Source organism: Coffea eugenioides, chromosome 3 (assembly GCF_003713205.1).
Source record: "Coffea eugenioides isolate CCC68of chromosome 3, Ceug_1.0, whole genome shotgun sequence".
Taxonomy (NCBI): domain Eukaryota; kingdom Viridiplantae; phylum Streptophyta; class Magnoliopsida; order Gentianales; family Rubiaceae; genus Coffea; species Coffea eugenioides.
In genome coordinates, this window is record NC_040037.1 from 8,867,583 (window position 1) to 8,927,930 (window position 60,348).

General features: G+C 35.6%; 6 protein-coding genes across 9 annotated transcripts; 4 read left to right on the plus strand and 2 right to left on the minus strand.

Moving 5' to 3' along the window:
- The first annotated feature begins 1,036 nt into the window (after positions 1-1,036).
- LOC113764565 (methyltransferase-like protein 13) lies at positions 1,037-11,456 on the plus strand. Of its 2 annotated transcripts, XM_027308494.1 has the most exons (16): positions 1,037-1,505; positions 2,026-2,127; positions 2,253-2,319; positions 2,474-2,655; positions 3,323-3,583; positions 4,602-4,685; positions 4,786-4,833; positions 4,921-4,985; positions 5,728-5,776; positions 6,742-7,000; positions 7,606-7,727; positions 8,428-8,508; positions 8,585-8,659; positions 8,937-9,133; positions 9,225-9,375; positions 10,751-11,456. In XM_027308494.1, the coding sequence occupies exons 1-16, from the start codon at positions 1,089-1,091 to the stop codon at positions 10,943-10,945; spliced, it is 2,355 nt and encodes a 784-aa protein (XP_027164295.1). In that variant the 5' UTR covers positions 1,037-1,088; the 3' UTR covers positions 10,946-11,456. The 2 variants fall into 2 exon arrangements, with proteins under 2 accessions (XP_027164295.1, XP_027164296.1); XM_027308495.1 differs by lacking the exon at positions 10,751-11,456 and having other exon boundaries at positions 9,251-9,340.
- Positions 11,457-15,799: 4,343 nt separating this feature from the next.
- Positions 15,800-20,125, plus strand: LOC113765298 (RPM1-interacting protein 4-like). Its single transcript, XM_027309427.1, has 4 exons — positions 15,800-16,002; positions 18,447-19,154; positions 19,539-19,730; positions 19,857-20,125. The coding sequence occupies exons 1-4, from the start codon at positions 15,997-15,999 to the stop codon at positions 19,884-19,886; spliced, it is 936 nt and encodes a 311-aa protein (XP_027165228.1). The 5' UTR covers positions 15,800-15,996; the 3' UTR covers positions 19,887-20,125.
- Positions 20,126-21,233: 1,108 nt separating this feature from the next.
- Positions 21,234-25,886, plus strand: LOC113765249 (DAR GTPase 3, chloroplastic). Its single transcript, XM_027309364.1, has 9 exons — positions 21,234-21,497; positions 22,217-22,360; positions 22,504-22,620; positions 23,379-23,522; positions 23,609-23,695; positions 24,266-24,381; positions 24,720-24,901; positions 25,074-25,131; positions 25,316-25,886. The coding sequence occupies exons 1-9, from the start codon at positions 21,357-21,359 to the stop codon at positions 25,437-25,439; spliced, it is 1,113 nt and encodes a 370-aa protein (XP_027165165.1). The 5' UTR covers positions 21,234-21,356; the 3' UTR covers positions 25,440-25,886.
- Positions 25,887-27,548: 1,662 nt separating this feature from the next.
- LOC113765956 lies at positions 27,549-34,787 on the minus strand. Its single transcript, XM_027310192.1, has 3 exons — positions 34,617-34,787; positions 28,272-28,449; positions 27,549-27,895 (listed from the first exon to the last, which is right to left on the minus strand). The coding sequence occupies exons 1-3, from the start codon at positions 34,785-34,787 to the stop codon at positions 27,549-27,551; spliced, it is 696 nt and encodes a 231-aa protein (XP_027165993.1).
- A 3,551-nt stretch (positions 34,788-38,338) lies between these two features.
- On the plus strand, positions 38,339-40,056 carry LOC113765957 (putative nuclease HARBI1). Its single transcript, XM_027310193.1, has 3 exons — positions 38,339-38,872; positions 38,991-39,219; positions 39,608-40,056. The coding sequence occupies exons 1-3, from the start codon at positions 38,339-38,341 to the stop codon at positions 40,054-40,056; spliced, it is 1,212 nt and encodes a 403-aa protein (XP_027165994.1).
- Positions 40,057-40,735: 679 nt separating this feature from the next.
- LOC113766948 (reticulon-like protein B13) lies at positions 40,736-44,901 on the minus strand. 3 transcript variants are annotated; one of them, XM_027311107.1, is made up of 7 exons: positions 44,647-44,901; positions 44,441-44,535; positions 44,050-44,133; positions 41,954-42,017; positions 41,666-41,858; positions 41,342-41,553; positions 40,736-41,164 (listed from the first exon to the last, which is right to left on the minus strand). In XM_027311107.1, the coding sequence occupies exons 1-7, from the start codon at positions 44,717-44,719 to the stop codon at positions 41,115-41,117; spliced, it is 771 nt and encodes a 256-aa protein (XP_027166908.1). In that variant the 5' UTR covers positions 44,720-44,901; the 3' UTR covers positions 40,736-41,114. The 3 variants fall into 3 exon arrangements, with proteins under 3 accessions (XP_027166908.1, XP_027166907.1, XP_027166906.1); XM_027311106.1 differs by having other exon boundaries at positions 40,736-41,250; positions 41,666-41,846; positions 44,647-44,900; XM_027311105.1 differs by having other exon boundaries at positions 40,736-41,250; positions 44,647-44,900.
- Between the last annotated feature and the right edge of the window lie 15,447 nt (positions 44,902-60,348).

The window sequence follows — 60,348 nt, forward strand, 5'->3', positions numbered from 1 at the left end:
ATTAGGTACAAAATTATTTGAGAATGGGACTCTAATTACCAAGCAAAAAAAAGTATGAACATACATAATCAGAGTGACAATGAAGATGCAGCCTGGTTTTCCACTCAATATACCACAAAGAAGAAGAAGAAGAAGAAGAAGATAGGAGGGGAAATTTTTTTAAAAAAAAGAAGGAAAAATTGGAAGCAAAGAAAAGGGCAAAAGTAACATTTGCTTGTTTCATTTAATTAAATGGCTTCAAAACCAGAGCAGTAACATTTCTTGACCTCTACTCATACTCGATTTTGAAATCTAAGTCATATCTCTAATAATTCAAAGGCAGAGTTAAAAAATCTTCTCTCAATTTTTTCTTTTCTTTTCTTTGTTTGGACTTGTATGTGCTTCACTTTTATTTGGTAAGAAATTCATATTGTGTTTCCATTTCCCCTTGAATAGTCAAATGATTTCAAGGAATACTATTTGTGCTACTGTTACATTATACTATTTTTCTCATGCACTAAAGTAAAAGTTGTAATAAAAGTTCAAATAATATATTGTGCATTGTTCTATTACTTCAGTACAATTCAAGAACCACATATAGTTCATTCTCAAATTTTATGTGAGAATTGTAATTGCATAATATATGCAGCCCAACAATTGAAAATGGAATGTTCTCAATTACTAAGCATTTATGAGGTAAAAATCCTTGGAAAATAGTACCTCAAGACATGAAAGTTTGGATTGTGAATTTTGCAGAAAATTTTTTACGTTTTTGGTGAACACATTCTTTAATTACTTTTTTACCTTACATACATCAAATCATTAAGGTATATTTTTTTGACAAAAATTTTTAAAAATAACAATCCAAACGGGGATATTTCAAGAATCTTTTAAGGTTTGATTATAAATAAAATTTATTAGAAATTTATGACTCTTCTAGAAATATTGGAAACTTAAGGGGGTTCTTGTTTAATTTACACTAAATTGATCATCAGGCCACCTCCCCAAATCTCTCCCCCTTCCCAAAACCCTAGCTAAAACCCTAATTGCATTTTTCTGCCTGAATTTTTTCTCTTATTTTTTTTAAATCCCACAAAAACCCTCCAAAAATGGGGAAAAACAAAGAGAATAAGAAGCAAGAGGAGCTCCTCAAAACCCTAGGAGACTTCACCAGCAAGGAGAATTGGGACCAATTTTTCAAAATTAGAGGCAGTGATGATTCCTTTGAATGGTATGCCGAGTGGCCGCAGCTTAAAGATATTCTTTTGCCCCACCTCTCATCACCACCGGCAGCCACCAGTGACGGTGGGGGAAGCAGCAGCAGCAGCCGTGGAAAGGCGGAGAAGATTCAGATATTAGTACCTGGTTGTGGGAATTCGAAGCTTTCTGAGTATCTTTACGATGATGGTTATCGAAATATTACGAATATTGATTTCTCGAAAGTTGTGGTCTTGGATATGTTGAGGAGGAATGTGAGGTTGCGGCCGGAAATGAAGTGGAGGGTTATGGACATGACTCAAATGCAGGTACTCTGTGGATGTAAATTTACAATTTTCACTTTTTGATTATTGTACATTTGACTTATATACGGGTGTTTGGCTATGGAATGTCGTGATCATGTATATACACATATGGTCATGTTTATGAATGTGATGAGTTTGATGTACAGGTGATTGGCAATGGGATTTTGTAGTGTTATCATCATGCATATACTCGCGTGTTTGTGTCTATGAATGTTTTGCTGAGTAATATATCCAGCGATCTGAACAATGGGATTTTGCCATATTGTGGTCATGTAAATACGCATTTCTTCTAGTGTGGCAGCTAGCCATCTCTACTAGCATCTTTAACCTTTCTGCTTGTGGGTGATTAGTTCTTTGGACCTAGTTGTATGTCTACTAGGTGGCAACCAATCATCTCTACTTTGCATGTTTAACCTTTGTGCTTGCAAGTAATTAGTTTCTTTGTTGGCAGTTTACATCTTTTCATGATATTATGGTATTCTTTTGTCTTTCTGCGTTTCTAATGCTTATAACTGGAATTTAGTTTGAAAAGGAGAGCTTTGACATTGTTCTTGACAAAGGAGGATTGGATGCTTTAATGGAGCCAGAGCTTGGCCCTAAATTAGGAAATCAGTATTTATCAGAGGTGCCTGGCTTTTAAGTTTAATGCATATTTTTAATTTATTTACTTTTTTCTGTAGGGATCAACTTTGGCTATTTTTATGTAACCATTCATGTGTTTGATTCTGCGGTTATCTGTCATATCATCAGGTGAAAAGACTTCTCAAAGATGGGGGAAAGTTTATATGTCTCACCTTGGCAGAAGCTCATGTATTAGGTAAATTGCTCAGATTATTTGTGAGTATTGAAACAGCTGAGTTCTGGAAGATGCTGTTGTGTTCAAGGAATCTTTAGTATAGCCCTTTCATTTGGGTGGCTGTTTATGCTATTTGTCGTGTTTGTCCTATTAATTTCTTTTGCTTTATAATCAGGTCTATTCTTCCCAAAGTTTCGATGTGGGTGGAGAATGAGTATTCATGCTATTCCTCAAAAATCAACTGATAGGTCTAGCCTATTGACTTTCATGGTGATTGCTGAGAAAGACAACTTGACTTCTTTTTCCCAGATATTGTCATCCATTGATCAGTCATTGATTGCGAAGAATGGGAATCAGGTAGAAGCCTGTGTCTGTTATCTTTCTGGAATTACTGTGTTCTTCTACAGAACTTTTTGCACCTGGGAGATAAGACTGGCGTGTAAACATTAACGAATATGTGGTTAGTAAACATTAATGAATATGTGGTTAGGAACATTAATGAATATGTTGCTTTTATGTGGCATAAATAACATTTCATATTACTTTATGCTTCCTTTGCACCAAAGTCAATCAAAATACATCCTTCTTGGTTGTCCAAGGACAGTCTCATTGAATTTTCACATACTAGACCATGTTACAGATCTGGAATAGTATTGCCAAATTAAAACAGATAGGATGAGTGCACAAGATCAAAGTTTTCCTCCTATGGGCATCCACTCAAAGAATCCACTCAGCAGACTTTTTACATTTTCAGATGGATACCCTACTTAATGAGAAAATGAAAAGAATTAACGATTCTAATTCAAATCCGAGATGGTTCATTAAGCTTCTTTGTTGGTTTTCTGTTCTTCTTTGACAAGTGACCTGATGTATATGACAAAGTTTGGTTTATGGTACCATGCTTATTGCAAGTAAGACACAGGTTTTGACTATGGTGAGTATAGTTCCTTTTGATGTAAATGAAATGCAAAGTCTGCTATGTGGCAGCTTGAAAATTTGATTTAATCTCCTGGATTTGTTCTAGGCTCGTGGGCTTTATGAAGTACTTGAAAGTGAAAATAAAATTCGTTCAACATACTCCAGCAGTTCTGATGTATTATACTCACTTGAAGATCTGAAACTAGGAGCTAAAGGGAATTTGGCAGAGCTCAATCCGGGTAGGCGGATCCAACTCACTTTAGGTGAACCGGGTTGTTCTCGTTTCACTTATAAGGCTGTGCTTCTTGATGCTTCACATAGCTCTGAACCTTTTTCATATCATTGTGGAGTTTTTCTTGTGCCAAAGGTAATTTGCCTCGAACGCTGTCTAATCTGATTTAACTACAGTTCTCTTACCAGGAGTAAATTATTTTTCTTTTTGGGGCTTATTCTCCTAAATGAGTTAATGGATGAAAATCTGGAAGGGGAGCTTATCTTTCTGTCAGCTGTTTCTTTGATGTCTTGCATAGAATCTTGGTACAGTCATTACCATCATTGGCACAAAGTGAATCACATGTATAAGTCCCTATACTCTTATGGTTACTGATTCTATATTTTTATTCCATAAAATTTCTAATTGGGCTTACTTTGGCTGTTGATTGAAATACTAAAGAGATCCAGCTTTCTTGTTACTGATTGCATCTATATTTTACACGTAAAAACCATAGATGCGCATCTGTGTTGCTTGGACTCAGGTACGAGTGTTAGACATGGGTATGTTCCTGGGTGAGATTCATTAAATTTCTAATAGGATAGGGTGACACTGTCAAAGATCAGAAGCTGGTAGGGGTGTGTCTTATATGATCTTCTGTAAGTAACATATTATGCAAATATTACTATCTACAACTGACTATTAAATATTTTATGGCCCATATAACTTGAATTCAAGTGTAAAAAAGTTATTTTTGTTGATAATGCATCGAGGAAAATAGCATATAGGAAAAAAAAAACCTAAAAGAGATGCATAGATAACTTTGCAATCAGAATGAATTTGTAACTCCTGCACCCTTGGTTGTTTAAACCACAATAGATTCATTTCACTCTTTTCTCCCTCTTGCTTTTCTTTCTTGGTTTCCTCCCCTCAAGACACTTCCAAAACTTTAGATGTAGTGTTGGACATAGATTCCATAAAAGGACTAGTGTAGTATTGTGTGGGTAGTTCTGAGGGGGAGACAAGGCTGAGCAATGTGGCCTATGAATGTTTTCCTAATTGCTTCTTCCCTTATTGATCTCAAAATCTCACTTTCCGCCATTTAGCTATGTTTTTTTTTTTTTTGAATTATTTGTTTTTAATTTGAAATATTTAACCGAGGTTTAGATTTCAGACTCGAGCTCATGAGTGGTTATATTCTTCAGAAGAAGGGCAATGGGTGATTGTTGATAATTCAAAAGTGGCTCGTCTAATCATGGTACTTAAGTGATGTTTGAAACCTTATATGGCTTCTATAGTCTTTGCCCTTGCAAAATTAGATCTTATGTTTTAACCAGTTCATATTCATTTGACTTTAGATTCTACTGGACTCCAGCCACAGTGATGCAAGCATGGATGATATGCAGGTTCTCTTTTACTTCTGGTTGGTATAATATGGTGGAGAAACTAGATAATAACAGTCACAGTACTTTTTCATCATTCTCTTTTTTCAGAGGGATCTCTCTCCACTGGTAAAGCAGTTGGAACCTGAAGATTGTAAGAATGGAGCTCAAATTCCGTATGTTCTGTACTATGATTAAACTTCTGCTGCAATTCAATGGAATCCTTTGGCACGTCTTCCCTTCAAAGGAGTCTTATTTCTTTTTCTCTCAATCTTCACCTCCTCCATACTCCTGTCATATTTTTCCTCCATGTATTGGTATTTGCTTACTGATTTAGTTGATTCCATATCCTACTTGTTTGTGGCTTTTTGGAAGACAAAATGGTTTAAGACTTTGTTGTAGAACTCCAGCTGGATATGCTTCTTTTTAAGCACCTTTCACATGTGAAAGCTTAGAAAGAGGCATACACTTTTTACATCTGAAATGGAAATAAGTTCAAGTATATGAGGTGTATTGAGTAATGGAAAAGTTGCTGATTGACTAAGAAAATTTATACATAGAAAGAATTGAAATGAATGAAGATAATTGGAATTTTTTGCAATAAATGCGTCCAATATTAGAATGATCTATATCTATGGGCACTCTTTGCATATACCTACACTTTTCAATTTGGATGTTTGGAATGGTCAACTGATTTGGTTCTTTTTGTTGATAAGTTGGACTTTGACTATAGCATTATTCCTTGCCAAGTTTTATGGTTCAGAACAGAATAAACTTAAGCTACCAATGTAGTTAATATTTTTGTCGATTTTAAACTAGATATGCATTGCTATATGTGATTGAACCTCTGTAAGAATCATTTGTTTTAAGATTTTATGTTATTAACAACTAACGATTACTAAATGCTACTTTTTTCAGGTTTATGGCTGCAAGCGATGGACTCAAGCAACGAAAGATTGTGCATCAGGTTCATATGAATTTTTTTTATTTTTATTTTAAAGGTTCATCTTCCCCAAACTTTTGTTTTTGCTCTTTGTACAAAGACCATATCTAAAGGTCCTATGACTTTGTTGGATCCGGATATTTTTTGCTACTGTCTATGGTTCACTATTATATCATGTTTATTGTGATGCTTCTGTGGTGAGAAAGGTTTTTTAGTACAGGAGGACATAGGATATCATTTCTATGTGCAAAAGTGGTTTTATCTCTTGTTTTCTGGGTTGAACGACTTGTCAGTTTATTTCTTGCTGATTCTGTGTCATCAGTTTAAAGTTGTCCTTTTTATGTTGCTAGAGTGCAGTCCTGAATAAATTCATCTTTGCAATTTAGTTCCATTTATGTTTTTGCAATTTTTTTATATTTTGGATTGATTATCTTAATTTCACAGAGAAATACTTAAGGTGTTCAGGACATTGAGATATTTAAAAAAATAGGACTTAGTGATGCAGCATCAAAGGAACCAATGCAGACACTTTTCTGAGATTTGAAAGCAAATTAGGGCCTTAACTACTCACATGTTTTGGCACCCAGATTGCAAGGCTTTCTATCACATTCATAGCTTTTGTTCTTTTCTTTTTCTTATCCCATTAATTCTAAGGGCTGGTTGAATGAGAACTTAGGACTTGTTATAAGGTTATTTTGGGAAGTTTTATTATTAAAGTTCTGATCAAATCTTTCTACTCGCTACTTAGAGTTTGACTGCAGCTGTCAAAGAAATGAACCTTTCAACTTGCAATTTGGTTACCTGTTTATTATTTTTTTCTTTAATTTTGTCCAGAATGAGGCTATTGTTGCACTTATGATTTTGTGCTTATTCACTTGAATAGCTAATGTCATGTATGTACTTTAATGACTTGAAAATGTGTTGTCAATCTTGATAAAGTTTACCAACTTAACTTTATCTTCTTGAATTTCTCTTTTGGGAATTTTCAGGCTACATCTTCCTTGACTGGTCCAATCATGGTAGAAGATGTAATTTATGAAAACAATGATGAGTATATCAGCCGTCTGTTTCCGTGCGTGGATGTGATATTTCGCCGCCTCACTTTTGAAAGGAGCAAGAATTTAATTCAATCTGAGGCTCTTCTTACAAGAGTAGGATCACAAGAAGTTGGTGAAATTGGGCAGAAGAAAACACGTATCTCTACCAAACACAAAAGAAAAGGAAACCAGAGAAGATCAGTCATGGCTGGTAACATGCAAACTTTGAACTTTTCTCATTGATAGACAATCTATAGTTGATGGGCATTTGGAGGTGGCATGTTTCTAGAGGAGGCTGCTCAAAAGGTTATGGTCAAATATGAATCCCATATTAATGCTGTAGGTGTTATAAAAAAGGAAACCAACTAGTCCTGCTAAAGTGATAATGATGTTAATTTTGGCTAGACATAATGAAACCAACAGTCCCAGAATCTTAATCAGCTGAACCTTGGTCTGATAGGATCTAAATTTAACTTAGATTCCAGCATGATAATTGGTTCCGAACTGTTTTTGTCCACACATTCTAACTGATCTTGGTTGGTACATTCTTTTTGTACTTTTTGCTTCGGGGCACAATCTAAAAGGCTGTAGGTATGCATCTTTAATCTGCCGCTAGTAATCAACTTGCATAAAATCTGTTTCAAAATCCTGTAAAAAGGATTTAAGTTTAGCACATATACTTGATGGCAGTTTCACTTAGTGCTATATGAGAGAAAGTTGATATGTCAATGTTCCTCAAGTGAACTGCATCCATCTCTTCAATTTCACATGCATCTCCCTTGATCACTATATTCATATCCATTTCTTGTGTTACAGAACCAAACAATGACTTAAGAGTTAACCACAATTACTTGGCAAGTTCGTACCACTCTGGAACTATCTCTGGATTTTTATTGATTTCTTCATATTTGGACAACGTGGCATCAAAGGGAGTCATGGTAACAAGGCTCTTTCTCTCTTCTCTTGTTTTTCTTGTATATACATCTGTTAAGAGATCATAACTTTTTTTCCTGTTCTAAGTTTGGTTTTTAAGGTATCATCACATTGTTTGGTTAAAGATACTGAGTCGGATTTATATAGACAGTCCTCATTTCTTACTCCTTCTTAAAATATGTTCTGAGCTTGTGACGAGATATTATTGATGCTCCCAATGGGCTGCTAGTGTGTTCTAGAAGGTCAAGGCTTGAGTTGAGGCAAAATTATTGGCACTAAACATGCTGATATGCGTGCTGCAAGAGATCTTGATTTCTTTTCACAAGAAACTAGCATATAGAGGATGCAATCACGAAATGGGAGGAGATTTCTAGATTCGGGATGCTGGCCGCTCAGTGCATCAAATGTTTGCTTAGTATCTTTGTGTTTTGGTTTGCATTATCAGTATTTAATGGGTAAATGAAAGTCTGATATTCTTTTTTTTGAGGAAGTAGCTGGTACCTTTGGTTTCTAGAATGACTGCAATGGTTATGATTCTTTTGCTGTAAGCTTATGATTGTTTTACATGTGCAGACTTTTATAAAATGTGTCAAAATGGAGGCTTATAAGATTACTGCATTTGGTGTTCTCTTCCGCCTTTATCTTGGTGTGAGCTTCAAGTATGAGAGGAAGCTAAATTATATAACCTTTTTTTCGCTTTTATAGGCCAAAGCTGTCATAATTGGACTGGGAGCTGGATTACTTCCTATGTTTCTGCATGAATGCTTGCCCTTTCTAGAGATCGAAGTAAGATAGCCGCAGACATCGATTTTTATCAAGTTTTAACTTCTTATAATTACATGCCAAAGTGTTTAATTGGCAGGTTGTGGAGTTAGATTCTGTGGTTCTAGATATTGCCAGAGATTATTTTGGTCTTAAAGAAGATACACGTTTGAAGGTAATCCATTGTGTCTTATATGTTTTCCTTTCTCACTGTGGTATTTTGCCAATCCTGTCTGGGGTTTGGAACAGACAAAGGATGTCCTATCATGTAGTGTTCTGAGAGTTATCAGAGCAATCATTTACTGAGAAAGCTCCCTCCTTTTACAAGCTTTTGGTTAATATCTTCCTATGAATGTGCGAATACTGTCATAATTTTTTTAGGGCTCATTTTCTTTAAGCCAATATGTCATCTTTGTGATGCATATTATTCCTCATTCTGTTCCGTCTTTTAGGTACATGTTACCGATGGGATAAAGTATGTTAGGGAGATTGCAAATTCTGAGTTGGCTAATTTAGCGACATCCAATCATTGTCTTGTTGAGGGAAAATCCTCTGTTTCAAGTGGAAGTTGCACTGTACCCCTTGCAGAATGCACAAGTCTGAGAAAAACTGATTTACTTATTGTGGATGTGGACTCTTCTGACTCTAGGTGATTGTGGCTAAATTTTGATACTTTGATACATGAATGATACTGTCATCATTTTGTTTGGTACATCCTTTCACATTCTCTTAATTTACAGCTCTGGTTTGACCTGCCCTGCTGCAGACTTCATTGAAGAGTCTTTTCTTTTGACTGCCAAAAGTTCTCTTTCTGAGCAAGGTCTGTTTGTGATTAATTTGGTTTCAAGATCGTCCACTATCAAAGATTTGGTTTTCTCAAGAATGAAATTGGTATGAACTTAACAGCTTTGCTTTTCATCAAGCATCCATGGTATACATATTTAGTGCCTGTTTGATGGTGATGCTTTCACTGAAAAGTACTTTTAAGCCCTTTGAAGGTGTTTGGTGATTATCATCCCATAACTTTGTAATTTGAAATTTGGATGTCAACCATACTTTTGTTAATAAGGTTGAGCCATTAGACGTCATTGGCTACAAATAAGGTATCTAGGCTCTACAACAGCACTCACCTTCTCTGCTGGCTGGAGTACCTATAGTGGGTACTTATGGGGCTCCAAACACATTGGCAATACCCTCACTGAGGTACATGCCTAGCACATGGCTCAAGCAACAAAAAGAACACTTTCTAAAACTGCGAAACAGCTGGCAACAAAGCATAACAAACCAACTACAAATTCTGAGGTCTAGCATGCTCCTGCATCATATGTTCAATTATTGTTATTGTAGTGTTTTACATTTCAATAATGAGTTTTTGATTGTGATGGATTCTTATGAGCATGATGGATGATGACACATCCTAAAGTCTAAATATTTCAATACAAATTGTTTTGGTGAAGACTTGGGTTACCCAAACTTTTTGGTGGAGTGGTGTTGGATAGGTTAGTAGACCTCTTTGCCAGGAATGGGTAAGGAAGTATGGCAGCTGATAGATGGTCTTCCAGTGGGACGGGTGGAGATTTTTAAGGGACTTTTGTACCCAAGTCCGGGTAACATACAGCATGAGTACGGAGTACGGGTGATGGTGGAAGCCTGCACAGTCTGGAGGTGGTTGGGCAAAATTACTGATGCTTTTTTGAACACAGCTTTTAGATTTTATTTTTTGGTCAAACATGTTGGCATTTCTATTATCTTTAGAACAGAACATGAATTTTGTTTTTTGTGTACCTAACACATAACACTTAATACAAGTCATTCAATTAAATGGCCCTTGGATATTTAGTTTCATTCAATAATTGTGTTGGAAAAACTCTGGATGACATGAATTTTGGAATGAGAGGCAGTCTGAGTGCAATTTGTTTTCAGAGTTTTATGTGATGAAGTTAACCTCATATAAGTGGAAGAAAATCTCTACTGAATAGTAAGACCACAAGAGTGAAGTATGGCTGAAATGAAAATATTAGTTATGTTAGTTAGTGGTTTGTTTCTTGTCTGAGTCCTATTGAATTGTGCTTGCTGTACAATTATATATATATTTTTTATGTTACTAGTTGAACCTAAGAGAGATGCTTTATGAAAAATATGTGTTGGCAAACGTTTCTATTTTAATTAAACGTTTCTATTTTAATTAGCAAAACGATCTGCATCCTATTCTTTGCCTTTTTATCAGCATGCCAACTGATTTCTGTTTTGTGTTCATCCCCTTCAGGTGTTCACCCACCTCTTCTACCTTCAACTTGAGGAAGATGTCAATATAGTTATTTTTGCTCTTAATACAGAGGCTGGCTTTGAGGATGATTGTTTTCATCAAGCTCCCGACAAACTTTCCAGATTATTGAAGCTAGAACAAGGGTTGCGAGACCAGATCTTAGATGATGCTAGAAAAATAAAGCGTTTGAGGTGACTGGAAGTAGATATATCGGCTACTGCAGCGCAAAAGTATTCTATACAATTCAAATCAGTGCATTTGTGATTCTCATTGGCTATTTTCCCAAGGAAATATGAGCTCAATCTGTCACAACCCCAATTGGCTTTGGCTGCTGTAGCTACACAAGCAAAACAAGTTTCATGGTGGTCCTCCCAGCTCTCAGCTTTGCTTAGACTGCTTTTCTTCAAGCAAATCAACGTTAAATGTGCTGTTATGTCATGAGGGCGACAAAGGGTGCCAAATTGATTTACATTAGGCTGTATCTGCTTGTAATCACAAAGTTATAGCTGCCTTTTTCTTTTAAAGAGCACATTTTCCCGCTATACACAGCTGTATGATTGTTAATTCTTGAAGACAGAGATGTCAAATGGCCTCTAGGGCTGGCTGGATACTTCCATTGGTTTCTTATTAAATTGTAATAGGCATGATAAAATACCTGGTGGTTTGTCTAAATTTACATTATCCTCTTCTTTCTTTCATCAGCACAGTTGATATCCTCTTCCTGAAGTGCGAGCCATTTGTGGTGATTCATCAGCCCAAACATCTCATTGCCCGACTCTCCTACAACAGATCAGAATCAAGCAAAACAGGTTCATTTGTCACTCTATAATTTCCAATGATGTGATGAAGATTGTTATGACTGATGATGGTGTATATAACTTTGCATTGATTACTAGTTGTTTGCTTTGAAGTTAGTCTGACTGTTGGAAATTAATCCGTTTTTAGCAAGAATGAAGTATGCACAAAAGCACAATTAGTAATTTTCTCTTAAGCATCAAGAAAATCATCAAGTACTTGGTGGAAGTAGTTTAACAGCGGAAGTAGAGCGTAAGTTGGAGGGCTCGAAGCAAAATTTAGCATTCGTCTTTGAATTGTTGGTTTGCTGTGGTTGAGGTTTAATTATGTAAGAAATCATCACTACTTATCATTAAACTCTAAAAATGAGTGTCAGAATTGTCAAGCCTTCTTGGGCTTGGTGGTGCGGGAGGTCAAGGGTTCGAATCTTGCCTCTCACAAAATTTGTCACAATATGTGACGGTCTTCATTGACCAGCTTCGATGGAGTTTCTACTCAGATAGAGCCCATCGCTTCAAATGAGCCCATCGCTTCAAATGCTTTGACTCAAAAGGTGGGATGAAGGCGCGAAATAAACACGGCTTCAAATGTCCTAATAATGGCATCATCTGTTAATGGCATGAAGCTGTGCCTTCGCATGCCCTACTAAAAGGCGTGAAACATATGTTCGCGACAAAAACGTATAGGCTGTTACTGTTAAATTAAATGCGTGCCTTCAAATGCACAAAACTGCGCCTTTTCTGACCTGCCTATAGAAGGCGTGAAGGTAGTGCATTGTCCTTGTTCCAAATTCAGCCAAAAAAACCTAACATTAACCTCTCAAAGATGGGCCCTGTGCTTTAGGAGGAGATAAAACACATATAAAGTTTGATATCCTCAGTATAGCTTTCAGTCAATGTTAGGTGCAATCAGATGGATATTATGTCCTCTACTTCCTTTGGAAGACGGTACTATCGGTATTACGTAACTGATTACTTATTTCTAGCTAAACATGCCTTAAGTCGAAAGTTAAAATCAAGTTCATTTTCTTTGGCCCACTACAGAAAATTATAGGTCACTCATTTTGACCTGCATTTGTCAAATGACCTCTTAAATTTGTGGTCATTGTTTTAGAGATAGTCTTCAGGTATATATCAATTCCTAATCCTAGTATAAGTGGTCCTGCATTTCCCATGCTCTTTTTTTTTTTTTTTTTTTAATTTCTAGCAGGGGAGAGGTTGGATTTAAGAAGTGAGGGAGGGAGGAGGGGGATTTGAACCTAGGGCATCTAAGTCCTAAGACGTCAAATTTAACTAATAGATCAAGGTCTCATTGGTGCACCGGTGGGTATCGAATCCAACAAAGTAAAAATACGTACTCAACAAAAATATAAGTTTGTGAATAATGGTGAGCAAGGTCGTATCTATAGGGATTGGTGAATTTATTTCCTTTGCAATTTCAAGAATTAAAATAAGGGATTCTGGAGAAATTAAACCACGCAATAAATATAAAAGAAATTAATAATGAAAAATTAAGTAAAACTAAATCAATGAAAACAAACCTTTTAGTCAAAGGATTAATCTTGGTTTTTGGTTCAATCAATTGATCATCGATGCAAAAACCAATTTATATATTCACAAATCAATTGGTTATGGTCATCAACATTCCCTGCCTTTTCTTATTTTCTCGGTAATTAAAACAAACTCTTTAATTACTTCTCTTGTCAATAGACAACTCTAAATAAACTCTTAGAATTTAATATATCGACAACATACACCAATACTAACTAACAAACTCACAAGTTTGGTTCATTTAGATTAGATTATACACTCTCTTGACACGACCTCAGTTATGTTAGTCGCCACAAATATTAAAATTATCAAACAATTACGGATATGACGTTTTAATTGGCAGTAGATTATCTAGTTAATTAAATATCGAGCCCTTCATATCTAGTCAAGCAACATAACCATCAACAATTAATTCAAGAAGTATACAAATACTCATGAATATATAAAACAGGAAAAACAAATTAGATTTCACAATTATTGCTGAACTAAAAAGCCTTGATTATCTAGAAAAACACCTTAGCCACTCCTCCTGGAGAAAGTCACCAAGAAAAATTAAAAATAGAGTTTGTTTTCTTGAGAGAAAAATAATATAGAAGAAGAAAAGTTGAAGTGTCGAGAGATATTGATCTCTCCTTATTCACCTATATTTATTCTATTCTAATTGTCTCTCAGATGATTTACTCAAAAGAAGAAATATCTCTTGTCAAGTACCAAACAAAGAAATATCTCAGATGGTTGTTGAATGAGTATTAATATATCAGAAATAAAGCACATGTCCAAACTCCCAAAGGCGAAAAGTCGATGATTCAAATAGACAGCAGAATTAATTGTGGCCTTCACAAGATAAAACAATTTCACAAGTTTGGCCAGCACGCCTAGGATGGGTCCTTTCTTAACAAGTCTTCCAGAATCCCTTTTCTGAGCTTCTTTCAATCATGACCCCCTAAATTTAGCACCAAAGACAAATTATGGGAAGAATCAATAAAATAACACAATAAGTTGACAAAATTACAACAGGAATTTCACAAATAAAAGATCTATTAAATTCACTATCATCCACTGTCAATGCATTGGAAAAAAAATGTTTGCTCATATTATTTAAGATTATTTGGATAAAATCGATCGTTTTTGGTTAAATTTAATGGTAAAATGTCCCGTTATGCTTTGTCTAAATCCTTGCCAAAATTTTGAACAATTATATTCAAGGTATGTTAATGTTCAGGGTTCAAAAATTACAGTCCGTGTTACTTGAGTAACATAAGATGTTCCACGGACATCCATTAAGCATTCGATAACACACTTAAAATTCACCTAACCTACCATGTACATATACACATACTAATAATTATTACTCTCTTTCGTATTTATATACTTTTCATATTTAATCTTACCTACCATTTTTTATATTTAGTTACTTTCCTTAATTAATCTTACCTTTCCAATGCAATTAATATTAAGAAAACATATAAAGATGGGCAGTTTAAAGGAACAGTTCAATTCAACACAGATACACAAAAGTACCAAAAATCAAGCAGCTGAATTTAAACTAGATCCCAATTAATAATTGGACCAATTATTCAAACATTATTAATTCCATTAAATGCTCTGCTAACACCTGTATAGTCTCATTATCAGGACGTGTATATTGTTAAATGGAACAACATTATTGTTTCTAGCATTAAATGCTCCACCAACACCAGTGAAACTGTAGAAATGTGATTTGTGGCATATAAACCATAGTACCGAGTTTTAATTAAGTAGTTAATTTTCCCAATTAAATAATTAAACAACCAACCAGAATAATTAGCATTAGCAACAACAAATATGTCTTTTATTTGTTCGATTTTTAGCATCGTAGTCTCATGTCATTACAGCATAAAACAACTAATACAACTTAAGGGAATGAACGGTTGTCAGAACATGTCAATTAACAATCTAAATGAGTTAGAAATTATATTTAAACGTATAAATACTTTAGTGAAAATAAATTTTCAGATAACTATATTATATGAAACACGCGTTATAGATTCTTAGTCACAAAAAAGAAAAAGTCAAAACTATAAATATTTATTTCTCATAACTACCCTTCAATCAAAATGATACAAGTGTTTTCTTTACATTCAAGGATAAAAGAAAAAAAAATTCAAATAATCATTTCATAATTCTACTATGAATTCACAATCTTGTTTTCATACTCTATTAGACTACACTAGGGGCTTGTTCTCACAGTTGATTATTTTAGCCGATTATAGATTTTGATTATGAATAATGAGTATTTGAGATATTTTCGTTTGCCTTTGTATTTAGATTATAGATTTTTTTATAACAAAAAAAAATCTAAAATTCATAATCACCCAAACAGTAGCTTTTGCTGATTCTCATTATTATTTTTTATAATCACTTTTCGTAATCAGATTTTGTAAAATGTAAAGCAAATGAGAACAAGGCTATTAATCAGATTTTGTAGACCAAGACTATTAAAAACACAACTCACTAAAAAAATAATTAATGTTCACATGTTGTTAATGTTAGTTTACAACCTGTGACTTTTATTGTACATTGCCGGTTGGCGGCGGTTACCCCTCTCCTCCAAATCAAAGTTACCGGTTGAGAGCACGTGGAGTCAGTCAACTAGGCACGTGTCGTATGTTAAAAGAGAGAGTTTCAATGTCAAATGTAACCGGTGGCGCCAGTCTACCGGTCTCCCTCAAGCACCCAACTCTTTACTCCTCTTCTGAGCTGGTCTTTGTTGGCACTGGAACTAAATCAGGACAAAAGCTTTTCACTGAGCCATCATCCCAACTGAAATTCAGTGAAAAAAAGCTCTGTTTTTTCTTGTGGGTTCTGCTCAAATCAGCCTAAATTTCTTGATTGAAGGCTTCGAAGGGTGAATTTTGGAAAATGGCTGTGAGTTTTACTCTACTACTATCTTTCTTGATCTATATCTTGTGTTTCATAATAATGTGAATTCAAATGATTTTTTTCCTTTTTTCTTTTGTGGGTTTTTCTATGAGTAGTTTATGGAACAATATTATTTTTGTTGCGGGTTAGATTTTGTTGTTTAATGTGGATTGGGAAGTGAATCCTGTGTTATTTGAGTTGGATTGGCTACGTGATAGTGATCATTTTTGTGGGATTTTTCTGTAGCAGATATATCATTAAGGAAATTGTGGATTCAATGATTAGATGGCTTTTTTACGTATTTGATTTAGGCTCTTGATTTTGAAGGTTGCACCATTGGATTAATCTATTTTCAGGAATTTATTTTGATCTTTTGGCATTTTTCCGTATTTTTCTTTTGAAGAGGGGGATATGTATCAGTAGTGAGGGGAAAAACAAAGCCATGAATACCATCTACCTTTGAAGTGGCTGTATTAGCAGGATGTAAATCTTTGGTGTTTGTGGCTAAATAGAGATGCTATTAGTACGTCACAAGAAATTCTGGACTTCTCCAGATTTACCATAGTATACCCTAATTTTTTGATTTTGGATTGTATTAAGCCAACTGCGTTGCGTAATTCGTTTCTCTTATTCTAAAGGCAGCTAGTGCTTTTTGTTTTCATTTTGTCGAGCAGTGAATCTGATTTTTCTGTGTTGTAATGTATCATGTTGTTGTTAAAGTCGCCCCGTACCTTAAAGTAGAAATAACTGTCTTTTTCATGCTTGCCAGTGCTATACTTGAGTTGTGAACTTTACGGGTGTAAACAGTAATTGTTAATTTAAATCAATTCTGAAACTTTAAATATGTTGTTTCTAAAAGATGACATTTTCTATGGCTGTGAATTACTTGTCTATTCATATAGTTATCTGAAGCCCTTGCCTTCTTTTCTTGTTAAGCTTAGCAAATAAGATCAGGTCCTGTGATGACATTGCCTTATTTTGTTGATATTTTTCTCTCTGCATTTGGAAAGCATAATCATTTAGTTTGTACTTCTACTTTTGAGCTTTTTGGCTTAAGTGGCCATACTCACAAAAGTAGCCATCTTGTTAGGCACTTCTTTTCTACATTGGTTGCAAAGGATAATGGAATATTTTACCTTTAAGCAGAAAAAATCCCTTCTGCTTTCTGTGTTCCCCCAATTTGTTTTTGTCTCCTGAATAATCAATGTCCTTTTCAAAGCCTTGGCGAACAGTAATTAACATCCCCAACTTCCCCACCTCACTGACATCTTCAGAAACATATCTAAAGCACAAAACCTTGTTGGACTCTTCAAGCATTCTTGAGCTTCAAAACTGATACCTTAAACATCAATTGGGATAGACTCGTATATGATATTTCTTGTGTTTATGTCTTGCAGACTGAGAATCTTAGTTCAAGTGTCCAGCCAGGTTTATCTATTGACTTGCTAACTAAACTGGATTTATTGATTGGACTCTAGGGTTCTTTTCATTTTATTTTTGTTGCTAAGTGTTGAGGGATTATCATATAAAAATTGAGTTTGTGGAGAATGCTAATGAAATTTTCTGAGCTGTAGCATTTTGTGTGAGTGGTTCAGGTCGCAATTACTTGCTAGTTCACCTTTGTTTTGTTACATGGATATGTGTTATGAGGTGTTAAAGCTGGGTATTGGATAATCATTTCTTTGAATAAAGATGTCACACAAAAGAGCTGTGGAGTTGATCCCACAGCAATAGGTATCGGATAATCATTTCTTTGAATAAAGTTATCAAAGAGGATAATCATTTCTTTGAATAAAGTTATCAAACATAAAAGCTGTGGAGTTGATCCCACAATCAATGGTACTCTTGTTGGGATGTTAGTGAGGTAGGGTTACAAGCTTGAATGATAACACATTAGCTTTCATAACAAGCCTGGCAAGCATTGAGTTGAGGATAACACGTTAATTCCTGCCGATTTCCCAAGTGATCTTCTCCACAATGGTTATGGACTTCTGAAATGAAGCCTTAGTTCTTTTCAATCCTAAAATCAACGATGCATGAGTTGATTTTATTTTTATTTTTTGGCCCAGATTTCCATTTTGGTAGTTATTAAAACTAGACAATGGGAGAGGTTGAGGTGAACTTGTCATTCTCCCACAACTTTGTGAGCCTTGAGAACAAGAGGAACCTAGTCCTAATGTTCCTGCAAGATTTATATTCCCAGCCCTGGCGTCTTGCCATGTGAACAATTCCTGAGAAAGGTTTAGTCTTAACAGGGAAGGTTATATCCTTTTACTTTTCTATTTTTTGGTAGTAATTTTTCCATGTCAATTAGTCAAGCATTTGAGCTTATGGCGGATTTATGCGTGAGACTAGCATGAAGCCCTACTCTATACCATTGTCCTGTAGAATTTCTGTTTTTGTATTGTTGATTGGGATCATGTTTATGAAATTGGTTCCTTTTTCTGCAGCAACGGTCACAAGTTCCAAAGTTTGGCAATTGGGAAAGCGAGGAAGATGTGCCTTACACTGTCTACTTTGATAATGCCAGGAAGGGCAAGAAAGGTAGCAAAATGAATACAAATGATCCGCAAGAGGATCTGGATGCTGAAACAAAGGGCCAAAAAAGACCAGAGGCAGCCAGGGCAAAGCATGTGCGACGCACTAGCCGAGAAGATGGTGACCTGAGGAAATCAATCGACTCTCCCTTGCACTCTGATGCCATGAGTCAGAAATCTGCAAATGAATCACCTCATCATAAGCAAGGTGGTTTAAAACATGGGAGTAGAAAACCAGAGTCAGAAGGATCGAAGGGAACTGACACAGTAAGACCAAGGCATGAAAGTCGAGAAGAAGGTGATTTGAGGAGGCCAACTGATTCTCCATTGCGGAATGAGACCGGAAACCGTAGAACTAGTCATGATTCTCCACATCATCGTCATGGTGGCCTGAGTGCTGGTGAAACACCTAAGAGGGTTGCTAGGCAAAGTGTGGGGTCTGATCGCAGCATTGACCAGTCTCCGCTACATCCACACTCTCAGGTAAGGACTGGTGGCAGAGGCAGTGGAGTTTCTTCTCCATCTTGGGAAAGAAAAGGCTCCTCAGAAGGTGGCCTTGGTTTGGCTCCTTCCACTCCTGGGGGATCGCGGTTAAAATCAGTAACACGAGGCGATGAAACTGTATGCCATTCTTAAACTTTCTGTGGTAACATCTCTGAAAATGATCATGCATACCGACACACAATTTCATCCTATTTTTTTTGCAACTTACAGTTGTTTCTGGGAACGAAAGTTTAGTCTTACCATGTTTTCATCAATCAAATACTGATTCTTGGAGGTAGCTGGATGGTAGAGAAAATATTGGAATTTAGACTAATCCGCCTAGTTACATTGTGTATTCTTTTCCATGTTAACAATTTAACAGCATTACGCTTCTATCAAATATTATTGTCTTAAGTGAACCTTTTTGGCATTTTATTTGCTATGGTTTCTTCCCCAGTTTTAGTTCTGTTTCTCTATCAGTCAATTTTTTCTCTCTTCTTAACTTTCGGGTTGATGTGGCAGCCTGATCACAGCCCTGCTGTTCCCAAATTCGGCGATTGGGATGAGACTGATCCTGCATCAGCAGAAGGATACACTCACATATTTAACAAAGTGCGAGAGGAGAGACACAGTGGAGCTGGAAAAGTACCTGTTATGCCGACAGAATCATCTTACTCCAATGGTCAGAAACGAATTGGAAATGACAATTCGAAGGTAGTTGAAGCCTTCTAATCACTGTCTTGTTGCAGCATTGCCATGTTTGAAGCCCTTAATTTTCATTCTTACTTCTTTCTGAATCATTAATCAGCATCTATTTTCTTTTCATCTCTTTCCTTTCAGTGCTGCTGGTGCTTCCCATGTGGCAGATAATTGTACATGGCTGAACACGAAGCAAAGTTGGAATGTATACTATGTATAACTTGGAATCATGTATAGAGTTAGCAAGTATTTTGGCGTGTGTAATGTAGTCCTGCAGGGAAAATTGAATTTTGATACTCACTAGATTTTCTAGCATTTCTCCTATCAACTCAATTGTATTTATGATCTTGCTATGATCAATTGAATCCTGGCAAGGTAATTTCATATTTATGTTTATATTGTTCAATTTAGTCAAATTGTTCTTTGTCTCGTACTGTTCCAAGAAGGGATCATCCGATTGATGATTTAAACTTTTACAAGGGAACAATATGTGGATTCGGGACCGAAACAATTTTCAATCAAATTGCTCGAAACGATATACAATGTCGTCAATAAACTGGAATTCAGCATATACAACTTGTAAAACTTATAGCACAATGTATTGTTCATGATGAATAACGTATGCACATGGATCTGATTTTTTACACCAACTCTTATTTGCAAGTGATTCTTTCCTCAACGAGTAATTTAACAACGCTAGAACTGTTCTTTTTTTTTTTTTTTTAACCTCCCGTAGTAAAGTGACTTTCATCAACTATCTCAATTTTGGTATGAGCCTTCAGAAGTAATCTACTTGGAGAAAAAGATTTATCTAGACTAGAAAATTGGACTTATAAATTTACGGGTGATAAGGAACCGAGTTTAAAGGTATTTACCTGAAAGCAAACTCGATGAATCCCATGTTCAAGTACTCGAAATCGACTTAATCAATTGTTAAGTGCTCAACCTACCTCTAATAAGCAAATTGAGTTCAAATTGAGCTCGTACTCGAGACAAGCTCGAGTTTCTAGTACAGACTATAAGAGATTCACTAATTTTATCATTATAAAAAACAATAATGTATATATATAAATCTCAAAAACTTCGACCATTTTTTCAAATCAAGTACTTTAATGCTCAAATGCTCAGAAAGGATTCAAACAATTCGAGCTCAAGTTGAGCATTTTGACCAACTGCTCGTGACAAATTCGATAGGTTGTCACTTCACTTATAAATTTACGCATCTTGACTTGTCCGAATTCAAATTCTTTTTGTAAGAACATAGTTATTGTAACAAATAAAATTGTTTGAAATTGGACTAATATGAGTAAATGAAGAACAAAAATTTCGACGTATCAAAGAGTTTATTATTATTTTTTGTATATTATTGTATTAGTATCTATATTTATTGTATTAGTATTTACTAGTACTTATAATCTAATTAATTAAGGTAAAAGAATAACCATATGAATATGAAAGTTTGCTTAATTTGAGTCTAAAAGAAATGATAACGTTTGATGAAATGCGGAATTAGCGTCCAATACATCCTCATCCAGCTTTAGTCTGCCACGCTAGTTTCAGTTTGCACGCTTGAATTCAAGAATACTAGTAATCATTAGGTATCAGCAACAGAAGTGGGGTTTTCAGGAATCTCTGGAACGGATGAGTACCCAGCTCACTGGTCTCTGGCCCAACGTTCCGGCTACCAAGCTCAGCGGCGGACAGAGTCTTCCTAGCAGAATCTACTCACCGCCTTCCACCATATGCGCCGCTCATCCTCCTCCCTCTTCGTCTTCTATTCAGGCAAGGCTATGTTTTTGCATGACCCTTGTGTTCTGCTTTGTTTTCTGGTTGTCTTCTTTCTTCTGTATGGGCTTATGGCTAATTTTGCTTAACGTAGTTTATTCATGGCCGTTCGGCCTTTTTTAGGGAAAAGACAATGTTTTTATGAATGTAATTTCTGGATTATATTTACTTTTTTAGGATTAATGCATCTTGTGCAGTAAGTTTACATACTAGTCTGGGATGTTGAAGTTTTGTGAAAACTGAAACATGGTTACGTTTAGTGCAAATTGGGGAGAAGTTAATGATCAAAATTAGTACTTGACAAAGTGCTTTCCAGGATCAGCAGCTTGATGGCATGAGATCACTTGATATAGCTTATCTGATTTAGTTCACAGAAATTTTAGCAAGAGTAGTTCCCAAATGCAACCTTACAAGCTGCTTTAGGTGCAATGGCCCTGAAAGGGAAAATCAACCAATGAAATGATGTATCCATTTATCCATTACCTCCTTTGAGAAACTGATTCAATTGTGGAAAAATTGCAAAATGGGTGTCTTGTAGCTTCTTTGTGGTTATATAAGCAAATTAAAACGTGATTAGTGTTTTCCGTACCCCATTTTGGTAATGCTGGCTTTCTGAGAGTGCTAAATGTTGTGGTATTTCTTATAGATTGCCTGCATATTGATCTTTATTTGTGGTTTATGTTGTGTTTGTTAAAAAAAAAAAAAAAACTTTGCAGATTGTTGGTGGAAAAGCTTTGGGATGGCAGACAAATGGGAATTCAAAACCGAGTACAAATTTAGGGAGAACTGAAGGAGAAAATGACTGGGATGATTTGGAAACTGATCTATATCACTGGACGAAGGCATTACGCCCTATTCAGGTATCATAGTGTGAACTTGAGTGATGTTCTTCAAAGATAAACTAGATTAACGCTTTGTTGTGTTTACATTTTCTGCTTTAGCTTTTACCTGAACTGGAAAAGGTCTATGAGGTTTTTATTTACCCATGCTAACGATCAAATAGTGGTTTCCTGGGCACATTTCAAAAACTGAAAAAGAACTCAAGGAGCAACTGAAACTGATGGATGTTGTTATAGAGGTTCGAGATGCAAGGATTCCAATGTCGACTGGCCATCCACAGGTTAGTTTTCTATTACTTAACCTATCATGTTGAACTTGTCAAAGTTATGGTCCTCTGTGCGCATCATAATGCCTTGGGAATGTGTTGTGTTGACTTGCCATTTTGCAGTGCACGTGTTCCTGGCAGCAAGAAGCTTTTTAGCATCTTTGAAAACTTTATAGACTGTCAATTTACACATTCATTTGCATGTTCTGCATTATTGTAATCCTCCGTCACTGTCTAAGTGACATTGAGATTGGAGATTATGAGTGGCATATGTGAGCGGTCTCCCAATTTTCTTTTTGATCATATGTGCCTAAGCTGCTGCTGTCCATCTTGCTGGTTTTGCCTTTTTAAAGTGAAGTATGATTCACATGATGGCCATTAACTTGGTGGGAAGCACTCTTATCAGTATAAAGGCATCTTTAGTGTTCATGATAAGTTGTGAAAACTTCATTTGAGGAAATCAAATGGACCCCTTTCCACTAAAGAAAGATAAGAAAAAGAACCACAGGCCACTTTAGCGTTTTGTCAAACAATCAATTATGTGTGCAGTAAGTTTCATCCCAGTGTTCAAGGTTGTTCATGCCTTAAAAGTGAAGACTATATCATCTCCTACTCATTTTCAAGGAGAAGCAAATTACCTGAGGTTTTTTGGGAGTTTATCTCCCCTCTGAAGAAGCACATCTCCTTTATCTGCTTTTTGTGCACAGAAGTTTTAAGTTTGTCGCACCCAATTTAAAATATTTTTTGCTATTTGTTGGCCTTTGAATGAGCAGATGGATGCATGGCTTGGCAATCGGAAAAGAATCTTGGTTTTAAATCGAGAGGACATGATATCCGCTGCAGATAGGAATGCTTGGGCAAATTATTATGCTAGACAAGGTGTAAAAGTGATCTTTTCCAATGGGCAGCTGGGGATGGTAATCCAGGATACATTTTATGTTGGTTTTGTATCCCATTTTTTGCAAAGGGAAATAGGATATTGACTCTCTGCTGCAAACTGCAGGGTACCATGAAGCTAGGTAGGTTGGCAAAGGAATTAGCAGGTGGTGTGAACATGAAACGCAGAGCAAAAGGACTGCTCCCTCGTCCAGTGAGTTCTTGAGACTGCATATGATAGTATGATACTAACTTTTGTTGATAAAGTTTTGGTGGATTTATCCATGTCCTCTTGTTAGATGTTGTAAATGAATGGTCAACATGGAACAAGTCATCTTCAAGTTATCCTTTGAACTCATTCTGATAGACTTTGTTTCTGTCTTGACAGACTCCAACAAAAATGGCTGTCTTTAAATGTCTTCCTGTCAGCTTTTTAACTTTTCCAAGTCTACTATAATATACTTCATCCTCCAATTCTTCCATTATGATAAAAAGCAACTGACGAGGAAAAGATATTTCAACCTGTAGTATTCTCTGTAGACAGCGAATACTTTTAAAACTTTATTAAATTAGGGAAATAAGGCAGATTGTTCCTCCTCCTGCTCTTGTACACTGAGGCAGTTCATGTAAATGCGTAATGACTAGATATCTTAATTATCAAATTCTGTAGTTTTAGGAGATCATAGCTCTAATTTTCAACATTTTATGATTAATATAAATCTTTTTCTGTCATTTGCTTACGGTTAGATCTTCCTATGAGAGAAATTCATAATTCGTTATACAGGTTCGAGCTGGAGTAGTTGGATACCCTAATGTTGGTAAATCATCCTTAATAAATCGCTTGCTAAAGCGTCGAATGTGCCCAGCTGCTCCAAGACCTGGTGTTACTAGAGAACTGAAGTATGTTTATCTCTTGTTTTCTGATATCTACCTCGTATGTAGAATGAAAGCAATGTCCCTAGTCTCGGTTAAAACATGTAGGTCTAAAAACATGTAGGTATTATATGATGTAGACATACAGCTAAGTAGGACTGTAAGAAATTTATGCATGCGTTGCAAATTCTAAGTATCAGATTTATAATAAAACTGAGTGGCTTTTTATCCGTGGAAAGGAACAAGTCAGTTCTGATACATCAATTAACTTTATACTATTTTATGCCAGATTTTCTGGAGAACAGGGCTGACGCATTTTTTTTCCTTTTGAACTGTTTCTTCCTATCTTATTATCTCTGCCAAAGATGGGTCCGGTTCGGAAAAGACTTAAAAATGCTTGATTCACCGGGTATAATTCCAATGAGGATCAGTGATCAGTCTGCAGCAATAAAACTTGCCATATGTGATGACATTGGAGAGAGATCTTACGATGCAGCTGATGTTGCAGCCATTCTTGTGCAAATGCTTTCAAGGCGACCAACTGTAGGTCTGTGCACCTCTTGCATCAACTGATCCCTAATTATGATGTTGTTAGTCCCCTATACTGAAATTTAGTTTGCTTCTGGCTATGTTTGGATTTATGTTTGCATAAACAAATCTCCTCATAGATATTAGCATCATTCCTGATGTTAGGCATCGTCTTACCTTGTTTTTGCTAGGTATGACAGCTCTGCATGGCCGCTACAAGATTGAGGCAGATGGTAGCTGTGGTAGAGTGTAAGTTTATGGCCTGCGTAGCTAAATGCCTACCATCTTACACTTTGACAGATTCATAGCTGAGGCAGGATGCCCAAATCAAATTATTTACACTTGTTAGGCCTTTTAGAGCTGGATTTGACATCTTAATCCTGCTTTGTCCTTGCTTGATTTCTAACTTCTGATTTTCTTTTCCATAATGCAGCTTTGTTCAGAAGCTTGCGAATCATTTATTCAACGGTGACACGCATCAAGCTGCATTCCGTATTCTGTCAGATTTTCGAAAGGGAAAGTTTGGCTGGATAGCTTTGGAGAGACCTCCAAAATAGGACTTGGATCATGCTTTACCGGCACTGTACTTTAATCGACATCCACCTCATGTTTGGAAAGCGTGGAGGATTTAATACTTGGTCTGGTGCCCTACATGTAACACAAGGAGCTGAAGCAGTTTGTCTATTTTCAAGCTACTCTGCCATAAAAGCACATACAAGCATTTAGCAGCTAAAATGTGGGTTCTGCTGGTTTGGGAAGTGCTCTAGGGTTGATCCTGGTGTTTCTACAATTGACTGTCCTTTTGCCTTGTAATTTGACAGCACTGTAGCACACCTCGTTTTTACTGACCTTTCCTCATTGTGAAATGACCGCAATACTGAAAATTACTGCCACAGTGCAATATTACCGGTATAGGCCAATCCCCTTTTTTCCAAAAATTAGGAGAAAATATAATTGTAGTATGATGTATCTTCTTCTTTGTGTTTGCAATTTCCTCATGATTACAGGGACTTGCACCCTTTCATAGCATAGATTCTTCTGTTTCTGCATTTTTGTTGTCAATTTATGATCAATTTGGCCTTCATATGTGGGAAAACCTGGCTTGCCAATGGGTAGACAAAAGGTTCTTTAAACCTTGATTTTCATCAATATAGCCCTTGATTCGAAAGTATAGTTTGTACATCTCTGAAGATATGATAAAAATGTCAAGTTTACAATTGATGGCTCAAATCGGATCACATCAAATTGGTTCAATTTGAACTATTTATTTTGAAATAAATAGTCCAAATCAAATTGAATTAATGTAACCTCATCTAAGCTATTTATGGTATAATGACTGCAATCAGCCAACCAAACATACCTCTCATCCCTCCAACATTTGACAAAATAAACAAAGTAGAAACTTCATAGTCTTATAAATTGATGGATGGATGCTGCTTACTTTCTTACAAACGTGTACTATTTCATATTTTCCCTTGCAAGAGCCATTAGTTTACAAGCAAGAATACAATGTTTTGTGGCTCAAGAGGAAATAAGTTTTTGCAGGTAAAAAAAAAAAAAGAAAAAAAGAAATAGCTACGTTGATAAGTGATTGCATAATATTAAAGTATTCATCAACAACGAGAAACGCACCCTAAATGTATTTCATATAAAATTCTTTTGAAACCTTGTGGTTATTTCTTTCGATCACAACGGGAAATGCTATTGTTTTTCTCTTTTATCCACATGGACAAGGCAGAAGTAACTGCAAATTAAAAGGGTAAATGCAGTCTATATCTCCTCTATCAGAACTCAAGTATATTTTCTACTGATGCTTTCTTAAAACTGACAGTTCAAAGTCATATATGTGTCTAATTAATGTTTTGGTCAAATTAGCACCACTATTTGGTTATAAGAACCCGCTGATTTCTAATGGAACTTCTAAGGACTGAATTGACCCAACATTTTTTTTTCTAGGGTAAGTGGGAGATTTTGAACTCAAGATTTTCTATATACAATCCCTCTCATTTTATCATCCAACCCAACCCTCCTCCAACTGACTCAACATTCAAACGATAAAAAATTGAAATAAAATTTTAAAATGACTGAAAAAGAAATTTGTGTAAAAGTTAAAGGACTCTTGTCATAATTCATCTTAATAATTTTTTTAAAAAAAATTTTGATAATGAAGTTAAGATCTTGGCAAACTCAACTTAGAAATGAAGTTAACATTTTTAAATATGCTTGATTTTGATCGTGATTTGAAGGCCTACAAAAAAAAAAATCAATATAAGCCACAAGACTTTCACGATTGAATGAAACCATAAGAAGACAAAATAAATTCCGAGACCAGAAGATGAAATATAGAAAAGAGAACTAGAGGATTTTTATTATCTCTCTGAATCTTTTCTTTCTTATACCGATAGACCAAGACCTATGGTCTTTATATAGCCTACCAAATACCAAAATTTAATTGGGATTTAAACTATCAAGTCATACTAAGAATAGAAAATCACAACTAAATAATAAACTAAATCTTAAACAGACTTGGTTTAATAATCCTATATTGTCTCTCTTAAACCAATGTCTTTAAATCGCATCATACCAAGCATTTTCTTCAACTTGAGAAACAATTCCTCCTTCAATGGTTTTATGAAAATATCTGCCACTTGATCTTGATTCTTACATTAGTTAATGGCAATTTCCTGATTTTGAACTAGTTCACGAATGAAGTGAAACTTGATATCAATATGCTTGCCGTGAAATGATGGATTCTTTGACAGCTCAATAGCAGATTTGCTATCACAATAGATTTTTGTAGGATCAACTTGTACATGCTGTAGAAAATCAAGTATTCTTTTCAACCATAATGTTTGAGTAATACTATGTGTAGCTGCCATATACTCTGCTTTTGCTGTAGATAATGCCACCACTTCTTGTTTTTTAGAAAACCATGAAAATACAACACTGCCTAAATAAAAGGTATAGTCTGATGTACTTCTCCTTTGAATCATGTCAGCAGCCCAATCACTGTCTGTAAAGCCAACAAATTAGAATTGTTAGTATATGGATAAAAGATACCATTAGATTGTATACCTCTAATGTATCTTAAAATCCTTTTGGCCGCCTGCTAATGTGATTGGCATGGAGACTCCATAAACTTGCTAATTAACCCAATACCAAAAGTAATGTAAGACCTTTTAGACATCAAGTATCTTAGACTTCCAACCCAATCTGCTAAAATTAGTGGCATCAACAAATTCACCACCACCATCTTTCTTCAAGTCAACTTCTCTTCAACTGGAGTCAACATAGGTTTGGCAGTATCCATCTTAAACTTTTTCAATATGTCTATGCATATTTCTTCTGTGTAATAAATATGCCATGATCTGTTTAAGAAATCTCAATGCCAGGAAGATATGACATTAATCCCAGGTCAATCATCTCAAATGATGAATCATAGCCTCTGCTAAAATTTGTGGCATCAACAAATTCACCACCGCCATCTTTCTTCAATTTCTTCAATTTCAACATAGGTTTGGCAATATCCATCTTAAACCTTTTCAATATGTCATATGCATATTTCTTCTGCGTAATAAATATGCCATGATCTGTTTAAGAACCTCAATGCCAAGAAAATATGACATTAATCCCAGGTCAATCATATCAAAATGACTAATCATCGCCTTCCTAAATTCAGAAATTACTTAGGGATTATTGTCAATAAAAATTAGATCATCCATATATAAGCATACAATAAGAATATCACCACCAAAATTAGATTTGGTATACAAAGTATGCTCATATGGACATCTATGGAAACCATTCCCAATAAAGTAAGAGTCTATACGAGTATACCAAACTCGAGGAACTCGTATCAAACCATATAAAGTCTTCTTTAACATGTAGACTTTATTTTCTTGGCCTTTCTTTATGTAACTTGCAGGTTGCTCAACAAATACTTCCTCTTCAAGAATTTCATTCAAGAAAACAGATTTCACATTCATTTGATAAATCTTTCAAGAATTATTTACAGCAATAGATATAATCATGTGAACAATATCAAGTCTGGCAACTAGAACAAAAACTTCAAAATAATCAATACTTGTCTTTTGCCAATGTTTTTCAGAACCGGACCGGACCCGCCTGTTTGACTGTGAAGACCCGTAAAATTCTTTATATTTTTCTTAAAATTCCCTTTAATTTGGAATTTATTCGAATTTATTACTTTACAATGACTTTAATATACATTCACTACCCCAATAGCTACAAATAATCATAAAAATAAGGGTTCCCTTTTTACCTTCATCGTTACAAAAAAATTAGGGTTTTTCGTCTTTTCGTAATGTGAGTAATCGGTGCAGAGTGTATACTACATTTGGTGAGTAAGAGTGACTTTTAGATGAGAAAATAATGTGTGATTAGAAGTAATAATAATAAGTTAGTGAATTATAAGTTAAAACCCTAGTATACGCGATTTAAGGAAAATCGGCTCGAACCGGCAGGTATCGCTCACTACCGATTGACCACACCACTTGACTACCACTTCCTCACCATAAAATATCATTGATATTAGTGCAAAATATCTCCCTCATCCTCAGCCCTCTTAGTCGAAATATTTGACCAAAAAAAATGCAAGGAAAAGAAAAATTTTAAGATGGATTTTGGTTGCAACAAGTGGCAACCATCCCTTAAGTGTTGACCAACCAATTTTCCTCCATATTTATCATCAAAAAACACACAAATTGCCCTCATTTTCCTCCTCCTAGCCGTGAACAAGAGAGAGAGTGTGAGCAAGAGAAAAACAACTTCATTCCATCTTGATTTGCACCATTTGAGTGAAAAAAACAAGATTCTAAACCGATTAACTTGTAAATTGGAAGTTTGGGAAGCTTAGGGAACTAAAAATTTCAAGGGGAAGTGAAGGAAAACACTAGCAAGCTCTAGTTTTGAGGTAAAATGGCTGACCACTCTTTTCTTTTTCCCTTAATCATGTTGGAGTTGTTTAGTAACTTGTACTTGTAATTGTGATGCTTAAATCAAGAGAATTTGGATGATTGGGGTGATGCACTTGAGTTAGGGTTTGAATGATTTCCTTCTCATACTTGTTGTATGGATGGTATATGATGTATATAAGCTTGTATATGAGGTGGTAGTGATGGTTTTAAACTAGAAATAGGAATTATATCTTGATTGTAGCAAATTTTCAGAATTGAAGTTAGTATGCACCCTATTCTGCCCTGTTCTAGTTCACCATGTTAGAGGCTGAATTAGGCTTAGCATAAAACATAAAAGTTGTAGAGAATGATGTTTTATAGGTTTCTGTAAATTTTCAGCTCAATCCGAGCACTGTATATGTGAAAATACAAATATACCCCTGACTGCCATAGGTAGAACTTTAGGGACAGTTTTGACATTTCACCAATTTGACCGCAGCTGTTCACCCTAATGCGTACTGAATTAGCATTTAGCCAAAACACAAAAGTTGTAGTGCTATATCTTATCTTTCCAACGCCCCTAGAATCACCTTGATTGGACTTCGGTAGCCTAAGTTATTGTCATTTAAACATAGCGCGGTTAACTGACTTGTTTTTGTGCGATTGGTTCAGTAATTTCAAATTTTGACCTAGATACACTACGAACTGGACTAGGTGGTCTTCATAAAAGTTGTAACTCTCTACCTTAGCTTCAAAACGGTATAAATTGCACCTCAATCCGATAAGCGTAGCTTCGGTGTGTCTGTTACGCAAAACAACGTCAAATCTGTCTTGTGCTAAACTTCATTTCCGCACATGTCCTTAGCTTGATTTTGTACTTGTATGACTTTGAACCTATTGAACGGCTATTGAAATGAGATTATTTTGTGTGTAACTGTGGGGTTGATTGAGGAAAAGAATGAAGCCATAAATGCTGGAAAATAGGTAAACACAAAGGGCGTGCTGCCCAAATTTACGCCCGATGATTAGAGAAATATACTCGCGACTTGAGTAAGCTTGAGAGCGAATACCACTTGAACCATCTAGGCTATTTGCATCTTCTTTAGTCGAGGGATATGAGCTAAAATTTTGCCGGAACTCGTACCCTTGAAAAGTGAACGTAGTGACCCCTTTCAAAATACGATTTTCCGGTCTTTGACACCAAAGCGCGATTTCTAGAGTCTAAATCACGTCTTGATCAAACTTAAATGAGCGAGCATGAATTTTTTTGGGATTTGATAAGTATCTTGAATATTACTTAAACGAGTTGCATTTACTTGATTTTCTTGAAGTAAAACTCCTATGTTTCGAACTCTAGAGAGTTTTACCTTCGTAAATGATATTTTATCGCAGATTTGGACTCCAACCAAGGAGTTGGACCTGAACGTGATTTTGAGAGGCACTAGACTTTGGTGAGTGCTTCCAAATACCTGATTGAACTGGACTCTTATTTTCAATACTTGACTAATGTGATTTAATGATATGTCATTTGTTTGATCGGGCAAGAGTGTACTTTATCGCACTTGCCCTAATATGAGATATACTTGTTTATTGTTGCAATGGATTTGATCGGTAAGAGTGTACTTTATCGCACTTGCCCTAATATGAGATATACTTGTTTATTGTTGCAATGGATTTGATATATTTGTATATGGTGCGCACTTCCTAGAATTCCAGAAACCCTGTGGCGAGTTACTCGAGTCGAGCCGGCAAGGGTTTGGTCGATTGGTAATGAACCCTGGGTCTTTTGTTTTGTCGAGTGGAGTGATATCTTCTCGACTAATCGGTATACTCGAGTATTACCACCAGTGTTTATTGAAGATTTTGGGCCCAGTAGGGGGTGTGAATGGTGGACGGAGAGTAGTGTAAGTGGTGCTCTACTGGATTGGTTACTTACTTGAAGGTTGACGGAGTATCAACTATTACTTGATCAAACTCTGGTGATGCAATCATACAATGGGAATTTGGCTCCTGAGAGCCATCCGTATCCTTATACTTTGGAATGATTATTGCTTATTGGATTATTGTTTCTTCTGAAAAACTTTTACACTCGCTCACTTTGAGATTTGCTACTTGAAGTATTATTGTTCACTTTTATGAACTCTTGATGCTCATTAATTTGCTACGATGATATTCGTACTTTTAAAAATGGTCAATTTGTTATTTGGAACCTCACTGGGCTCTTAGCTCATTCCACGCCATTTGTTTTCCTTACAGGGGTACGAGCGAGGCGTGAGACGTGTACAGACTAGCGTAGTCTAGTTGTTTTAACTTTCATAATTGTACTCGTATTAGTCGTTCGATTAGGGTTGAATGTACTAAAAACTTAACTCTTTTGATGTATTTGGGACTGTATGGATGGTTGAGATAGAAATGGATGTATTCGTATGTTCCAAACTTGGGAACTATTATTTCGTTTATTATTGAGATTGCATCTTATTTTATTTGATGTGAGTGAGTGAGTCCTGGCGAGAGTTGGGCAGGCGGTCCGCTAAACTCTAGGATACGCCCAGGGGAAGGTGGGGCCGTCACATTGACCGTGAATCGGACATGTCATCAGTCCGGTCCAATATCAAACCCGGAAGTTAATGAAAAACCGCTATAAGTCGGACGAACCGTTAAAACCCATATAAACCGTAAACCGGTAATTCTTAATTTTTCAAGTTCATTACCTCAAATTCAAAACAATAGCAAGAATGAAGGCTACCAGGATTCAAACTCGAGTCTCCATGGCCATAATAAAGTATTCTTACCACTAAACTACAGCCAGAGGACAAGCTCTTGTTGTGAAGAATTTTACTTAACTAAAATAAAAAACTAAAATCAGATTAAATAAAAGAAACCCTAGCATTAAGACAAGACACAACAAAGTGCAAATGGCACATTTCACTTCCTCGGCTTCACTTCAGACTTCCTCGGCTTCTCCAGTTCTCCTCTTGATTTTTTTTTTTATTTTTTCTTCGTAACCTTTGCACATCCAAATATCCATGACAGGATTATCACGCTATTATCGTTAGACGATTTATAGGCAAGTTGGAATTTGGAAACTTCAACTTTCACAAGATATTCGAGACTTCAGAGCTTTTCCATCTTGGTTAGTTTAATTTTTCCCTTTTGAAGATTTTTGTTTTCTATATTATCTTTAGTGGATTCTTTCATATTTTCTTCTTTTTTTCCCCCAATTTTCATCCATTTCCTTATCCCTAATTGACGTTTTATTTTTGTTTTATTAGTTAAGAATGAAACTATGAATCATGAATTATTTTGCAGTCATGTTTGGATAAGCTATTTTTTGGATGAAGTATCAAATTAATAAAATTAGACATGTTTGGTTTCTAAATTTTGTATTTTTTGAAATTAATCTTTGGTTCCTTTGATAAAATTAATAAAATTAGACATGTTTGGAATTAATAAAATTTTTGTTTTAAATTTTGTATTTTTCGGAAATAGAGAAGCCCAGATGTCTATTTTTTGTTCCTTTGATGTTGTTTGTTTGCATGTAACATTTGTATGCCATGAACTCCATCTTCTGTGTTTTCTATCTCGCTAAAGTAATTAGTCTACCGAGTGCTCATTCATCTTGAGTTTTATAGGTTTCACTGAAGCAACAAAAATAAAGACATGTTTTTACTTGTTCATTATCTTTTGCAGCTAGTAATTAAAGTCTACTTCTTCTTTAAGGATGTAGTTTTAACAGTAAAAACTCTTTACTTTTGGTTTGTTGGTGTACATGCTTGGCCATCTAACGAGTTGCATTTTTAGTTTGAGCACATGGATACAAATACTTGTCTATTAGTCTAGAAAAGGGACAACGATCCTTTTGTGCTAGTGCTAATAATGTATATATTTTTTAGCTTCACATAAACAAATGTTTTGATTAACAACTATATTGGCATTGCTTTGGGCAAATTTAGACTCACATACATTGGTTGAAAAAATATAGCTTTGCATAATGATTGGTAATATAACATGTTAATTAGTGATGTTTAGTGGCAATTAATTTTTTATGTGTTTAGTTGTATCTTTATTTTTCAAAATTTTTTGGCTTTTTTTTGAGTTAGAGCAATTGAATTTATATTTTTGTAATAAAATTTTAACTTTTTTAGGCTAAGTTGATGAAATTGTGAAGATGGTACTGTTGCCTATCATGCCACTGATGGAAGTTTGTTATTGAAATTGTTTGTTTTAAATATGAGTTGGACTCTTTTATAGACTTTTTTAGGATTGTAAAAGAATGTCAACATTTATTTTATTTATTTTTGTATTTTTATTTGTGATAATTGGTGAACATTTGGATTATATCTATTTATGTTTGTAATGAATTTATAAAAACTTGTGGTGAATTATGATATTTTAGTTGTTTTTATCATTCCAGGTTTTATGTATAACTTTTAGGAAATTTATTATTATCCCAACTTAAATTTAGTTGTGTTGGTGAATTCATTTTAGGGACTTAAGTTATCAATAACCATGGTAGATTGTGCATTAGCCATCAAGTTCAAGTATAGAGTGAAGACCTGTGAAGTACTTAGCACTAAAGTTGCAAAAAAAAAAAAAAAAAAATCGGTGAATCGGCCGGTCAGACTACGAACCAACCCCCTCTCCGGTTCGCTGGCCGGTCCGAGTTTAAAAACATTGCCTTTTGCTTGTATCTTTTAACCACCATTCTTGCTTTGCAACGATCTACTTCTCCAGTTGACTTGTACTTGGTCTTGTAGACCCACTTGATACCAATTGACTTCTTCCCATATGGAAGTGTAGTTAGCTCTCATGTCTTACTTTTCTCAATTGATATATTTTCTCGTCCATTGCTTGATTCCAGTGATCATCTTTGACGGCCTCCTCAAAGGTAACTGGATCACAATATGCAAATAAAGCAAAGTTTACAATATTTTCATCAGTCAATTCATTATCGTTACCAACAACATAATCCTCCAAGCAAGCTAGCATGCGACGTTCTCGTTATGGACAACTGGATGACTGCATAGGATTTGATTGCATCCTGGAAGATAAAGAATCACCAATTGTTTGGATCGCTCTACTGGCTGATTAGAAAAATTCCCTTCATCCAAGTAAAACGGCATTGGTGGATTCTTTGGTGTAGAATCTCTAACTTTCTTAGATCAATCCCAAACGTCTTGCTCATCAAATGTGACATATCTGCTAATAATCATCCTTCCTGTATTTGGGTTGAACAGTTTGTAATCTTTGGTTTCATGACTATAATCAAGAAAAATGCAGTTTTTTGCTTTCTCATTTAATTTTTTTTCTAATAACATTTGGAACATGGGAATAGGCAAGACAATCAAATAGTTTTAAATGAGAAATATTTGGTTTCTTACAAGTCCATAACTCTTGTGGTGTCTTCCAAAATTGCATCACGTATGAGACATGTTAGAAATATATACAACACAAGCAACTGCTTCTGTCCAAAAACCTTTAGGCATGTTCTTGGCATGTATCATTGATCTCACCATACCAATTATAGTTCAATTTTTCCTCTCTGCTACTCCATTCTGTTGAGGAGTGTATCTGATTGTAAACTGATGTTTAATTTCACGTTTCTTCAGAAAATCAACACAGACAGTAAACTCAGTGCTTCTGTCAGTTCTCAAAAATTTAATAAATTGGTCACCTTACTTCTCAACATATACTTTAAAACTCTTTAAAATATCACAAGTTTCAGATTTATTCTTCAAAAAATATACCCAAATTTTACTGCTAAAATCATCAATGAAGGTAATAAAATAGTTACTACCTGCATTGGAAGATACCTCTACTAAGCACAGGTCTGAATGTATCAATTCCAACAGACGACTAGCCCTCCAAACCTTGCCTTTAGAAAAGGTCTCTGTGTTTCTTTCCCAAAATAAAAGACTCGCAGTACTGTGTAGAAAAATCAAATAGCAGATAGTCCATACATCCATTTTTTTTGGCAAGAAAATTCAAACTCCCAAAATTTATATGACCAAAACGCATATGCCACAGCCAAATATCATCAAAAACAATAGAACTAAACCAAGGTAAATCATGACAATTAAGAGTTATAGGCCATATGTGGCTAGAGTTCATGTATACCTTTGCTATTAGTCTCAAACGATCATCACTAATAGTGCCGTATTTGAATCGCAAATCATATCCTTTCTCAATAAGTTGCCCAAGACTCAGTTATGATAAAGGTTTGGCACATAGAAGACATCAGAGATAAAAGTAGATTTTTCATTCTTCAAAACAATTCTGATTTTTCCTTTCCCAAGCACAGTCACTCTTTCATTGGTGTCAAACTTAACAAAAGATCTAAAAAATTCATTAGCAAACATATTTTTGTCATCACACATATGATTACTGCAACCAGAATCCAAAACCAATTTTTCTTTTTATTTTCTTCCACCCCTGAGTTAGAGAATAAAATAGTTTCAACCTTTACACCATTATTCTCTACCATATTAGTATGCTCACCTTTATTATCAGAATTATACTAGCACTCACTTTTATAACGAACAATTTTTTTGCAATTATGGCACTGAATATTATGTCTGCGAGAATTATTATTTTCTAACTCACTATTGGGATAATTATTGTTACCTTTCAGTTGCTAAAAATTACCTCTGCCATGACTTCTAAAACTGCTTCTACTACGGTCTTGTTCTCTTCCTCTAAAATTTTGATTTTTCTAACTGGAGCCATCACCCTTCTCCTTGGATTTATCTATCTGCACTTGCAATACTTTCCCCGCCATTTCTTTTTCTATACCGTCTTCCAATTTTTCATTAATTCTCTATTCATGAAGATTTAATGAATCTCACAATTCTTCAATGGTCATAGTTGAGAGATCTTTTGTCTTTTGAATCACAGCAACCACATGATCAAATTTCATGGGTAAAGTATTGAGAATTTTTTCTACTAGCACCTCATCATTGAGATCATAACCATTGTGTTTGATCTCATTTTTTATATCAATCAGTCTGAAAAACTATAATTCAATGTTCTTTGATTTTTCCATGGTGATCAACTCAAATTTCCTTTTCAACATCAGTGGATTATTTTTCTGAACTATGTCAACTCCTTTGTATATTTTCGCCAAAAATATATCATGCTTGTTTTGAAGTTTTGGCATTAGCAATTTTTTAAAAAATCGAAACATCAATTGCCTGATGGATTTGAGACAACGCCATACTTCCTTGTCTCTTGACATTTTCTTCTTTATCTGCAGCAATATCTTACTGAACAAATCAAAACAAATTATATGCGTCTAGATGAGTTTCCATCTGCATTCTCCAAAAACTGTAATCTTTTTTTTCGGTGAGTTTTGGTGCTGTACAAATAATTGAGTGCGTTTGGATTGCTCTAATCTGAATAAATTACTGATAATGCGCCTTAGGATGTTTGGACAAGTTAAATAATCCAGCAAATGTACTCATACCTGATATTTTTCCCAAGTCTTGCCACGTAAGCATTTTTTTACTACTTTACCTCAATTTACCAAATGGATGAACGGCTGAAGATTACTTCCCGTTATTTTTGTCCGTTTGTGTATGCACGTTGTCCCACAGTGCAAATGACACAAAGCTTCAGGGCGCTTTACTCTTTCTGAATCAACCACCCGACATGCTGAGCATTTACAACACTGAATTGAAGTCCAGCCCTCTCCACCAAATATCCATAGCCATCGAACGCATGCGCATCTGAAGTACCTTTCGCAAGCGCATGGTAGAGGATGAAGAGTTGATTTCTTCAATTCAAGGCAAAGCACTGATCAGTATGCAAATCTTGAGCCTTCATCGGTGGATGATTTGCTAATTCAGCGAACGAAAAAAAGGTTTTGGCAGACAAATTCCAGCAAAATCCAAGGTATTTCCTCAATCCTTCACTTTTATTTTCTGCGCGGGTGAAGAAGCCTTCCTTTTCTATAGTGAGTGCGTTTGGTGACCTCTTATTTTAGCGGGTCTGGGAAATTACTCTTCGAAACTGATCAGTGTGCACCGACCCAGATTTGCAATGGGAGACGTGTTGTTATGGCCTGATGTTCTGATGATTTATAGACCCAAAAACCTTTTTTTAGATCCAAACAGTGGCGGATCTATTTATGCAGTGTAGTTGTATTAATTTGGTCATTTATGACCCGTTAATTGTTGATGCCTTAAAAATTCTGGATGCTTTTTGAATTGTTTAACTTGTTTGAATGTGGATCCTGGTACTAGAGTTTGAAAGATTTCTCTGAAGTTCATCAGTTAGCAACAAAAATAATTGGTGCATAACAAAAGATCTGGTATTCATAACAAAAGATCTGGTACATAAGATCTGGTAATGCATAACAAAAGATCTGGTACATAACAGAACGCCCCGTGAGTAGAAGGTTTAAGTATCGGCTCCCAATTTTTTTTTAAATAAAAGGTTTCTTGTTCAGTTCTTGCTTAACTACGTTTCACCACCGCTTCGAAGGACGTTTGCCCACTTGGTGTAACTATATACTCGCTTGCTGTGTATTTACTCCAGGGGATATGAATCGCGGCCGGAATAGTAGTTCAAGCAATGACGAAGCATCAGATGATCATCAGGATGCCTTGCTACTTGGACTTGCAGCTGAGTTGATACTTCTACATCCGGAGGCAGAAAGGTATGGAGGTCCGAAACTCAAAATTCCATACCATGATGGCTCACTCACAGGGCGTCAATGGGTTGAGGAGTTGATCAATGGTCACTACAAACGAATTATCGAAAATTGTCGTATTTCGGTTGACAATTTCCTCCTACTTTGTGACATACTAAAGTACAATAATTACGTACCCCAAAACTATCAAAAACGAGTGGAAATCGAGGAGGCACTAGCCATGGCTTTGGTAATGGTAAGTCATAGTGCCCGACAACGAGTTTTGGCAGAGCGTTTCAATAGATCAACGGAGACAATTAACCGCAATGTAAGGGAGGTCCTGCGCGGTCTTTGTATGTTTGCTTCACAAATAATTCGCCCTTTTGACTACGATCAGGTGCATCCAAGGATCGCGAATTCGACAAAGTACTTCCCGTGGTTCAAGGTTAGGCTGTGAATGATCTAAAGCCAAAATGACAAATTTTGGCAATGATCTTCCATCTCAAAACTCACAACGTATTTGTAAGAGAGAAATTAAAATTTTATCTTCAATAAAAATGCAGGATGCAGTGGGAGCAATTGATGGCACTCACATTCCGGCGTGCCCACCCTCAGGTCACCAAACGGCGTATACAAATCGACATGGATTTCAGTCGCAAAATCTACTGGCAGTATGTGATTTCGATATGCGATTCACGTACATATATGCTGGGTGGGAGGGAAGTGCACACGATGCCCGAGTGTTAGATGATGCTCTGTCACACCCGTCAGACTTCCCAATGGCACCTGAAGGTAACTCTCTTGTATTATATCTGCTGCACCTATTTAAGTAAATGCTACTTTTTGGATGGTGTGTATAAATCATTTACTACACTTTGTCACACATAAGTCCATAAAATAGTGGATTTATTTTTTTGGCTTGTGCTATTAACAACTGCTTACGAATATAGCATTTTTTAAAGACAATTTTAAAACTTTAAAAAATTTCCGGATGTTTTAGTAAGACACTAATTTTTTAAATTATAAATCTTTGTTTGTTCTATTTAAATGAGCTGGATTTTAAACAAGGTATTATATTTTTTAGTGGTACTTTATGGGTCAACAGATAGTACTATAAAGTTTTCATAAAAGGTAAACTGCCATCATAAAACTGACACTTTCCATTTTTTGGTCATTTCAGGTAAATACTACCTTGTAGATGCTGCATATAAGAATGTTCCAGGCTTCTTACCGCCGTATAAGAATGCAGCACGGGCCGGGCCTGAAAAAATTTTATTCAATACGCGCCACTCGGAACTTAGAAATGTCATTGAACGAACCTTTGGAGTTCTGAAGAATAGATTTAAATTTTTGAAGGGACCGGTTCCAAATTTTTATATGTCCACTCAAGTCAATGTTGTTATAGCTTGTTGTGTATTGCACAACTTTCTTCGCTTACACCAACCAGGCGACGCCCACTTTCAACTGGCTGAGGACGGCAATGTTGGATTAGAGCACCAACAGGGTGCTGGTGAGTTACCTCACGTGCACCCATTGAATGCATCCCGAACTGAGGTTATGGCTTGGAAAGCTAGGCGAGATGCGATTGCAACTGAAATGTATGGGGCGTCGCGTAGGAGAAGGCGTTAGAAAGGCAGGTGACTAATTTGGACCGGCGTAATACTAAATAATGGCTGCACCGGGGCCGATTCAATGCATTTCTACTTTCTGCAAGGGACCAGATGGTTGCCAAGCTTTTATTGAGGGTATAACGAATAAACTTCCATTCCTTCTACTATGGTGTATCAATTAGACTTTCCCTCAAATCGTGATGTACTTTTTTAATGTTCCATGTAAGTGCTCTAATAAGATGTGTGTGGTTTGTATTGGATTAATCTGCTTTTATCCAAAATTGAAAGTTTATTTTTAAACAATTTACTTAATGTGCTCCAAAGTGGATGGAATGACTTTTCCATTGCACTTAAATAATTGTTAAGCTATCCAAACACTTATTTGGAATAAATTCGACAAATAATTGTTAAAGTGTCCAAACACCTATTTGAAATATACTCATGTTATCCAAACGATTATCTTTCACCCATACTTTTCAAAAAGTCAACAGATAAATATTTGCATAATTATTCCAAATAAGCCACTATCCAAACGCACTCAATATTACTTGACACAGTTGATGCAGACATGTCTTACAATAAAAGTGGATCTAATACCACTATGAAGGCCTACAAAAACAATCACAAAACTTTCACGATTGAATGAAACCACGAGAAGACAAAATAAATCCCGAGGCCTGAATCTTTTCTTTCTCTGATGGACCAAAACCTATGGTCTATATATAAACTACCAAATACCAAAATCCAATTGAAATTTAAATTACCAAATCATACTAAGAATAGAAAATCACAACTAAACAATAAACTAAATCCTAAACAGACTTGGTTTAATAATCCTACATGATTCAATCTCAATCTGTTGAGCAATGGATCTGGTACCAAATGCCAATTGAAACTAACAAGAAGGTTGTTGAGAATTGGGACAGGAGTCCCACACAGCAAATTGACGGAACAACCAAAGAAATAGTTTCATTTCATGTTACATTACAAGCTGATATTATGTAAGAAATAGTTTCAATTCAGTCTGTTTCTTTCCTGCAGCCACTTTGCTTCTTATCCTCCCCAGCTTGTCTTTACTCAAGTCGTAATGCTTTTGAGACTCAAATACAAGGGCAGGCTGACAACCCCTGCAGGTAAATTGCATTCCATAACTCTATGATCGTCTCCTTATGATTAACGTAAATTGCAGGTACAGTCATACCCAACACAACCCCTGCATGCAGCCATGCATAATCCCATAACGAACACAAATATCTTCTCCTTAAAATCAATAAAACAACAATAATTAATCTGGCAAGACTCACCCATGTAAACAATGGTAAGCAAATCAAAATGGGTAGCTATCCACGAAAGTAACCCCAGAGCACCTACAGTTGCCCCAAACACAGACCATTCCCTTTCCACACCCACCCGAAACAGCCATCGAATGCCTTCGTCAATCCATTCCCGAATCCCACGCGCCATTCCTTCAGCCCGCGACTCGCTTATCTCGATCCCTGAAAGGTCCGGATCCTCACTGATAAAACACAAGTAATTAATCAAGCATTTTTTTTTTAAGAAAAAAGAAAACTAATTGCTGATGGATAATTAATTACAAAAAAAAAACATACTAGCTGATGAATTCTTACTTTTTGAGGAGTCTATGAATATTGCCCCAAACAAAGATAAGTGTAACAAGGAGCATGGCCACCCGCGAGACAACTTCTACCACGTGATACTGATAGAGTTGGAGTGTTACCCAAGTTGCCGTGGCCACCAAAAGAACAAGGATGCTTAGATACATGCTTCTCCAGAATAACAAGTCCATTACTAAAGTCGCAACTAGTTTAATGAACAAATTAGTCATTGAATTTCAAAACCTAATAAAGTATATACGTATTTTATCTATCCTGTAGCTGTAAGATTATATGACATACCTGCAGCATGCGGGGTCTGCACCCCGACGGCTATAGGAGGTAAAGTGTCGTCGACGGGCATTTCCTTGGGAGAAAATCAAGGCAAAGTAATGAGTAGTAGTATTATGGAATTTATCAAAGCCAATTGCAACCGTGTATAGGGCAATTCAAAAGCTTTTCTTTTTATTTCCGATTTCTTTTTTTTTTTTGAAAATTGTAACTCAAGCTGCAAAATAAAAGATTAGTAATCGTGGTACGAGCCAGGGAGAGGAGGAAGGTGAACACAATAATCTAATCTAACATTGCCAATGACAACGTAGAGTATAATATATGTCAAACAACAAAAACACACATGAACACAATGAATGAACATACTTTAGCAGTAAATATAAAATTGTGATAATTTTTTTTATTTTGCATAATTTTTAAAAACTTGTGCATAAAACAAAATTCTAACTCTATTCAAAAACATATAATCTCACATCACGAGTTACACACTACAATTGACTAGTAATTGTAGAGGCCCCTCATCTACAGGTGTGTCGTTTCTACCCTTTACTATTCCTCAAATTCCACCTAGATATTTTATAATGTTAATTATCTATGTCACTGAAAGGCTAAAAGCACAAATAGAGAGGGAAAAATCGAAAAAGAGAGAGAAAGAATCCAGCCTTCCTAACAATTTCCTAATTATTTAAAAAAATTATTTGAGGCATTTTCAAGGTGCAAATTTTTTTCCTAATTATAACAAATTTTATTTTGCATTTCTTGTCCGGACTAATGACTTCTAAAATTTCAAAAGGTCATTCAATCTCATCCATATGTTGTAACTCTTAAGGACTTAACCTAATGTGTTATGAAAACTAAAAGTCCACAAGAAAAGGGTAATTTTGGAATAGAAATGATTTTTTACTCCGAAAATGAGTTTTTAAGCCATATCTTTTGAAATGGGTTGATAATGTTACAAAAAGTTGAAAATAAGGGAGGTATGTGAGATTTTTCAAGATTCAGGGTAACCAAATGATGTTTGTTATAAACTTCAGGGGAAGTTTTTGAAATTATCCCATTTTATAATGTTAATTATCTAAGGGTGCGTCTGATAAATCTGAAATTTGAAATCTGAAATTTGAAGTCTGAATTCATTAAATTATTGAATTGTTAAATATTAAATCTAATGCATTTGAAAGCATATCACATTCAGTGATAAGTGAATAACTTATTAAGTGCTGAATTGGGTTATTTAAATCACGAAAAAGCTAAAAGCACAAAAGGATGGTGAAAAAAAGTGGGAAAGAAAGGATCTACCAACGGAAAGAAAATGTCTTAAAATTGCTTCCAGGAACTTTCCATGCATGTGTTTTTGGGTCCAACGACAGTAATGACTTCTTCTCGATACATTTGACAAGGAAGATCAGGCTTGTTGGTATTCATTATTGGGCGATACCAAAAAGAAAAGGAAAAGACTAGAAAGCAGAAATCAAGTCTCCACCACAACTCTTGACATAATCAGGCTTGTTGTCTTAAAAACTGGTTTTAAGTGTTTGGATCCCCTGTTTAATGACATTTTTGCTTGCATGCATGCATGCGTCCTGCAATTATAATAACGACCATTTTGATACATTCCGAAAGGGATCTTGAGCCAATTTAAACACATGCCTGTTTGTCACCAAGAAAGGTAACATAATGGTTTCATTCTACTTAACATGATGATACCTATCACATACAGTTCCACAAAATACAGATATAAAGTGATGGCACATATATAATATATTCAGCAAGAAAGACAATGTTAAGATACCATAACAAAATCTACTTGTAACATTAAAAATCCAAAATAGAATCATATGACTACACTATTAACACACCTACTTCATATGTGACTACACGCAAGCTAACACTTGAAAAACCCTCTTAACGATTGCTTATTGGATATCCGTCAGTCAAACAATTTTATATTATAGTAATGTTATTATCTAGGGTTCTTGTGCCGCTGGGACTACTGTTAATCCTTACGGCCATATGGTATTGCTTGCTTGTTCACAAACATGGCGCCATAATTTCAACAAGTTTACTTAAACCAGCAGCACGTTTCTTAACTTAAAAATCACCCCACTTACGGCCAGAGTTCCGATATCAGGTGTTGAAGATGTCGGGGACTGAGAAAGATCAGTTCTTCGAGCTCCATCTTCAGGACTAGGGATCTGTAGAATAATACAGAAGTCAATAATTTCTAGGCCAGAAAATGTACAGCTTCAACGTGATTATATTTGACACCAGCACTACTAGCTCGTATGAAAAAGATTCACCTTGTCAGTGTAAAAATATTTCACACTAGCTATGGTAAAATTATTACTCAGAATCAGCGAAATTTAGTTACATAATTAGACCACACGATCAATATCTTAAAATTGAATACTATAAAAACTAAGAACATCTAAATGCAAAATGTTTTGATCAAAGTTTGAAGGCATTAAATCGAACGAAATGCACATATACAAGTTCTTTAACCTGACAGATTGCTTCACTTAGTTTCTGCGAAGACGATCCTAAATTTCTTCCAGGGCTGAACATGGAGTATATCGCTCTAGATATATTTTCTTGTACTGAAGGAGGCAAAAACGAAGGTAATTAGTAAAGGGTATAAGGGAGTGAACCAAAAGAACCTAAGAAAAATACGAAATCGTTGCAAAGACTTCAGATCATAGTTCATTGACCTGCAACCTTCGGAGAGGACATGAGCAGATCTGCTATTGCATCTGTTAATTGCTCACTCGGTCTTTCTTTCATGATGATAATAATGAAATTCGGAAGTTGACCTTTCTTGCAATTCTCGAGTCGAGTCCAGTCCTTGGCCCCTAAACTTGTTCTTCCTCTCTAATTTCTATCGGACAAGATTTTCCCAACCCATTGCATCTAGATCTAACTAAAGAATTTTATAAAACCAGCCTTATTGAGTTTTGTTTCTTTTTCCTTTTTTTTTTCAGCTAGCCTTGTTGATGTTGATAAGGAGAGGACCAAGACCCTAGGCCGAAACGTCAGCCACAAAAAATGACGGAAATATCTTGTCAAATTTCACTGTTATTGTATGTGAAATGCGCTAAGATTTGGTGGAGTGGGAGAGAAGATTCAAACTTTACTTTCCTCAATTTATCATAATTAAATGTGATATTATTTAAAAAATTTATATAAGTATATAATGCATCCGTTTGATTCGATAATAGTTCAATTCCTTTTTTTACCGTATAGAAAGCTATGGTATAAAAAAAAAAAAAAAAAAAGGGTTCGTGAAATGCAATCAATTGAAAAATGTCTCTGGCCTTGTTTTTGACTCAGTCAAATGTCTTTTTTATGGATCAAGCCATCAAGGCCGCCCATTTTGTGGAAACCACAATAATTGATGGGAAAACATGACCATCAGAGTCCGTAACTTGCACAACTTATGGCCACACATTCCATTAGTAAGCCAACTGGCAACTTGTACCTCCAATGGATTAACATAATTGCTCAAAAGCCCACTTGATTCTTACTGTCTTAAACAATGGGTCTTCTCTAATTCTCCTTTATCGCACGCACTAAATTGTATTTGGGAGATGACGCCGTTCTGATAAATTATATGTTATATAGATATAGTAATAAAAAGTATTCATTTCTCAATCTTATTTTTCTTATACAATAAAAAATGAAAATTAGCTTTTATGTGATTTTGTCATAAATGTTTATGCAACAAAATTCTAGAAATTCTAGATTACAAGCAAATGCAATTTCAAAATATTTAAAAGCACTAAAAGTGTCATTTTTCATAGCAAAAGCTAGATGTAGGGTAGGGTGCTGCAATGAAATTTGTCAAAATTTGAAAACCAACCAAAGAAAGACATTTGCAGAAAAGTGTCAAAATCTACTGGTCTTAAATGGACTTTTTGGACTGAGAAAGGAACGAAACATTTAAAACTTGAAAATTGTGAAATAGCATTCGAATATGAATAAATACTCTCTAAACTTTGAGTTTTCTTAAACATTTGATATTTTTGTAGTAATTTTTTAAATTCTGAAATGGCTTTTTTTTCCCTTTTTTTTTAGTGTAATTGTGAAATGGCTTGATGATTCATTAATAAACATTTAATTTTTTAGTAATTTTTTAAATTTAAGTTGGTAAAAAAAATTATCATTTACCATTAAAAATATCTCTCAAAGGTTTTATTTTCCAATACATCTTTTAACATTATCAATGATTATTTTCCTCTCAATGACATTTCGTCTAATAACTAATTGGGTGGCACAATGATATTTCGTCTGATAATAGATCATTTTCCAAAAACTAAGTGACGGGTGGCACAATGACATTTCATTTGATAACTTAAGTTACAAGTGGCAATTACAGAATGAGGTTTGGAAAAAAAAAAAAAAGGCCTCAAGACCTCGTAGGTCTTAAATGTTCTTTTTGGATTTAAGAAAGTAATGAAATGCTAAAGACTTTAATTTGCTAAATGGCATTAGACATTGAATTTCTTGAACGACAATCACGAGCTTTTTTAACCAAATGAATTACCCGGAAAGTTGTATAAAAGGCAACCATTGTTTTGGTTTATATGTTGGAAGATGAATAGTCATCGATAACTAGCTGTTGGTTAATATTAATAATGGACTCTTTTAGAAATTATAATATTAGAAGGGTCTTACAAAATATTAAAAAAAGTATTACTTGTTATAATATGGTTATCAAGCCATTAAAACTTTTGGTTAGATTACAATCCTAAATCCCGAGGAAACCACAAAAACCGGCAACTCTTGAGATTCCTCAAGAGACTTATAAACTACCCCAAACCCCCTAACAACCCCGATGTGGGAATGAACCCCCAAGCAGGGCAGCCTCTACTATTCTTGGGAATAAACTCTTGAGGTTACCGACGTCTGTGATGGCACTACTATTCTAATTGAAATGTGCTTCTTGTTGTGTTGTCTACAACTGACACAGGTTAATCCAGTTAATTTTGTTGTGAAATCACTAAAATGTGAATTCCGGATTGAGTAGACTGTGCTTCTATTTTGCCAAATTAGGGAACAATTCGGTAATTTCGGTTTTAAACTGAATTCTGAATTCTGAATTCCATCCTCCTTATCTACCCATTGCCACCACCACACTCCCCCTGGCGGCGTCGGCAACCTCTCTCTCCTAACTCTTGTTTTTCTTTCTTTCTTCCCTCTCTCTTTCCTCCTCCTCTCTCCCTTCCTCCCTTTTCCTTCTCTCCTCTTCCTCTCCTCTTCCCCTCTTCCACTGCCACCCCTTCCCCTGCTTGTTGCATGACTAGAGCTGCAACGTTCGGGGAGGGGATGGCGAGGCAAGGGAGAGGAGGACGGGGAGTGAAAAAGAGGAAGAGGGCGGAAGGGAGGAGGAGGAAAGAGGGAGGGGGGAAGAAAGGACCAAAAAAAAAAGAGTCGTGCAAGATAGAGGGAAGAAAGAAAGATAGGAAAAAAAAAGAGTCCAGCGTCGGCCGATGGTAGAGGTGGTGGTAGACTGAGGTGTGGTGAGAAAGAAGAAGAAGAGAAAACGAAAAAAAGTTTTTGTGTGTGCTTCAATACTTGAGATATGTATGTAAAAAAATTTGAAAATTTTTTGAGATTGCATCTAAAGTTAGTAAAAAACTTATAGAGAAAAAACTAGACAAAAAACTTGTCTTCCAAACAAATCTCATGATAGGGTATTGTTTAAATTGTTAATATATACTGATATTTGGTATTTGGACCTATCCACAGGGAAGTTGAATTGAAATATGCTAAAAAGGGGGACCTATTGGAGCAAATTGCTCCACACATGAGAGACTCCAAAAGAGCTTCACAAAACAAACGGATGACATTTTCCCTTTTGCTGACTAGGAGTCCTCCTACCAAGGGAAAAGGAAATACAAGGAATTTGATAGAGCTTCCTTTTTGTACCTGGACTCCAAATTCATGGGGGGCCACGAGAGATAGCATTAATCATCTTTCTTTTGGCTTTGAAAAAGGAACAAACAGACAGAAGGCAGAACGACTCTAGTTTTTAGCTTTAGCATAGTTTAGTTTTTTTCTTTCTAGGTTCCTTTGATGCACTCCGGGTGTTCGACAATATTCCCAACAGGGAAAACACCCTCTACTTCTTGCTTTCTAGTGACAGACGCGATGCTTTTACAATCAATTAATTTGCGTGAAAATTTATTTATGCGGCGTGGTTAAGCCTTTCATCTAGTCAAGGATCAACTCGACGGCGCAGTCCCAAATATCTGTGAGATCTAACTAGTTTTCACGCGTTTCTTAATTTGTTAATATTTGCACGTTGTTTATTTGAATTTCCATGGGATTATTTTGGTAATTGGATGTCAAGGGCCCGATGGTCAATTCGATTTATTAATCTCCTGCCAAATTAGTCAATTAAATCCGTAATTGTTTGATTGATTAATATTAGTGGCAACTGGCGTGTTTACACACTAGGGGAACGTGCAATCTAATTTAAATAACTCTCGTAGCGTGTTATTAATTAGGGTTAGGTTTTTCTAGTTATTAATGCAATTGGAAAATTAATTCCTACGGTCGTACCTAGGAGTATTTTCTGGTTAGAGATAATCAATGGTCGTACCTTAGTTATCAATAAATTAAGAAAAAATTGGTCGTTAGAGTTCGTCGGCGACTATAACTAGCCTATTAATAAATTAAGTGAACCTCTCTTGCATCAATGATCGGGTAAGTGGACTGTTTCTGAGTAGTTGTATCCTTGGCTAGAGTTTACCTATTCTTGATTTAATTCCTGCTATATTCGTGTTAGTTAATTATTTATTTTTAGTTGAATTGATTAATTATTTTTAGTTTCATTTCGATAAAAATCCCCCTTTACCAATTGGAATTTCAAAAAGATAAATATCTCCAGTCCCTGAGAAGACGACCCTACTTACTACTGTCTACCAGTTAGTAAATTTTGTCAAATAATTAATTCTGGTATATCGGATTAAGCAAACTCTTCGGGAACAGGGTGAATCAAGTAACCCATTGCACACCTAAAATCCCTGCTCCAGTACCTAGAATTGATTATTGACTGCTTTTATTGGCAACTAGATTTATTTTTATTATTACACAGGTTCGGTACCTATCATCTCATTCATTGTGTTTGGATAAGAGATTATTGGGAATAATTTTTTTTAAAAAAATACTATAACACGTTTTTGATGTGATATATGTAAGATAAATGGATGATTGAAAAATATGTTTATAATGCAAGTAAATCAGAATAAATAAGATGTAAATAATGTGTAATTCAAGCCAATTCAATTATTCCACGGCAAAACTGCAACTATTTCAGACCCCCAAATTCAACTGTGCAACTCCGTATTCTCATGACATTTTTCTACTAGTGGGGGAAAGGGCTGTGCGGAGGCAATAATGCTTTTATCTGCTGGTATGTTTCCTATCCATTAATTCATAGAGAAATTCCTTAGTTCATCTCTTGCAGAAACATCTCATTGGAGAGGAGGGGTCGGCAAATGCGAGTTAGAATGCAGCATCTTTAGAATACACAACCTACTGCGGAAGGTAAATGCGAGTGCTTATGAACCAGAGATCATAGCAATTGGACCATATCATCACGGAAAAGGCGATCTTATGAATATGGAGGGACACAAGGAGCAGTATCAGAAATTACTTCTTGGTCAAAATATTAAAAAATATGTTGAAGCAGTGGAGCCACTGAAGGAAAAAGCACAAAAATGCTATGCAAAGCCCATAAACCCTTCACCACAAAATTTTATCAATATGATGGGGTTAGATGGCTGTTTTATCATACAATTATTACTTCACTTCAACAGACAGAATGTGAGAGACAATAATGATCCTATTTTCAAACAGGATTGGATTCTAAACAGTTTACAGCGCGATTTAATGTTATTGGAGAACCAACTTCCTTTCTTCATGCTCCGCAAATTGTATGAAACACTTGAGCTTCCAAACCAAAATGGTGGATTGATTCGTCTTGCCTTGAACTTTTTCAGTGATCTTTTACCAGTTCAAATGTCAACACGCGAAAACGAAAATCCACTGGTGGGCATCAGACAATTGCTTGACGAAAACGAAAATCCACTGGAGGACATCAGACATTTGCTTGACTTGATTCACAGATTTTGGTCGACTTCAAAACTGGAGGCGCAAAATGATGTGAACAGGAGCACAGAAGAGTTCGACTTGATTTGTTGTTCCACACAACTTGCAGAGGCTAGAATGAAGTTAGAGAAATTCAACCGAAAAGACATATTTGACATACAATTCAACAATGGTTCACTGCAGATCCCAACGTTGGTCATTGAAGATAGGACGGAATCTTTCATCCGAAACCTCATTGCCTATGAGCAATATCGTGGTGGTGATCAAATCAACATTGTGATAGACTACGTGACATTCTTCGGTTGCCTCATCAAGTCTGAAAAGGATGTAACACAACTCTCCCGCCATGGAATCATTCTTAACCTTGTTGGTGAGCATGAAGTCATCTCTCAAATGTTGAACAAATTGAATATCTGCACCATTGGGCCAAGTAGAAACTTCCATTACGCTGAGATATTCGGAAGACTGAACATCCATTGCAACCATGGTTCAAAGTCGCGGTCGCGGTTGCGGTCGCGGTCGCGGTTGCGGTCGCGGTGTGGACCGTTCCACATCGGTCTCAGCATATCGGTCGCGGTCTCGGTGAGACTCGAATTTTTAAAATATTTAATATTCTAAAAATTGTAAAAAATATGATAAACAAATATAATTAAAAAATTAGTAAAAATAATAAAAATTCGAGTTGATTCGGGATGACTCGGTGAGATTCAGCCGTTTCAACCCTTCACGGTGACGTCTCGGCGAGTCACGTAACTTGGTATTGTTTCGTCTCGGACTAGACCGAGACGGTGACGACTCGAACGAGTCGTCTCGGTCTCGGCTGAGTCTTCGAACCATGATTGCAACAGAATTGTGAATCGATGGATGGCTAAGTTGAGGAGAAATTATTGCAACACTCCTTGGGGAATAATTTCAATTATTGTTGCCTTTCTTCTGCTACTACTTGCTTCGTTATAGACTATATTTTCGATTTTATCTTGGAAGAGCCATTAGTTTGACAAAGACCATCTGTTAGTTTGTCGAAGACTATGTAACAAAACATTTGAGTTTCTGTCTTCTTGAAACTTGCAAGCTTTGGATCAAGGACCATTGATTTTCAATGTTGTACTTCTATATTATATGGAACTATGTTTTTGTTTTCCACTAAAACCTTTTTGCTTTACCTTGTCAACTTTCATTATGCCATGTTTAGTCAAGAGTCAAATTCAAATCACTAATCATAAATCAAAATTTCAAAAGCATCTTGAATTTTCTATGCAAAGTGTTCGATTTCTAGGCTTTTAGCTAGGTTGTTTTTTCACTTTCAATGAGAAAACCAAAGTAAGGGTCAATTCTGTGCTTTCCTATTCTTGTCCTCTCTTCTTCGGCCAGAGCTTTTAGTCTATTTTGGTACTAACAACTTGCATGCTAAAGTCTGACATTTTCCAACTTTCTGTGGCAAATGGTTAGCTTGAGCAAAAATTCTTTACTACATGAAAGACTATACTTGAGACGTAGCTATCTCAGAAAATTGGTTTGTAATTTCCTTTCAAGCAGTGGATCAAGGTCCTATGATTCTGCCAGGTGTACAAGTTTTCAGGTTGTCGATGCCAAGTGTACAATTTGACAAGTTGTCGATGCCTGTACAATAATAAAAATCTAACTACTACCAAAAGCAGTCAACAATCAATTCCAGCTATTGGAGCAGGGACTTTGGATGTGCAATGGGTTACTTGATTCACCTTGATTCCGAAGAGTTTGCTTAATCCGATATACCAGAATTAATTAGTTGAAAGAAAATTATTAACTCGTAGATAGTGGTAAGTAGGCCTGTCAACGGGTCGGGTCTAGACCCGGATCCGGACCGGATCCGTGAAATTATTGCGGGTATGGGTAGGGATTTAATTCCGTTTCCCGGATCCGGATCCGGATCCGTTTTGTCAAACAAAAAAATGGGTCGGATACGGAATGTAGTATTCCGGCCCGTATTAGACCCGGATCCGGATATAAATGAATTAATAATTTAAAAAATATATATTTATCAATATAATTTGATTAGGATGATGTATTTGAATAAAGTCAATTTGATTTCTTTTCTTATTTGGTTTTTTCTTTGCATTAGTTAGAAATTAGTTTACAAATATATTTTTTTCTCATTTTTATTAGAAATTATAAATTCTGCTAAATTTGTTCGGGTAGACCCGACCCGGATCCGGGACCCGCCGGATCCGGATCCGGAACATAGAATAAAAGACCCGTCGGGTAAACGGGTCGGATCCGGATCCGGTATAGTAATTCGGGTCCGGGTCCGGAATAATGAATTCCGGCCCGGACCCGGCCCGTTGACACCCCTAGTGGTAAGTAGGGTCGAATCCATAGGAATTGGGGATAATTCGTTTCTTTCAGAGTTCGAAGTATGGGGGGGTTTGGAGAATATAAAATAACTGATTAACTAACTAATGCAATAACTAATAGAAATAAATAGGAGTTAATCAATAACCAATACGATTCTAGTTAAAAGTGTAACTTTTCAGACACGGTCCATTCAACTGATCATCGATGTAAAGATAATCTAATTACTCATTACTCATTACTAGATTGGTTATAGTTATCATACACGCAATAAACAACCAATCTTTTCTTACTTTTTTGATAGTCAAGGTACGACCGTTAACTATTTCTCTAACCAAGAAATAACCGTAGGTACGACCGTAGGATTTAATTTCTCGATTGCATTAAGAATTAGAAAAATCCAACCCTAACCAACAAACACGCTACGAGGGTTTGTTTAACTTAACTCATACGTTTCTCTAACATGAAACCAATCATGCTAGTCGCCACTGGTATTAATCAATAGAACAATTACGAATTCAATTAATTAATATGATAGTAGATTATTTGGTTAATTCGAATATTGGACCCTTGACATTCAAATAACAAAACAATCATAAGCAATTAAACCAGAAAACATATGAATACCAATGAATAAAAGAAATAAGTAAGCTAATTCGATCTCACAGATGTTTGGAACTGCGTTTTCAAATTAACCCTTGACTAGAAAAAGGAGTTAGTTCTCCATTAATGGAGAACAATCCATGCGCATGTTTAGAGAAAGAGGCCCCCAAGACTTGACTTCCACAATTGGTTGAAAAGAAAGAAAAGATTGAAAGCCTCAAAAGTGAAAGCCTCCCAGGGAGGAAGCTCGCGAAGAAGACAATGATGAATTAATCTCCCCTCCGTAGATATTGCTAGTCGACTCCTCCTCAAACGGTTCATCCTTTGCTTTTTTCCTTTTCGTTTTCTATTCGGACTTTACTACTAATAACACCGTTTGTTTCCTAAATAGAAAAAGGTAACTACTAAGATAATATTTCAAGTTCCCTAATCCAACACTAAAACTAATAATGAAGATTAAAATCTTCCTTCAAAAATTGCCTTGAATTCGACTCGAACTTGGAAATTGGTTTCGAACGTGTCACTATCAAATTAATTGAAAAATTGCCCATTTTTGTCACGTTTTGTTCTTTTTCCTACAATTAGCACAATTAACCAAATATAAGTAGAATCCGACAATTAAAGCAATGTTTGGCTAAAATCAATGGAAGAATAATTATAAATTTAGCAACAAAGTATGACCTATCAATTTTTTCCAAACCTAAGTCATGCTTGTCCTTAAGCATGAGAACACAAATCAAGTAATCAAATTCAAACAATGACTATTATTCAAATCTTCTATTGCCATGATACAGTTAAAATATATGTTAAGTATTAGCGGCAATTTTCAAGAAATATCTCTCTAGTTAGCTTTCGAGATCAAGAACTCCTTCAATTTATGACTAGCCAATCTAAGAATATAAAATATTCAACCAGCATTCATCAACAAATAGTTCGGTTATTAAGCAAAATCTCAATATTAAAATTCATGGAACAACGGGTTAACAATTCATTCAAGCATTTTCACATTTTTTTCACTATTAGTACACATTTTTTGTTTTCTAAAATATCCCCACACTTGAGTTTTTTTTTCAGGGGGAATACTTAGTCTTTAGTAATTTAAGTGTTTTGACACGAACTCCGATATTTGCCAAATGAAGGAACCCGGTTATTCAACCGTCATTGCTTAAAAATCACATACTTATAGGTATCGTCGATTTTTGATGCGAAAATCGACACTTCTAGTGAAAATCTCCGGTTACTAGGCAACGATACTAGCGGAGTATAGCCGAAAACTATTCATAAATAAGCACCAAATTAAAATTAAAAATCACACAAACCCGTTTCATTTCTTAAACATGGAGAAATACAATTAATAGCTAAACCAATTTACACAAAAAAATGCTAGACAAATATTTACAATATTTAGAGAAGTTAATCAAAAAATGTAAAAGTCATAAAATCTCAAATATTCGTCAAAAAGATACTCTGAAATTTAACCATGTTATACTTAATACCTTAGAGTGTAAAATTTTAGCAATAGAAAAATTTGAAACATCTAACCATCGTTTATCAGGAGCAATCCCAAATATGCACAAAAATAGGCAAAAATTGGATAAAATTCGATAAAATCAAACAAAAAATTCCAACAAAAATACCTACACTTGCACTTTTTCAATATATTATCAATATACTATTTCTCCCACACCTAAATCTTACATTGTCCCAATATAAGTAATAAAGAATAAAATACAAAGCAAAAGGGGACAACGAAACTTCTCTGATCATCAAAGCGAGGTTGTGGCACAGCTGTAGGTGAGAGGCAAAAGACATGTAAGTCTCGATGGCAAAACTGATGAAGATAAAGGCTATGATCGTCAGCTAAGGATGTCGGGTGGCTCACGATGGATGAGGAAGAATTACGTGCGATGAGCAGCGATAATTAGGAACCGACGACCCACGTTGAACAGCACAACAGTGGCGGTGAAATTTGAGGTCATTTGGTTGCGGTCTTGGGGTTGGAAAAGAAAAGAAAGGAATAAAAAGGAAATGGAGAGAAGAAGAAAAGAGAGAATGAAAGAAGAACGAAAAAGAAGAAAGAAAAAGAAGAAAGAAAGAAAGAAAGAAAAAGAAAAGGAAAAAGAAAAAGAAAAGAAAGGAAAAAAAATAATTTTTTTTGGAACCATTGCATTAGACGTGGGCACGCCTAACTGCCTTTGAGTTTTCTGACCAACTCACGAAAATTAAGATCCTTAAACGTGACTATTTGGCGTGAGTACGCCTAACTATTAGAGAGTTTTCTGACCAATTTTCGAAAATTAAGTTCCTTAAACGTAACAACCTGACATGAGCACGCTTAACTAATGGAGAATCATCTACCCGCAGACGTGAATTACCTTCCTTAGGCGTAACCACTTGACGTGGGCACGTCTAACTACTAGGTAGTCTTCTGTCCGCAAAATTAAAACTTCCTTCCTTAGGCATGGATAAGCCCAACTACCAACTTCTTGCCACAAAACCAACAAATCACTAAACATAACTAACACTTAACAAAAACTCCAGAAACATAAGAAAACTAAAACAAAGGGTCTTGGGTTGCCTCCCAAACAACGTCTTTTTTTATTGTCTTTGATTAGACATTGCCATATTTATTCGCGGAGGATAAAATCGTGTAACTCGTTTCAGTGCTTCATCTTCTGTGTAGTTCTGATATCTCTCGTAAATAGAGTAATTCTTGAACACACGAGATATGATCTTCCATGGATTAGTAGATGGTGCCAAACAAACAAGTAATGACCTTAATTCTTCACTCACTCCTTCATCACGAGCACTTACTGGTTCGAGATATTATGCCATCGCAACTCATAACTTATTCCTGTCATGAAACCCAAAATCTTCTGGTATAATAAAGTCAATCTCACTAATAGAAATTAAAAAATAAGAGTCAGGAGAATGTTGATTAAGAGATGAAGGAGATGTCACAGCATTTGAAAAATGTTCACCGGATTCATTCACTTGAGTGATTTGATGCTGGGATTTCATTTCTTGTACTTCAATTTTCTTTTCAACTGCATTTTTAGATCCATTTTCTTGAGACTCTTGCAGTTCCATGTCACTTGTCAAGATAATTGCATCATCATCTTTCTTAAGATCGATGATGATCTGTGAGGGCAATTCTTCATAAATTGAAGAATTTCATTTGCTCAGTGTAGATGCCAATTCACGCATTTCATCTTCCATCTCTTTTTGAATTTGATCTTGACATTTATCCTTCAGAACCGTAAGCCCTTTAATTTCTTTTCTACTTCTGAGGGTTATGGCACTCATGTTATTTGGGTTAACTTTAAGCTGAGATGGAAGTCTTCCTTTCTCTTGAGACTCCAAACGATGTAGTGTAGAGGTCATCTGACTCAATTGATTTTTTATGTTTCTGATGCTCGTGTTCATTCTTTGTTGGTATTGAATGGTATTTTGCTGGAGTTATATGGTGTTGGCAACTAATGCTTTGATCATATCTTCCAAAGACATGTCAGCATTTGATGAATGAGATTGAGATTTGGAAAGGTACCGTGGCTGAAAACCTTGCTGCCTATTGGGTAAAGGATTTTGCTGCTTGTTGCCTTCATAGCTGAAATTCGGATGGTCTCTCCAATTTAGATTATTCGTGTTGGAATAAGGGTCACACTGCCTACGAGGCGGGACACGTTACCAGCCATGTTTACTTGTTCAACTCCTTCATCTTGTTACACTGGGCACCAATCTATGGGATGACTCGTGTCCTTACAAATACCACATGCTTTGGCCTGTTGAAAATTTCCTACAGCCAACTGTCGAATAATCGAAGTTAATTCAGACATTTGTTGTTGAATTGATAAGACATTTATCTCATTTACTCGACGAGTATGGGCATCCTCCCTTATGCCAAATTATTGAGAATTTTTTGCCATCTTTTCTATCAATTCCCAAGTATCTTGAGGAGTCTTATTCATCAAAGCATCTCCACTAGCAGCATCTATAAGATTTCTAACTATATATAGCAAACTTTCATAAAAATATTGAATCAAGAGCTGTTCGCTAATCTAGTGTTGGGGGCATCTAAAACACAATTTCTTGAATCTCTCATAATAGTCATAGAGAGACTCCTCCGGATGCTGTGTAATGCCGTATATTTCCTTCCTCAAACTAGCGGCTCTTGACACAGGAAAATATTTTTTCAAAAATTTCTTTTTTAACTGTTCCCAGGTTGTTATACTACCTGGTGGCAGATAGTAGAACCAATCTTTTGCTGTGTCCTCAAGGGAAAAGGGGAATGCTCACATTTTTATCTGCTCCTTAGCAATCTCTGGGGGTTTCATACTTGTGCATACTATATCAAATTCCTGCAAGCGCCTGTAAGACTCCTCACCTGAAAAATCATGAAAAGAAGGTAAAAGGTGAATTAGACCAGACTTTAATGCAAAAGGGGTATTATCATCTAAATTAGGAAAGATAATGCATAATGACTGCTGATTTAAGTTTGGAGCAGCCAACTCTCTTAAAGTTCGAGCATTAGTCATGGCAACGTTTTCTTAATCAGAATCACTCGAGTTGGCACTAAGCATAGTCTTCTCTATCTCATGGCCAAAAATTAATTCACCTGTACAAGACGGATGAGGCATAAAATTGAAAAAAATACCGAAAAAGTTTAAAAAAATGAACTCAAAAAAAATTAATTAACTAATGTCAGTCCCCGACAACAGCGCCAAAAATTGACAGGTTGTCGATGCCTGTATAATAATAAAAATCTAACTATCATCAAAAGCAGTCAACAATCAATTCCAGATACTGGAGCAGGGATTCTGGATGTATAATGGGTTACTTGATTCACCCTGACTCCGAAGAATTTGATTAATCTGATATACCAAAATTAATTAGTTAACAGAAAATTATTAACTCATAGATAGTGGCAAGTAGGGTCCAATCCACAGGGACTGGGGATAATTCGTTTCTTTCAAAGTCTGAAGTATGGGAAAATTTTTGGAGAATATAAAATAACTGATTAACTAACTAATGCTATAACTAATAGAAATAAACAGGAGTTAATCAATAACCAATACGACTCTAGTTAAAGGTACAACTTTTCAGACACGGTCCATACAATTGATCATCGATGCAAAGATAATTCAATTACTCATTACTAGTTTGGTTATAGTTATCATACACGCGACAAACAACCAATCTTTCCTTACTTTTTCGATAGTCAAGGTACGATCGTTAACTAATTCTCTAACCAAAAAATAATTCTAGGTACGACCGTCGGATTTAATTTCTCGATTGCATTAAGAATTAGGAAAACCCAACCCTAACCAACAAACACGCTACGAGGGTTTGTTTAAATTAATTCATACGTTTCCCTAATATGAAACCAATCACGCTAGTCGCCACTGGTATTAATCAATAAAATAATTACGAATTCAATCAATTAATATGACAGTAGATTATTAGGTTAATTCGAATATCACCCTTGACATTCAAATAACAAAACAATCATAAGCAATTAAACCAGAAAACATATGAATACCAATGAATAAAAGAAATAAGTAAGCTAATTCGATCTCACAGATGTTTGGAACCGCGTTTTCAAGTTAATCCTTGACTAGAAAAAGGAGTTAGTTCTCCATTAATGGAGAACAATACATGCGCATGTTTAGAGAAAGAGACCCCCAAGATTTGACTTCCACAATTGGTTGAAAAGAAAGAAAAGATTGAAAGCCTCAAAAGTGAAAGCCTCCCAGGGAGGAAGCTAGCGGAGAAGACAATGATGAATTAATCTCCCCTCCGTAGATGTTGCAAACCGACTCCTCCTCAAACGGTCCATCCTTTGCTTTTTTCCTTTTTGTTTCCTATTCGGACTCTACTACAAATAACACCGCCTGTTTCCTAAATAGAAAAAGGTAACTACTAAGATAATATTCCAAGTTCCCTAATCCAACACAAACTAATAATGAAGATTAAAATCTTCCTTCAAAAATTGCCTTGAATTCGACTCGGACTTGGAAACCGGTTTCGAACATGTCACCATCAAATTAATTGAAAAATTGCCCATTTTTGTCACGTTTTGCTCTTTTTCGTACAATTAGCACAATTAACCAAATATAAGAAGAATTCGACAATTAAAACAATGTTTGGCTAAAATCAATGGAAGAATAATTATAAATTTAGCAACAAATTATGACCTATTAGTACAAGTTTTCAGGAGGTTTTATTTTGGTATTAGAATTTCCCGAAAATGCAATTATAAATTTACTTCAAATACTTTCCACTCTAAATCCAATTTTCTATTATCCTTTTATCATCTCGTAAAAAGCTATACTACGATAATTTATTCCTTACTGGCATATATCAATCCAGTTTTTTTTCCAAGTATCGGAAGCAAATGTCTTGTAGCACAATGTATCTTCTTTATGCTATGAAATTTCCTCACAGTTACGTCCACTTGCACCCTTTCACGGCATAAGTTCCTGTGTCTGTGCATTTGTGTAATTTTACCAATACCTAGGCCTCTAATTGCATGAAAATGTATCTTAATGGGTGTATGAAAGGTCCCTTAAACCTTCATTTTCTCATGGAAATATCCCTTGGTTCCAAATCATAGTTTGTACATGTCTGAAGACATAAACTTGAACACAACATTCAAATTGTGTCAATATAACGATTGATTGGTATTAGTTTTTGTTGAACTTGTTTCACGGTGGCCGGATATACCACAGAAAAGATTAGTTAGCAATTTGATTATATCTCCTTGAGTGGATACTGAATAGTTTGCAGATCGACTGATGTTGTTTGAAAATCACCTTCCCGTCTTCATATTCTCTGTCAATTGTATGAAATGATTGGACTTCAATCTTTTTTCAGGGACAAGATGTGAAAATGAAAATCCACAAGATAAAAACCTATCACATTTGCTTCACTTGATTCACTGAAATTGGTCGGAGCTTGAAGCTCAAGCCTGTTAAGGATCCATTGTTCAACAGAAACTTAATTACAGGGTATGGAATTAACTTAGAGAAGAATAGCATAGGAGATTCGTAGTTGAACCATTGTTCCACAAAACTTACCGAGGCTACAATCAACTTTGAGAAAACTAATTGGATAATTGATTGGATAACGAATAAAATAAAACTTTGTGACAGTGTATACATAAGTGGGATTGAATGCAAAATAAAATTTGCACATATGTCATGAATAAGGACTCCGCTTATATGTAGTCATGTACACTGTCAATTTAAGAATGATTAATCCAAACTATAATAACAGTTCAAATCATCATTACTATATAAAAAGTAACATAAGTCTTGACACTTTGGAGTATGAGTGTAAGCACTATTGTGATCTTATTTTTTGTC

Excerpts from the sequence above, each read along its gene's own strand:
- LOC113765298 (XM_027309427.1), top strand. Across the intron at positions 19,155-19,538 it reads TAACACGAGGCGATGAAACT|CCTGATCACAGCCCTGCTGT; the intron begins GTATGCCATTCT and ends TTGATGTGGCAG. Across the intron at positions 19,731-19,856 it reads TTGGAAATGACAATTCGAAG|TGCTGCTGGTGCTTCCCATG; the intron begins GTAGTTGAAGCC and ends CTTTCCTTTCAG.
- LOC113766948 (XM_027311105.1), bottom strand. The coding sequence starts at position 44,719 with ATGAAAGAAAGACCGAGTGAGCAATTAACAGATGCAATAGCAGATCTG. Across the intron at positions 41,859-41,953 it reads GCAGACCCCGCATGCTGCAG|TTGCGACTTTAGTAATGGAC; the intron begins GTATGTCATATA and ends TCATTAAACTAG. Across the intron at positions 41,554-41,665 it reads ATTCATAGACTCCTCAAAAA|TGAGGATCCGGACCTTTCAG; the intron begins GTAAGAATTCAT and ends GTGTTTTATCAG.
- LOC113765249 (XM_027309364.1), top strand. The coding sequence starts at position 21,357 with ATGAGTACCCAGCTCACTGGTCTCTGGCCCAACGTTCCGGCTACCAAG. Across the intron at positions 22,361-22,503 it reads AGGCATTACGCCCTATTCAG|TGGTTTCCTGGGCACATTTC; the intron begins GTATCATAGTGT and ends ACGATCAAATAG. Across the intron at positions 25,132-25,315 it reads GATGGTAGCTGTGGTAGAGT|CTTTGTTCAGAAGCTTGCGA; the intron begins GTAAGTTTATGG and ends TCCATAATGCAG.
- LOC113764565 (XM_027308494.1), top strand. The coding sequence starts at position 1,089 with ATGGGGAAAAACAAAGAGAATAAGAAGCAAGAGGAGCTCCTCAAAACC. Across the intron at positions 4,986-5,727 it reads AAGAATGGAGCTCAAATTCC|GTTTATGGCTGCAAGCGATG; the intron begins GTATGTTCTGTA and ends TACTTTTTTCAG. Across the intron at positions 9,376-10,750 it reads TTTTCTCAAGAATGAAATTG|GTGTTCACCCACCTCTTCTA; the intron begins GTATGAACTTAA and ends CATCCCCTTCAG.
- LOC113765957 (XM_027310193.1), top strand. The coding sequence starts at position 38,339 with ATGAATCGCGGCCGGAATAGTAGTTCAAGCAATGACGAAGCATCAGAT. Across the intron at positions 38,873-38,990 it reads AGTACTTCCCGTGGTTCAAG|GATGCAGTGGGAGCAATTGA; the intron begins GTTAGGCTGTGA and ends ATAAAAATGCAG. Across the intron at positions 39,220-39,607 it reads CTTCCCAATGGCACCTGAAG|GTAAATACTACCTTGTAGAT; the intron begins GTAACTCTCTTG and ends TGGTCATTTCAG.
- LOC113765956 (XM_027310192.1), bottom strand. The coding sequence starts at position 34,787 with ATGCTAGCTTGCTTGGAGGATTATGTTGTTGGTAACGATAATGAATTG. Across the intron at positions 28,450-34,616 it reads AAATATATCAATTGAGAAAA|AAGAAATATGCATATGACAT; the intron begins GTAAGACATGAG and ends TTTATTACGCAG. Across the intron at positions 27,896-28,271 it reads ATTAATGTCATATCTTCCTG|ACAGTGATTGGGCTGCTGAC; the intron begins GCATTGAGATTT and ends TTGGCTTTACAG.